At 38.2% G+C, this 72,089-nt stretch overlaps 2 protein-coding genes across 2 annotated transcripts; both read right to left on the bottom strand.

Moving 5' to 3' along the window:
- Positions 1 to 1,338: 1,338 nt before the first annotated feature.
- RBP1 (retinol binding protein 1) lies at positions 1,339 to 15,730 on the bottom strand. Its single transcript, XM_009986349.2, has 4 exons — positions 15,658 to 15,730; positions 14,872 to 15,050; positions 4,088 to 4,189; positions 1,339 to 1,392 (listed from the first exon to the last, which is right to left on the bottom strand). Exons 1-4 carry the CDS (start codon positions 15,728 to 15,730, stop codon positions 1,339 to 1,341), a joined length of 408 nt encoding a protein of 135 aa, XP_009984651.1.
- Positions 15,731 to 17,336: 1,606 nt separating this feature from the next.
- NMNAT3 (nicotinamide nucleotide adenylyltransferase 3) lies at positions 17,337 to 35,179 on the bottom strand. The gene is made up of 4 exons (XM_009986360.1): positions 35,071 to 35,179; positions 25,766 to 25,949; positions 21,709 to 21,818; positions 17,337 to 17,746 (listed from the first exon to the last, which is right to left on the bottom strand). The coding sequence occupies exons 1-4, from the start codon at positions 35,177 to 35,179 to the stop codon at positions 17,337 to 17,339; spliced, it is 813 nt and encodes a 270-aa protein (XP_009984662.1).
- Positions 35,180 to 72,089: the final 36,910 nt, after the last annotated feature.

Consider the following 72,089-nt stretch of genomic DNA (forward strand, 5'->3'; position numbering starts at 1 on the left):
ACACGCATGACATATATAGCACGGTTGAAATACCAAAGTTCAGAAAGTTTACCATCCCTGCTATACTAACTTTGTAGTTTACAATGACTGTTTCTGAACCTCCATTTCTTCATGTTAGACCAGGCTGCTAGCTGTTCTAAACAGGCTTAATAATAGTGCATATTTTAAAACTGTCTCTGGTTAGTAGAGAATTGCACCATTTTTCCCATTTGCATAAGGTACATGTAAAATTTCCCTCAGTCTCAGCACTGGGTTCCCAAAGAAGGCAAAAGCAATGCTACACACAGGAGTTGCAGCAGAGTAGGGAAAGGTATGTTCCCATTTTAGAACAATTCAGATTCTGCCATAGCAACTTCCCCGCTGATTAAGTTCCTGAAAATGGCTAAGAACAGTTGTTACAGGACACACTTGTAATACTGTGCCATGTGCTGAAGGTCGGACCCACCCAGGCACCCTGTATCATTGTGTCTTTTTGAACCTGATGTGAAGTTGTGGTGCTAACTGTATATCCAGTGTGTTGACAGACTGAAAATAGGACAATTTGGTTTGCAAATTACTATTAAAATAACTAGTGACTAAATCAGCGTTGGAAACTGCTGGGCCAGTGCTTTGTTACGCACTCAGTCTGCCTGAGAAAGCGAAGACTATGATGGGTCAAAAAAAAATCTGCAAATGACATTGCAAAAAGCAATGCCAGTTATATCTTGTGTGCGCTGTGTGTACAATTATACAGTTTCTAGCAGTGATCTTACTATTAGTGTCTCCAGAATAAGAAAAAAAAAAGAATGGGCAGATATTGGCTAAAGCACTTAGAAAAGAACTGCCCTTTGGCCATGCTTCTATTACGTACTGTTTTTTCAGACTACTGATCCATGTTTTTACTTATTTTGAGAAATCAGATTTTTATTTTTGGTGGAATACTTTCAGTGAAGTGCTGCTCCATTGCAGCCGATGGTAAAATTTTCGGAAGAAACCTGAAGGCTCCTTGCTAAGGCTATGGAAGTGTTAGTTCCATTGTAAGTAAAAAAATTAGCTTACAAGGTCTTAAACTCCAGTATGTTGTTTTATTTCAAACAGTCCTATTTTGGTGTAGACAAGAATGATGGTACGCACACACTTATAGTGTTTAGTATCTCTGACATTTCTAAAAATAGTTTTATTTGCAGTTATTTGTTTAAAAGGATTTGTTAAAAATATTTTATTCTAACTATACAGTTCTAATGTGATCTTCATTTCTGTGTTTGCTCTAGTCACTGGTGATGTTCATTACTAGCATTTGGAGATTTGGTGGTAAGGCTGCAGATTCTACTGTTCTTCACTTCTGTATCAGCAGTAGGCTCACTGTACCTTCTTAAAGACCTGCTTACACTTGACTCCACACACTCTTATTTCCTAGGAAGAGAAAATAATTAAAAATACAACTTTTAGATAAGACGCACGCATTATACATTCATGTGTATGTCCAGCTTAATTTGAACCCATCATTTTCTACCAAATTAGATTGAGTAGCTTGTACATATTTTAGGCTATTTTTAATCCTAAAAGAAACTAGCTGATTTGGGTTTGTTTTCTGGTGAAAGGTGACATAAACGAAGTTATTTTGGGATCTCAGGTCTTATAGGGCCAAATATGTTCCTGGTGCATTATTCTCTATTTGCAGTGTGTGCAACTGCTTAGGTCTTTGAAATGGGCATTCTCTATTTTGGACACATAAAGAAATTATTTGGAGATGGATTTGAATAACCAGTTCTGAATCTGTATGTTGACTGACGGGTAGTTCAAACCTACAAAACCAGAAATCAGCCGAAAGCCCACTCTAGCAACACAATGATCATGGCTAGAAAAGGACAGGTAGTTGTGTACAGAAGATTTGATCTAGGTCCATAAATCACTGCACAGCAGTGAGTTTTGGGTGAACTTGACCATTCTGGATGCCTAATGCTGTCTACTGTTCCTTTTTGTTCCGTAAGAGCTTTCAAAAAATCCGTACTTGCTAGTCATTGGATCATAGTGAACTGTGGGTAGGCAGCTGCAACAATGTTTACATCTTGGGCGCCCATTGGTGAGGCCTGCTGTTGTTTAGCTAATATCACTGAAGATGCAGTTTAATCCTCCCCATTACTGGAACTACTGACGTTAGACCTGAGAAGTGCACACAGTATGTGTGGGGATGTGTGGAGGTGTTGACTGGTTTTGGTGGAAGCAGAAAAAGGGGTGGAACTTCTTAAGGGGCATAAAGACGAAGGTTATGTATGACCAAGCAGAGGGATGTACTTTCTGTTTCAAGATAAGACTTTTAATAAAGCTGTCAAAATATTTTGAAGAAACAGGAGACAGAGTTTCCTGGGAAGTTACACGCATTTTCTTATGGAGAACTTCGATAAAATGACATATTAAAAAACCCTTACACTGAGTCAGTAACCTTATTGGCATAGGTTGCTAGACCCTAGGAAGAGAAAGCGCTCTATGATGCATTGATGAAACAAGCAGACTGGTAAAGTGATTTTAGTTAGGACCTGTTTTGTTCACTTCTGTGTAGGTAACCCGGAAGAAGGAGTGTACTCCTTCTGCTGACAGTGACAAAAACCTACAGAGCAGAAGCAATCAATACAATAGAAAAGGGCAATAAAACTCAAAAGAAAATGGAGAATGGTCAAATAAGTCACTCACATAAAATAGAATCTAAGGAGGAAAAAGAACTATGAAGTACAGACCATAGAATGAAATGGAGAAAATAGCAGGCAATAAACTACTTAAGGATGTGGTACTACTCTCTATAGAACTGTCGAAAGAATTAAATTAACACTTGACTCATTGTGTGAAGTTCAATAGGATCATAAAGCTATCGAAGTATCAATTTTTTAGAGGCAACTGCCCGTAATATCAAAGGACTCTCAAGAGTGTAGGACCTGGTAATCTTGGCTGGTCAAAAATAAGATACTAAATGGGCCCCTTTTACTATATGTTTAATGGAGTTACCTTAGCAAGGATTCAGAAAAGTAAAGAGGACATCTTTTGAAGTTCATTTAAATATAAAATTGAAATATTGGAGACTGGCCTCTAAAATACTTGGTACTCTCTTTGCAAGAAGTAACTTTGTACAGATTGTTGTGTATGACAGACGGATCGTGACAAATTGTACAAGCGCCAATGAGTGTAAACATACATACATATATATATATATATTATTCTAGAGTCTCCTTTTTATTGCTTCTGCCCTACCCATGACCTCAGGTATAAAGTGATCACTTACACAGTAACTTTCTCCCTACCTGCATTATATCAAGTATGTAGTCCACATGGTAGGATCTGTCATATATATTCCTTTCCCAAACTGGTTTCTGGAACTTACAGTACTTCCTGAAAATTTTCTTTAGCAATGAAGAGTTTGGGGTACTTTTGCAAAGTCCATAACTCTGCTACTGATTTGAATATTTAGAGAACATCAATTTAGACTGCTGAATGCTAATAGTACTGAACAGAGAACAGAAATGGAGGCTGGATTTTATTATCTCAGCAGGAAGACTGCCTTTTACCACATTGATGAGAGAGTGAGGATACTATAAAGAGCTATCTGAGAAAAGAATAAGCATCTTTTTTCAGGTCCTGTTAACTTAGAAAGATAAAAATGATGATCCAAAAGAACAGGATATTTCAAAAACATAATTGCTGTTTTAGTTTTCTAATCTGTAATGCAGCCTGGCCTGTAATTATTTTAAAAGAACAATGGTATATTTTCCCCTTACAGCTTATTGTTATATGCATAATTTCATCAGCTCCCACACTGCATATTTCACGGACTGTATGAAGGACATTCTGTTAAATGTCTTCCTCACTGTAAACATTTCAATCTAGTGTGTCTGGACAGACAGTTAACACAAGAGTACTGCTTTGAAAAAAGGCAGGCTTTGTAAGGAACATAAAAGCATAATGGCTCCAAATGAAATTGTTGCTTTAGAAACAAATCAAATGCTGCACCAATACTTAATTATGTCAAAGTAAGCCAAGGTAACATAGCACACAGTCTGCTGCATTACACCTAACCATTTTAATAGAGTGGCATTTAAAACCTGTTACATGATCTTACCAGGTGCATTTCATCTCCTTCAATCCACTGGGTCCAACCACGACCTTCTTTTTCTCCATTCTGTACACAAAGCAGCTTATCTCCATCCCAAGATACAGTGGTCTAACAAAATAGATATGTTCAGTGTTACTGTAGTATTCTCTGATATTATGATTAGTTTCCTTAAAGCAAAACTTCTAATATAATAAATGATTAACATATCTCACAAGAATAATTGTAGAGTGTTGTAACACTTAGGATAATTACAAAAGAAATGAGCTTAAATAGAAAGTTGCTGCCCAACTGCCTGCCAAAACCTGGAAGGATTAGATAAAGCTGTTTAAATGCAAGAAAAAATATCATAAAAATCATTGTCTAAGACCATACTACTCTCTCCCTGCTGACAAATACAGCAGCAGAAGGGATGTGCAGTCTAACACTGTATTTGCAAAAGGAGCCAAAAATTTGAGATTTAGTTTTTTTTTCCACCATAAGAAGGATTCCCCAGCTGCTCGACCTGAAAAAAGTAGCCACCTACTGGCAGCTATGGGTGAACAAGGCTTTTAAATCCTGAGCTGTTTTTTACCCGCATCTTAATTTGCCTTCCATTATCGAGCAGATTGGTTTGGAATTATCAGCAAATTGATAACTTTGCCAGCACCTTGCTTTGTGTTAGCTGGAGAAATTTGGAAAACGCATTCACAAATTCTTTTGTTCACTTTTGTAAAATGATGTATTTAAACCAAGTAGTAGATAACATTTTTAAAAAGCCATATCCTTTTAACGTACAAAACGCTCATGTAGGCAGGAACAACGCTTTTGGGTAAAGCTGTAGTTAACGTGGTCCTCATAGTTTATATCCTCTTCCATGTATGTTTTGTATCTGTAGATGTCCAATTGGAGACAGAAAATAACAAATAATTCTAGTCAAAGTGAAAAATGTTTAATTTGTAAGTTAACGTATCTGAGACTTTCTGACAATTCTAAAAAATAAATATATCAGAAAAGGAAACGTTAACTTCTTCAGCCTCCAAGGGTGATTGAAATTGTTTCATCTCAGAAAACAACACTCTTTTTTGTCTGGCTTTCTTGTTTTTCCAGTCAAGACTGGATATTGCTTTTGTCAATTTGGTGATAACCACAGATCGTTAACCAGGCTATTTTATCAGCCACTATTCTCGGTTATCATCCTCTGCCTTCCCTTTGAGAAGTACAAATACTGAAGGGATATGAGTAAACTACACACTTTCTGATTTTTGTATGTGGCTATGTTGCTATTAAGGTTATAAAGGACAGAATGTATTGCAGGAGAACATAATGTCTTCTTTGTTAGCAGGAACAACTGCTTTATGACAGTAAGATCAATCAGTAGCATTTTTATCTGTTCTTTCTTTAGGTCAAACTGTAATGTCTCATATAATAAAAGATGCAACTAATACAGAAGACAGAAACTTCTCTTTTATCTCATATTGAAAATACATTCTTGCATTCCAGAAATCTCTGTTGAGACACACATTGAGTATCAGTTGAGGTCGGAGTTGCTATGGCTGTTATGTGCACTGGCTGCTCCTAATAGTCCTCCTCCCTTTACCAACAGCTAAGATACTGCAATGCTTGCTTTAGAACATTTCCAAGTATTTGAGTCAGAATGCAACAAAAATATTCCAAAAATACCACTGTAGGGCAAATGTTGGTAAATAAGAGGAAAAGTTTATTTTTAAAGATTGGATCAAGATATTGCCATTTTATAATTAGGACTCAAGCACTTGAATAGTCTAGTAAGGCAGTTCTGGATGAACCTTTAGTTGCTGTTCCTCTCTCAGCACACACTATCAAGATAAAGAAATGCTTTACCTTTTATGTAAAGCAACTTTTCTTAGGAAAACAGTCTTTTATAACTAACCTTGTTTGCCACCATTTTGATAATAGCATTACCTAAGCTTTGCCTGATTACAGAAACTGAGCTACTGGCTCCTATCTGCAATGACTGAAATCTTTGCCAGGGTTTGGTGTGCACAGCATCCCTGGGCGGACAGTTCCTGTTCTTCATCTTCCTCCGCAAGCCAAAGAAGTAGAAAAACTTTGAGGACAATGGAAAGCTGCAGTTTCCTGATGGTAACAGAATCAACCAGAATAAAAAGTAGTATTTCTCTAAAACTGAAGGCTCCTGCTTTCTTGAGCATCTTGTACAACTTGTAGGATAAAATGAAGACTTCATTTATTCCTTTCAACGAAGTAGTACATAATCTAGTTTGTCATAAGCAAGCTTAAGTTTTGCTTACGTACTATCTGATCATACTTAAACCTAAGACAAATACTTTTTAGGTCAAATGCATATAATTTTGTAGGAAACTTCAACAGAAAATAGTGATTAATGCGATTAGTTGATACTGTGATTAAAAATACTGAAGAAGAACAAGGAAAGTTAATGGAGTGAGATAAATAGAGTGAGTCTTGCCTCAATTTAACTTTTCTTAAAAATTCTAACCACCAGTATTACATGTCTTTTGGATTATATGCTCTTTATTCTTGAGGTGTAATCACAGAGAATGAAGCTTCCCTGGGAGGTGAAGAAGCCTTTGAAGCCTAAGAACACAAAAAATGTTCAAAATTTCTTTAGTTTTAGGATATGATTTCTGTAGTCTCACGCTATTTTTGTGTACTTAGATATTTTCCTTTTATTACTTGGCCATTCACGTACTTTTGTTAGTGATTTAATCTCTTTGCGTTAGGAAGATTTAAATACATCTGCATAGCAACATCATCTTCCTGAAAATTAAGGCTAGAAGAAATGGTAATTAAAGTACTCTCATTACTGTTTTCAGTTATGAGACAAGGTAGATTTATTAAATGAAACATTTAGTAAAAACAAATCTATTCACTATGTATTTGTGTTCTCTCCAGTAGCAGTAACAATAGTGAAGTCTTGCAGAATCACAATAGATACATTTCCAGCTTCTAGTGGCAAGTCATATTGACCCGCAGCCAGAGATACTGACTTTTGTAATTTACACAATATTCCTCAAACCATTTTACCAGAGAACTTTGCATTTCCCAGTGAGGTCTAAGTGCAAAAACATTTGATGCTGGCTCTGCACCATGTTTCTCATTCTCATGTTGCTATTCCTGATGTGCTTGCTTGTATCGTATGCTCTGCAGTTGAAGACACGTAATGTATTTTACAGGTGAATGAAAGAAAAAAACCTTTTTTTTAAAGTAGTCCACGAACATTTTTTATTAATGCTACATAGATTTTCAACACATTGCATTTACAAATATGAATTGCAGCTTCCACCTTTCATCAAAAATACGTTATTGATTTCCCATCTGTAGGAGAAACACAGCAGTACCAGTTCTGCTTTTCTTCTACTTCCCTTCAGTGTTGTCTCTATATTATGGTGCAGTAAATCACTGCAATGCTTTAAAACTGCATGACACACTCCATCCTCCATCTCAATCCACTAATTCTCTGCTTATGAGAATGACCAGTCATTTTATGACTGTAATTATGATTTAAGAGGGATTAAACGATGGAAAATAATTTAGGTCAGATGACATAGGAAAATTCAATTTGAGCTGTGTTCTGTATTGTGTTTACGAATAACACCAAAGAAAATATCCTAGAATTTTTGGTCAAACATGGCAATATATTTAACAAGATATTTAATAGCCTCTCAAGGTAAAGCATTTTCATCTGTACTAAGTGTCAAAGTGATATAAAACCCTCTGGTAAGCAGTCTGCAGAGACAATTTTCATCAAATGAAGTGCTGATGGAATAAACTAATGCTGATATCATAGACAAAATCTAATCTAACTGTGAAGGGGCATTCTGTAACATTATAGTCACCACCTATGACCTTCTGTGATGAACGCATGCTGCATACTGCTAACAGGAGGACTAAAACCATATTCAGGGTTTGTTGTCTCTCCTTCCTGTAACTCCATTTATCTCATCAAATCCCTGTTTGGCAGGTTGGTGACAGATAGATCAACTACTGAGAAAACCACCAGAAACCCAAAACATAAATTAGTGGTAGGATTCCTGGACTTTATCTCAAGATACTGTTGCTGGACAAAGGGTATACATGTTCAGCCATCCTCTAGCCAAGTTAGATGTTAAAAGTCTATATCAACCTTTCCTTCCCTGATTAAATTCAGTTCAACCTTGCAAAAGCACTTACAAATCTAACCTTCCATTTCAGCATTCCTTTTTCTAACCGTGCAGCAACAGAACTCCCAAAGTCAACTCGTAGGAAATACTTGGTAGTACAACATGAGGAAGAACTTCTTCCCAGTAAGGGTAACAGAACACTGGAACAGGCTGCCCAGAGAGGTGGTGGAGTCTCCTTCTCTGGAGATGTTCAAAACCTGCCTGGACACGTTCTTGTGTGATCTGATCAAGGTGGTCCTGCTCTGGCAGGGGGATTGGACTAGATGATCCTTTGAGATCCCCTCCAATCCCTAACATTCTGTGATTCTGTGAATACAACTCGTTTCTCAGCTGCTTGTGGGGTTGGCAGATGTGATGTCTCATAATAGGTATCTGTAGCTACAGGTCTCTGAAATGTGTTCATGCCCTTACAAACTCGCTCAGACTGTTAGTGAAAGACAAGCTGGTTGTAACATGGGCATTCTGTACCTGACTGATAAGCTCACTGAAGTTCACCGTAGTCAAAAGATGAGACGCTTCTAAAAGCCATATTTTGCGTCTATGATTGTCAGCATCTCCATTGCTAGCAAAGGGGCTTAGGATTGGATTGACAAATTTTACATTAAAGGGTAAGCTGCTGTCAGATAGGATCAGATCTTAAATGTTCAAATTCCTTATTTTGAGTCCTTGCTCGCAAGAGCAATGAAGGAAAGCAATGACTGGAGACATGTTCCAGGGAGTAGCAAAGTAAATGTGCAAAAGCTCCAGGCTATGCAAGTGACAATACGTGGGAGGAGGAGTAGAATCAATGTTTTGGACAGTGCATCATGTTTCATTTCTTAAGAATGATGGGGCTTTTTTTCTTACTGAAATAAAATTGTATACAAATAATACAAAAATAGAAAGACTTGTGTTTATCCTATGCCATAGAAAAAAAGACAAAACAGTACATCCAGTTCACTTTTTGCAAGGACCAGGATCGATTCTAAGACACTTACTGTTTAAGTTAATGTGTATAATTGATTTACCCTCTGTGTAATTTTAACAAGATGCAATTGTACATAACACTAATGGTTTGTCATTCAAAATTGGATTTGCTAAGTTGGTTCTCAGGTTTTCAGCTGATTCTTTCTGATAGCACTTTCTGCATTCATAACTCTCTAAGCTTTTTAGGATTCACAAAAAAATGAAATGCTAAGCCCATCTAAAACCACCTCCCCTACAAAGCTTCAGTATGTTAGCAGAGGTTTTGTGAATAACTAGCTCAAAGCTTCTGATCAGTCTCGGGTTTTAGACGCGAACCTAGCACTGCAAAATTTCAAGTTAATGACATCTTAAATTATATGGCAAAAGATTCTAGAGATCTCATTTGATATCACTGTGCAAGTGTGCTGAGAATATCACTTACAGGTAATAAGCAGTAATGCCAAAAGAGAATGTAGTGTGAAACAAGGCAGAAAAAGGAAACAGCCCTGCTTTACTGAGGCACAGAGACTGAGCGAACGAGAGTTTTAGAGAGAGCCTGAGACAGATCCAAGAGGGGACCCGTGTTCTCTGGAGCCTCAGAGGGGCTGACTGGAGAACTGTTCTTCCTCGCTTATGGACAGCACTTTGTAAAAGGTCAGAAGTATCAACATGAAAACTACATGAAGACTACCTCCTTCAAATTAAAACCCCTAAAAGTCAGTTATTACTCCAATGAGGAGCTGGGGAATTTACAGTACTGCCGAGAGAGAGGGCACTAGATTTGAAAGACAACTAGTATATGCACACAGGCAATGACATTAAAAAACCTCCCAGCAACAGTCATTCTCGAACAATGCTTTTCCATGACAGTATACGAGAAAATACAAGCCAAAAAAGACGGCATTTGAAGAGGTAAAGAAACCAAATAGTTGAATCGGAGGGATCAAGTAAAGACATATTTCCGATCTTGCATGTTACTAGACAGGCACAATTTATTCTGAGTCGTTTCGCCCTGTGGACGATCCCTACTGAAATTCCAACTATTGCAATGTTGTTTGTTCATTGTTTTTCTGGCAGCAAAGTCTTCATTCCAATACTCTAAACTAGATTAACAGCTATGAATTCCATTTGTGGAAGAGAGGAACCCTGCCTAAATACTTAAATAAGCTTCATGAGCCATGTAATTTCGTAACAGGGCTTTATTCTGACCTTGCAGCAGTATAAATTGAATTATGTCCAGAGCAACTAAACTTCATTGCATTTTTTCTGAATACAAACTAGAAAGGAATCAGTTTCACATTAGGTGTATTTGTTATTTAAAACAGAGCCGTGATGAGTTTCAGACAACTTACCACCTTTCACTAGGATACAGCACATGTAACCAGCACTGGTTTGTGTGACAGAAGGATTGGTCAGGTGCCTATGAATAATCCTTACGTGGTTGTCTTAACATGTATTTTCAGGAAGATCCTTCATATGGTAAGAAGTATGATAGATCTGATAAGTGAATTCTACAACTCTCAAATCCCCCTCACCCTATACCACCCTAGCAAGTCTTAACTATGACTAAAAGTTTTATCAGTTCCAATAATGGAACCCTAAACACCCATTTGATAACTTATCCATGGTGACATTCTGTGTGTATTCTGTAACTAAATGGTTAACATGTACTACTTCCCACTTTCAGGTTCAAATTCTTGCTGTTTTATCTGTTTACCAGTGCCCAGTCATTGTCCTTTCCTCCTTCAATGTCAAAGAAAAAATTACTATGCCAAAGAGCACAAGGGTCCGAAATACTGAAGCATCCTTCACTTGCTTAGCCGAATATTCAATTCTAATGCAACTAACGCTGTTTTCAGTTATCCAAGAAATTCTGCTGTTCTGTTTTTAGAACATAGAATCTTTCTTGATTTTTTAAACAGATCACTTGCCCTTAGTCTCTGTAAAAAGATAGATTCATTCTGGATAGTGTGAGCTAAAGCAATTCAGTCCCATTCAAATGCTTGAAGAGCAGAGAAAAATTATAATGAAAAAAATTTCTGGACTTTAACAGCAAAATGATTAGAAAAGTAAAAATTTTGGGGAAGCAATTTTTGCATCTGAGCTATCCCATTCTCAGTCTGCTTTGATTCATTGGGTGCAAACACTTGGAACATGAAACTTCAGCCTTTGTTTCAGCCTTTAATTTTTTTCAGTTAACTTTTTAATACACTTTTGACTGACGTACTAAGCAAGTACACTGTGAAGGTACCTAAGGCTAACTTGTCTGCCCAGTGTCAGATCCTGCCCTGTTCTCATGTTGACTCATACATATTTCTCATTGCAGATGCTTCCTCAGCTTCACTGTTTATTACTGATGGTGAAAAAGGGAGGCAAAATTATCTGCTGATGAATGAAATATACTTTTGAAGATGGTTATCAATTAACTGTTATTTCAATAAGGTCTTGCCTCTTTTGTGCACAGTAAATTTTTTCCACAGTAATGTTTACGTGCATGAAACAAGGTTTTATACTTAGTGCAATACCAGAGATGCTCACTAAATTCATCACAACTAGTGATTATAGGATTTATCTTTAAAATAGAGGAAGTTTCATGATGAGATTAGAGCTTCACTGAGAATGAAGAAAGCAGGATCAAATACTCAGTTCAGGAAATACCAAAGCTGTAGTTATCCATTTAACTTGGAATTTCTGTCTTTGTACACTATACCTCTGATATATGTTACCAGTTAAAACCATGAACTCTGAATTCAAAGTAGTAGAAACTTTATCACATGGTTCAATTCAAACTTCATATCATATGAAAAATAATGTAATACAATATTCATGTTCTTAACTTCTTTCTACCCCATCTAATGTGCACCTTTAAACATTTGCAAAGAATAAAAGATGCTCCTGAATACGTAAAGTTTCATTTTATCTCTGCAGTTCAAACTGCCAAGTTTTTAACCACTCTAAACATTAAGTATGATCAAACTTGCAGAAACACATCTTTCACAAAATTGCAAAACAAATAGAGAAACTCTTCTTTAACTTTTATCTAGGAGATAAAAATCTCTAGGGAAAAGCCCCAGGAGAAGCACGACAGCATTATAGAGCAGATGTGAATGCAGATGTCTTGTCTGCATTTCTTCAGAGACCAGGCTGTACTGCAGCTTGCTCCATACGCGGTTTCAGTGATGCTTAGAACGCATTGAGTATCAACTGTCTTCTTGGAAGTACCTTGCACTGTGATTAGCCATCTCTCCTCTGTCCACACATCTGTGCAGTCAACTATCCTGATCTTTGGTTTTACAGAACAGAGAAATTGCATCTTTAACTAAACTGGAAGGTCTTTTGATTGTCTTGAGATTCCAAAGTAGCAAGTTTTCACTTCCCAACAGAAACATAATCTTAAAGGAACTGATGTCATCAACTGCTGTTACCTATATCCCTTAAGAACACAGAATCACCTAAAACATGTTGCATACAAGAAAGCAACAGTTAAGGATCAAAAAAAGAACAAACTGAAACTGCTAAAGTTTACCCAGCTCAATTAACTCACTGTTCCACAAAGTTCAGACAGGCTTCCAGGAGTGACCAACTATCAAACCGAAAAAATTCTAAGTGAAACGAAGGAGGGGGCCTATACTATCACAGGAGTGTCAATACCTACTGTCAAAATAAGTATCAGCAAAACTTTTTACACTTTACTTATCACAGACAGTATTGATTTGGAATTGTAGTTACACTCTACCCTGACTGACTCAAAGACGTTTTAAAACTGAAAGGTGAACACAATTTCAGTGAATTAAACACAAGATCTAATCTGCTTACCATGCTAATATTATTTTTACTGACACGTTAACTCTAGTTAGATGATATATTCTTCATTAAAAGAAAAACTTATCTATACCTATTGGATGAATTACTTCTAAGGTTATTTTTGCTAGTCTCCTGATGATTGCTCTGCTATATAGATTAATGTTCAACGTGTAATTTGCCTTATCCATGTTACTTTGTACTTCTCATACATTGAGCTACTTGGATAAAACTTGCCTAGTGGTCTGCTTGGTCCCCAATATAAATAATAATTGATTCACAGTCTCTCCCATTACACAGGTTGACTGTTAATGATTAAGCAATTTATGGCATGCAGTTTCACAAGCTATAGATGAGAAAAAGAAAACACTCAACTTAGCAAAATAGGGTAGAGAATTTTGGCCTGTTACTGAACTATTTAGGGTATTTGTCAGGAAATTGAGTTGTGTGTTAAATCTATTCAGCATTTCAAAAGCAGGACTAGGCAAGGGCCACATTTCCATGTCTCTGAATCTGATTTTTCAGCACAGTGGTTGTCTGACACATTTTATAAGAACTCATTGCAGGTACATGCTAGACAACCTTAGAGCACAGTTACTCCTTTCCACCATGTAGAGGATGTTTTAGTCCTCCTTTAGATAGAGTTTAATGGTACTTAAGTACAGACAATGCTTAGATGGAGATAGAGCTGTACGCACACAAACCAGTAATTCATTGACTCAAACACTGAGGACTTCAGACATTTTTAGGGCTTGAGCAGTTGTTTTGAATATTGCTGTCTTAGACATAGGTGGCTAAATTACCATCAAAGTCTTTCTTTGGGCTCATAATTGTTCAGTGGATCCGGACCTCAGTATCCTGATTAAGAGGCTTCCAGCAGTCAAAACTGCATTATGACATTGGGGGACTTTCGTATACACCAATGGACATGCCTTCTCCCTTCTGTCACTTCTGTATTCTGCACTCTATGATGCTTCTACCCTCTGTAACAAGGAGTACAGAAGGATTAGTTGAGGCACTTGCTAGCTAGCCATTCTTTTTCTCTGATCTTCACCATCTTTCCTTTTCCTGCCATCACCAGAGCAACAGCCAATGTGCATCTCCTAGTGTTAGAGAACAGTATCTGTTTTAAATGGCTTTCTAAGAATGGAAACCTATTAATTCTCTTTTATGTGCTTGTTCCTCTATAGGCCCTCTTGAGATGATTTTCTTTTGCTTATCAACTTCTTCACTGTAGGATATTGCAGGTGTCAGGCTTTCAAACTAACAGGAAAGAACTTGATATCCTCAAGTTTTTCTCCTATTAACTGGCATTTGTCAGTCAGAAGTTAGAAAACATTGTCTTTCTGGCAAGGAAAAAGAGCTCATAAAGCAGAGTCCTCAGTGTTTGCTTACCGATTGCAGTAAGATTTGTTCCAGTAGGCTAATTAACACATCTGCTCTAATAAATACACCCAGGAAGGAAGGAGCACAGGAACAAGATCAAGAAGCTGCAATTTCTAAGCATTTGGCCATTGTTACACATGGGGAATAGTGCCTGACCCTGCAATCAGTGGATTTCCTCTACTGAGGAAACATTACTCAGGAAAGAAATTTTGAAAGCCTGAATCTAAGTTTCTTTTTGACTAACAAATATCTCAGTAATTGAATAATGTTTCATTGAAGATCCTATTCACTCATTGATAAAATTGTTTCATGCTCCTGATTAAAATTAGCATTCCTTTAATGCAAAGGCACGCCTAAAACTGTGTGTACATCTGGGCAAACTGGGAAACACAGAAATAATTTTAGGAATAGCCACACATTTAGTTAACAGATGTGGTCTGTAAAAGGCCTCAATTTATTACTATAATTTTTTTGGTCTGTTGTTACAGTTCTAATTCTTACCATGCATTTGCGATCATCCACCCCAGCTAAATCCTCCTCAAACTCCTTTCCTACATCAAATTCCATGATGTAGTTTCTAAAAGTGCTTAGCGTTTTAATGATCATATGATCCCCGTTCTGAAGGATTTCTTTGTCAGGTTTTAGCAAGTTTGCTATTTTTCTTACAGCAACATTTACATCTGAAAAAGAAAAAGAATTCTTTTAATCCAGAAAAGTCTACCACAAAAAGAAGCTTGTAGCCCTTGGGAGAACTAAAACAAACAAAGATAAATAAATGTCCAGATCTTTCAGGCCAGTTTCCTCATCAGGAAAAAGTCCATAATTTAATTCTTTTAACTTAAATAAGTTATGTTTTGATTTTTCTGATTATATGAAATCCTAAAAAATACCATTTGTATTTGACAGTTAATAAGGCCTTCAATAATGCTATAGAAATACTAACACTTTACATCAAATGCAAAGACACAAAATTGCAATAAGTACATTATTGTCTTTTTATTACACATACAAATTTTACTCTTTCAAATTATGGGTTTTAAGTTTGAAATCTGTCACCTCTTCAAGCTATGTAGTTTAATCTCTGTTAATGTAAGCTTCAAGATGGTAAAAAGTAGAGGCTGCTTAAGACAAAACAATTTTGCATAAGGCAATTCTTAAAGTGCATTCCTGAAAAAAACATTTCTCACAAAAATGATTTATGACTGTGCAAGAAAAAATAGATTCATGTAAAGACTGAGAGGTTGAATTTATTGACTATTTGTTTAAGAAACATGGAGAGAACCTTACCCAATGCTTTCAGATACTCCTCAAAGTTATCATTGCTGACCATTTTCCAGTAACCATTGAAATCTGCAGGCATCCCTACTTAGGTAACTGTCAAAATCAAAGTCTCCGAATAGTGTGTTGATTCTGCACCACAAAGCTCACTGCCTTTCTTGGGGGCGAGTTTGAATTCTGGTTTCTTTTATGTCTTTTTTAGACCACGTAGCTATGCAAGTCCTTCTAATCCGCTTATTGTTGAAGTGTTGCCTCTAAGTCCTTCTGCAAGGCTGAGCCTCTGAGATTTCTAATGACAGCAGGATGACTTGATTTAAACAGAATGAAACATTCACCTTCCATAGAACTTCCGTAAGGCTACTGATTATCTGGAGGTCCATTTTAACCATGTTACACTTAATTTTTCATGCCACTGAGAAAAAAAACCCTTTTAAGTAGCTTTAGTTTAGGATATTAGCCAAAGCTGTGAAAGGGCTTATCATGTGTGTTTTTTGAGGTGAATCCTTCTTCCTTGACTATGTTCAAGCTACTTTATACCACCTTCTTTTCAGAAAATGATCATACAGACTCTTTCAGTGAAAGTAATTTGTGTCTAGCATAGCTTTAACTTGTTCCACAAGCTCCTTAATTCTAGAGAACTACCAGTGAAAGCTGTTCAGCCAACTGAGGGCTCAAAAAGGGCCAGTTACGCAGAAACTTCTATTAAGAAGCACTGGTTAATACTGTCTTTTTATAAACACTACATCACTACTGAATGCAGGCTTTCAGTTCATTTAAGCAACAATGAAACAAATATAGAGATTTTATATTCTTTGACAGTCTCTTCTGTCAAAAATGAGATAGACTGAATTAGCAGAACAGGCAACCAACATATAAGAGAACAGATTTTTCTGGCTAACATTAGGGCTCAAATACTGAGACAGCCTCAGCTATTTTCATTTATTTTCCACTGTGTATTTTCAAATGGTATAGCTGAAGTTCCTCTTGGATATGTTATCTACACCAGGGCTTTGAGAATTATTTACTCTTCTATAAGACTCTGGATCAGAGAAGCAAAGAAACCCATTTTAAATCTGGTGATGAGAACTGTCTGTAATTTGTCAATCTGGAGGCTTACAAGTGACATGAATGGTGAATGCCTTTTTAAGTGCTTGCATGAAAGAAAGATTTATTTCTATATCTTGTCCAAACTGTCAGAACACAAAAAGTTATTCAGGGTCCTAAAAAGGTCAAAGTTTAGCAGTAATATATTTAAAAATATATATATAAAGAAAAGTTACGGTTCATTTTATTTTACTGTTTCAGAACAGTAAGGCATCTTCATGCTAAAACTGCCTGTAGGATTACAGAATTACAACTCATGAAGGTACTGTTTGACCCTCTAAGTATTACTGGAGATTAATATTTATTTTTAAGATCTTGTTTCTTTTACTTTCACAAGGAAGCTGTTCTCTACGTGTATTCAGCTACGCAGCTGAACACACTGATTTGCTTAAGTGCTACCACACACAAAAACATGAAGAAAGAATTGAAGAAATTGAATTCTTCACACAAGAATTTAATTGAATTCACACAAGAATTCAAGAAATTTTGGGCTAATGTACTTTCCTCTCATCAACAAGAAACAAGTTTCTCAAGAACTTTGCATGAAAGAACACCAGGTCTGTCCACTTCACACACTACAAATGTCAGTCGTTTAGTGGGTTTCCTGTTGTGTTATGCAACTTAAGAGGCTGAAGCAAGTCACCTTCGTTCTTCCGCTCACTCTCTTCGGTGTAGATATTGTGGTGTGCAATGTAGGATATCACCGAATCTGGTACGAGATATTTTACACTTAATCCTCTGCACAAGGCGTAGCGTATCTGTGTTGCACTGATTTCATTCTGAATCCATTCTTTCACCAGAAAGATATTGTGCTGAAATTTAGTCAGAAGGTCTGATTCATTGATATACTGAGCAGGATCAGAGCCAGCACGGCTAATACAGACCAAACCGAACTTTTCCAGTATTTCTTCAATGTGTTCTTCTTTCCAGAGATTGGGTGTCTTAAATGTCTGCAGAAAATCAGCACCACAGAGCAGCTTTAATTCTGGTAGAACTGCAAAGACAAAAGAAAATGAGAGATTTCTACACTTGCTAGGTTTTCTAAGAAGTTTACACTTAAAATTGGTTTTAACTTTTAACTTTTTTATTTTTTTTTTAATAATTTAACTTTACTCCTTTTCTTTCAAAAGGTTGTAAAAAAAATTCAGCTTGGATTTTATGTGTCAGGTCACAATTACTTCATCACTTACTTCATCATCACAGCATATATAATATTTTCTCTCCCATGTTAAAGGAGAATTATTCCTCCACTCAAGCAAGTCAAAAAGGAGAAGCAAATAATGAATTATTATTTTAGCACTAAGACCAGACTTCGTCAAACCTGGCTACTACACCCCGGCCTGCCCCACTCGCTTTGCTCAGGTACTCAGGACCAACCCCTTCTCGCCAGGCCCTTGCCTGCCTCAGTGTCACCGCACAGAGCTCCCCGTCCCTTCGGGAGCAGCTGCCCTGCTGCACACCAGCACCCAGACATGCTGTTTGCGTACTGTCACATTAGCCAGAGAACAACCCAGAATTTCACCTGAGTTAGTGCACCTCTGTCATCTAAAACATGACAGACTGTATCTAATCTAACTACCCTTACTGGTACAGTAAGCTAGTTAGTTGACCTACTACGCTTTATCTTATTTGTAGAGAAATTTGAACCAGCAGAATATCATATGGATAATATTTTGTCTTGTGTGGCCATGACATTTTCTTTCTAGTACAAAGAGATCTAAAGCCAAATTTGTTGCACCTTGAATAACGACCAAGAATGATACTTGACTAGTACATTTTTTTGTTGTTTTCTCTCCATTTCTTATTTGCTGCCCACCGCCTAAGCCCCAGTACAGAACTATCCCTTTCCTCAAAGCCTATTGTACAGCACTCATCATTATACCATCTGAGTATTTTACAGGCATTGACTAGGTATTTTCACAGTGTTGCATTCATGTGATATGAAGGGCAAGGATGGAGGCATTGTCTCCATTTTACATTTAATTGTGGTTGTAGATGGTTAACACATCTGCGAGTCTTATACGAACACGTTAAATCAGCAATCTGAAAAATATGAAATGTATCAGTGATGATACGTGAAAGGCATACCTAAAGTGCCTTAAGATATACTCAGTTTTTCAGAGGTTTAGTATATACCATTGAGCTAACTACAGTAAGCATTTCTTGTAACAACTTCTGTAACAGACCCCTCCCCCACAAACCACCCAGTAAATTTTACTAGCCACACCTGCAAGGTTGAAACCTTTAGATTCAATGCTCTCATCTCTGACACTTGAGCTAGTGCAGAAGTACCTGCAAAAGTTGTCTGTGATCCCTGTGTGGACCAGGGCTACAAGAGTATGCAACTCTGAAAGAATGTCCCAGATACTTCTGACAGCAGATGAACAATGAGATGCCAAGAACCTTAGGATTCACACAACCCTGGTAGCTCCATCATGATAAAGCTGATCTTTTCTGTTACATCCTTTCCAAGCTGTCCTCTGCCCATCTATTTCCTCATGCCAGTTCCAGTCTTCTTGTCTTCCACTCACAGATTCTACTCTTCTAGTTCCCTGTCCTCAGTTCATGTCTAGACTGTTTCCAGTCCCCTGTTTTCCAGGGTCTTACCTGTTTTTATGTCACAGATTGCTTTTTACTTAATAGCAACTCCACAATAAAACAGTACTCTGTCTCAAGCTGTATTAGAGCTAATATTAGACTGGAGCTTTTAGAGTGTTGATGGGTTTTCTGAGTGTACATGCATTGCAGTTCTAGGTTACTAGAAGTTAAATTAACAGATTGTAGGCTTTACAAAAAGGCTGTCAACTTTACAAATACATCTCCACATATCCCCACATCTTCTGTGCCAATGGGAAAACATGTCTTTGGCCTTTCAAGGCTAAATGATCATCTGCATGTTCCACTATAGATAATGGTATAAACCCCAAATGACTGCTGCAATACTCCAGATTTTGATAAGTACAATAGGCTTTTTTTCAGACCATGGATGTCCCCACCAGGGAAATTTTTGCTTGTTTTTGCTTGGTGTAGCTCAGTCAATGATGGTGGACAGAAATGAATTGCAATTCTTTGAAGTGTTGTTCAGGATAAAAGGAGAGGGTAAGTTAAAGGAGAAATAACTTAACAAAAAGCAAGTAGCTGAGTAGCTGGATTATAGGTCTAATTAAAGGAGATTACTGTTGGAATATGCCAGAGAAAAGCATTTAAGAAGTGACAATAAAGTTGTTCATATAAGGTAACTGAGAGACGTGAAGTGCAGGGGATTCAATTAAAAATGAAAGACAACCATCTCTTGTAAGTAGGAGAAGAAATATTTTATGTGAAGCTATTTTTGGTGAATCAACAAGGGATGGCAAATCCCTGGACACCAAAAAATAGAGAAAAAGAACTGCGTAGTCTTGTTTTCATCTTCATCCTCAATGACTAGCATCAACAAGCTATCTAAGTTTATTAAAACTGCAATCATTTATCTATACCTGCCCTCTTATTACTTGTAATTTATATTAAAGTGAACCTTCTTATTTGTAATTTAAAGTGACCTGATTATTTAATGTGGAACAACATCATGAGGTTCAGCACCATGCAAAGAAGTCTTACAGTTCATGCGGTAGGCATACATTTAGTAGAAAAATAGTTATTATGGAATTTTGCCACTGCTAAATTCAGCCATCAAGCTGATCTTTGTGAAAGCTTCCATTACTTGACTGAGCCTTTCTACGAACTTCACAGAAAATCCCAATTCAACAGATTTCATTGCTGGGAGGGTTTTTGGGGGGGGGCAGGTGGGAGGAATTGGGTAACAGTTGCCTGCCACTAGAATGTTTGTGCTAACGAACATTTATTTACAGGAAAGGGGAGGAACTCTAGTCTGCTCTGGAGTTCTCAGTAGCTCTTGATCACTCCCCATGCTTGTGAGCAAAGGAAGTTGAAAGAAACCATTCCATTCCTTCTTGGTGGGCCACATGTTTAATAAAACCAAATTCGTATCACCGCACAGGCAGTCAAAGCACTGAAGGCAGAAAAAGTACGTAACAGGATGCTAGCCTTTCTCTGTTCAAATTAACCAGAAAAAAATAAAAAACCACAGCCACTATGTACTAGACAGAGACCTATTTCTTGCCCATCCTCATTCTCACCCAGTTTTCTCTATGCCTTTGTTTTTGACTGTAGAGGAATCCTGTGATCATGACTGATGAATTCTAAACTGACACTCTTTACTGGGAATGAAAGACTAGTTTTAACATTTGATTTCTTGACCATTTTTACATAAAATGCTATAGAACTTGAAATAACAACAGAAAATAACAGCTAATATAATTTTTTTGTAATGGAAAATCAAGATAGTCTTTACTACTTCCACAGTAATTTTCCTTAGTGTGACAACGTGGAATAATCTGACTTGTCACTTGCCAACAATCATTAATCCCATCAGACACAAGATTCCACTGCAGTCCAAATGCCTTCAGACTTTTTTTCCCCCCCCTCTACCATCTATAAAGATATAACAACTAATCTTTTGGAAACTTTTGTATAACCACAAACACCAATGCATTGGCATCACTAGTGCGGTATCCATATACTTGATCCATTGTCTAACACTAGAATTACAATTCTAAGTAACCCCTAACCTTTTTGATATTTTTCTATTCATATATTCTATGCTTTGCAAAACTAGCAGGGCCACAACACACATCTCTGACACAGCCAAAGAGATGGTTTCAAAACCATGAATTAGTCCAACTCCAAAGTAAGTCTCCTGTCTATGTGGGAGTTATTACAAAATAACTGTAACAGCAGTCATGCTGGCGTTTGGCACGGCTTGTTTTGGGCAGGCAGCTCCAACCCTCAAAACTTACCAGCTACTATTTGCGACTTTTTCATCAATTACTCTAGTCTGGTAAAGCTGTATTGTTTTTAACGCTAAAGAAAGAGTTGTGTTTACAGTTACGAACCAACCTGAGTGCTGGTAAGAAAGGGAATCCTTTGTAGATCTCTCTATGGGCCGTTTGTTTTTCATGAATTCTTTCTTGGAGTGAAGCAGCCTGAGTGATTCATTGTAATGGTGCCTGCATTTAAAATAAAGGCTTCTGTGTGAGGTAATCCTCTCAGAGATGGACAAAGTGATTACCTGGCACTTTCACATTCAAGAACACAGTCTGCTTTTACATACTTTGGATTTGAATACAATTTGTTAAGAATTTAGCATATTCATTCTACTATGAGATTAGTATCAATACAGTTAACATTTTGGAGAATTCACAAGCAATCTCTCTAACAGCATTGTGGTTTTCAATTCCTTTTTGAAATCCTATCATTATGGAAATTTTAGTAGCAACATTATATTTAAAACATTGTGGATGCTTATGCTTGAAACAGGATTAAATCACACTTCAATTACTAAATTTAAATTTCTTGATTAAACACAACCCCTCATGATGATCTTTTATAATGCGTGCTTGGTTTTCAGGAGGAGACAGTCTTGTTCTCTCTCATCCTCTTCTCCACAAAAACATGATCCCTCAGTTCTCACTTTGTGGTTTTCCCTTTCATTTTAATTAAAAGAATCATAATCCTGAGAAACTCAAAATATACAATTCTCATAAGATTTTTGACATCTGCTATGCTTCTAATTTTACTGAGTTCAGATCCATGAAGGCAGGCAATGATCCTTTTGTCAGTTTTTCCAGGTTTCTATACTTTATTCTTTTGCTGCTCCTGATCACTGGTGCCTCACTGCAATATTGGTACTACTACCTCACAGTAGTAGCCCTCCTTCTTTCACCATGAGTACAAGTGCCAATCTTAGATCCAAACACCTAAACCCTCTTCCTTCCAAATCAGCATGGCCTTGCCTGTTTAGAATAGTCCCTGACCTGCAGCACCCTGAGCCATGCTAAGGCATTGCTCAATGGCACGAGCCAAAATCGTTTCAGGAAACAAGCTCATGGTTAAATAGGACAGGCAGACACAGACTCAAACCAGTGTCCCATCTCTGTCTGGTCCATATATAGCCAAAGTGACCATCAGGTCTTATATATCAAAGCAAAGATTGTGAGGCACAAGGTACAGTCCAAATTCAGCACATGTACAAAGCCATAGATAACCCTTTGAATGTCTGGCCTAAGGAAGGAATTTACAGTTTAGTGATTTAAATGTTTACTCTTCAAATCATGCAGATACTTTTACAGGAATAAGTTGTGCAAGTGTCAAGTAACCACCCCTAGAAAGACTGCATAACTATCTCCATTAATTTTTGATGCTCAGCCACAGGCTAAAGAAACCTCATAGACAAGAGGTGAGGAACATATGGTAGGAGAGAGAAGGTAGCAGTAGCTTGGCCTGTGCCTTCCTACCTTTCTATTTTTAACCCCACCTTGTCGTTAACAGGCCCATGCTATGTATAGTCAAGTACACTAACTTTGGATCATGGAGTGACATTCGAGGGCTGTGACTCACAAGTAAGAACTCTTGGCAGAGCGCTCACTGCAGGACTAACATTACAAGTACTGCAGAATCTGAAGCGCCAAAAGGTCTGTTCAGCAGGCATTTAAAGGGCTGGGGCAGGGCAGGTTACGTTGTTTTGAAGAGACACCAAAAAGGACAAACCGATCTGTCAGTTTGTCAGGCATTTTCTGAACTGTGTATGAAGCTGTGAATAACTATATAATTAAATCACAAACACAATTCAGTGAAAGTTGGGTAAGACAGATCTTTGCCAATTCTGTATTAACTCATAGTGTATCTGCACGACAACCAAATCTGCATTACAAGAGGAAGGAATGTAGTTCTTTAGTTACTGACAGTACTGTTTTCTTGTCTGGAAAAAATACTCAGGAACAGCAGCTAAGTGAGAAATACCTCTATCATGTTCCTGTCTCCTCTCCAAAAAAGCCTTGGGATAGTCTCCAAAATTTCCATACTCACTTAAAGTAACAGGCAACTAATAGCACCACCACAAGCAGGATATGAGCTTTGCTGCTTAAAATTTCTTTTATACCATTACTATTTGGGAGCCTCTGCAAAATCGACAGATTTTGATGAAATAAGACATTTTCATTGCACTCAGGTAAAACAAGTATTGAAGGAAAAGGCCCTTCATATGTCTCAGGACACAATGTTCTACTGCAGTTAAGTGTACAACTCAAAATACCGATAAGAAGAGACATTTAGGTACAGTAATATTTTGCCTTTGCCTTGCAATAACAAAATTTTTTCCTATTGGTACTAAAGCTTCCTACTCAAGGGAGCTTATAGTGAGGGCAGCAATTGGTGCTTTGACCAGGGAAGAAACTATAGATCAACCTTTAACACTTGTGAAGAAGCACAACTCCACAATAAACCATTGCCTGTTTATAGGCAATGGATCTATCCCTTAAGTCACCTCTTTTTTAATATTACATGTGACAGTTAAAATATAAAGCCCAAATATCTACGCGTGCTATTTCATCAGGATCCTGCTTCCTCATTCAAGGGACAGGGTTCAGCATTAGATTATGGCAGTGGTTCAGCTCATTATTATAGGTCATTATTTTGGAAATCTAAAATAGAAAGCATCTATTTTAACATTTTGTGAATTTATAAAACTAGAGGTTCACTTTCTAGGCAGACAGGAAGTTTGGCTGTTCATATGACATTGATACTGCTTCTCCTGAGCAGAATATCATACATACAGGTATGACTTACTGTACCTCTAACCCTAAAGGACTCTGAAGTGGATTTACAATTTACAAAGCCCATCTTGCAAGTAGTACTCACTTCAGCTGGAGCTGCGCAAGATCCAAGCCTTTGTAAGTAGGGTCACCTGATCTGTAAGATTTGTGGCTGCTTCTCTGGAGGAAAATAGTTTTACAAAACTAAAGTTTAGGAGAAAAATCCCATACCCAGCCAATACTGCAGGACAGACCTTTTGGCGATTTCTCACACTGGAATAAACAATTGTGATAAGAGAAAAGAATAGAGAACTTTTCTGCAGAGACAGGGTTGCGTTGCCTAGTCTTCCTCCCACCCTGATCTGGCTGGTCGGAAGGGGCAAAAGGAGCAACTGATGTCTATGTTCACTCAGTGAAGCAAATAAAAGCAGACCTAAAAGGCTACACTAGCTGTTTCATAAGCATGTAGAGTATTCTTATCAATGCTTTTGTAGTAATAGGTCTGATTTTTAATTGCTTTCACATAGAGCCATAAGAGCTTTGTGGGCAGTTGTTGCACGGCCCATTTTAGAGCTTTAAGCTATATAAACAACTGTTTCTGGTTCGAAAGTAACTTGGAAAACATGGATATAAATGATCATTGATAGTTCTTACAGCACACTTGCTTTCTTGAAAGACATCCATGCGTCTTTCACTTTATCTGTTGACTTCTGTAGCATCTACATTTCCAAAAAGTGGCTAGCACAAAAAGTTTGTGTTTTCATACCGTGCCCCATAATGCATTTATTACCAAGACCAACCATATGGGAAAAATGCATAGATAAGCCTGCAGGCTAAGAATACCAACACAGCTAATCTGTAACAGGGATGCTCCTGAAGAATAGGCTTGTTTGTGAACTCTCTTGCTTTCTGATTAAGATCTCTATATTACCTGCTTAGAGACTCAAAATCAAGAGAAATAACATGCTAGCCAAGAGCTCTGCTGCAGAGCTCTTTCAGTGACTGTAATTTTGCAAGACCCTTTCTTGGCAGAGGCTTTCCACATGCATCGAAGTACTTAAATGGCACAAGTACAGTACTGTGGAGTATTGCATAGGTCTGAGGAAAGCCTACCTGCTCTGCATTAGGAAAGGAAAGACTCCAGGTGAGGAACACTGGCTATGCAACCTTTCTCAAGAAAAGCAATGTGAATTTTCATTGCTCACAGATACAATACTTTTATCTCATAGTAGATGATGCCATAAACAGACATGTTCTACTTTGCTTGGGTGTTTTACAGGAGCAAGTTCTGTGCATTGCCCTGGTAGCGTGACAGATTTTTAGCAATCAGTCACTTCATAAAGAAAGGAAAAAAGTGCAATTACCTTAATACTTTTACTGTCTCTGTCCATGACTCCTGCTCACTCTCCCATGGATCAACTCGAATCCAGTCAGATGTCTCCAGTGCTAGTTTAGCCATTGCTATCCGGTGCCTTGCTGGAACTAAGCCTTTCTTTCCGTAGTCATCATTCACAGGAGACACTATGCCTTCAATCACATGATACCTTCCTTTTGAACAAACAAACAAAACTGTCATCTTCAGAGAATCTTGAAAATTTAGGGTGGACTGTTCCTCAGGATCTCATTAGTCCAACCTCTTCAAAGCATGGTTAACTTTGAAACTATAAGAGGCTATGAAAAACTTGATCTAGGTATTATTTTTAATACAGAAATAGCAATTCAAAAAGTTAAAAAAGCAGCCTTCTTGTTCCTCTGTGAACTGCTCACATTGCTATTAATATGTTTATCCTAGTAGATAATTCAAAAAGGAAAGCTGGATGAACATACCATTTTCAAGCAAGTAGAGATGTTTATAATTTGTGATGCCAACTATCAAAATCACTAGATACAGTTAAGTTTTATATTCCGATAAGTACAGCTTATATATAGCCAGAGCAGTGGATGACTTAAGTGACCACTGCTTTGTGCTTAAGCATCTGATGCTTGTTATTTATCAAAACCCTTGTAGCTTTTCATTGTGTTAAAGCAAGAATTATAGCATATTACTGCAGCTGTGATAAATGCAATTCAGACAAATCAGAAGATTCAAAAACAAAGATGGGGCTAATGGAGTCTAAAATGAGTCTTACAGCACTACAGTCCAAATATCAGCTTAGCAGGCGTTAGAGACCCCTTCTATCTGGCCAATCATGTTAATTAAATTTGAAAATATCCCCATAATTTCTACTCCTGTAACATAATGTAATCATTAACATAACAAGCTCTTTTTGTTAGACTTGAAATCAATAAACAAAAATTTAGCTCTTATTTTAATAAATCAACAGGGAAATAAAGCACTGAGATGAGCTGCATCCTCAAGAAATGCAGAGGAGAGAAAGGGTGTTTCAAATAAACAGAAATGAAACAAAATGATTTCTAATGTAACACGTGCATTTTACATAACTATGATAAACATGATACTGAAGGGGGAAAAAATCCTCTCCCTTTTTTCTTACTCAATTGTTTCAACAAAGAAACTTAAATGCAATAAGTTCCCTCTGTTGGTTTGTAATGAAAATGATACCCCTGGACTCAGAATTTCTGATATTGGTACATGTCAAGTTAATATTCTAAAATGAAAATTTAGTAACTTCACATTTATTTTGATGTAATAGGGTAAAACTTTTTAGAAGAACTTGGCAAGTTGGACATAATAAAATAGCATTGAGATTCAATGAGATTTACAGGCCTGTCTCCTGTTAAAATGCCAGCCCAACTATCCTGTTTTAAAACTTTCTCATCATAGGCAACATAGTCAATAGCGCAAGACAAAATTCTGCAGAAATGTGCAAAGATATAATTAAGTCCATCTCTTGATCTGAAACTGGAAATAATTTCATTTGACTTATGAACAGCAATTATTCTGATACTTTGAAAATATACAATGCTATAAAAAATTCTCAGTTAAAGGGAAAGAAATTACAGTTTGAATTCATTAGTGTTACGCTTATTAAAAGCTTTTTCTTACACAATATTTTTATTTTCCACATTTCAGTTCCTTCCTTTTCTGTTTCTACAGATTTAAACTGTTCCCTTGTATTTTAAATGAATGTACTATATGTAAAAATTAAAACTGTGTGAGATCATGCTAGCCAAGAATGATTGCAACTCTGCCATATCTTTCTGAGCTGTGAAGATTTCAGTCTCTAGTCTGGCCTAGAACTGCATAAATTGGATGAGATAAGAGCTTCTGATGCCATATCAGCTCGTTCCAAAGCAGAAATGAAACCAATTGGAAGAGAAAAATGAAGGTTGCTAACACTTAAGGTACCAATAGTCAAATACAATAACTGTTTGAGATGATTCACAACAACTGAGTAACACAGCACTATGCAAACATGATGCACATGAGAGCCTTCCACCTCAAAATACAAGCTTTAGCACTGAAAATATAGGACAATGTTTTATTATGGGCTCTAAGTAACTTGTGTCCTCTTCAGTAATTTAAAAGTTCACATATTAAAATGTGCCCCTCAATTTTGGCAGGCAAAGAGGAAATCATTCAATTCCGCCACCTTGTTTTGTTTTTAATTTCCACCACAATTCTCCTCTGTCCCATAAAGTATTACAGGTAGTTTCAAACCATTGTTAGTCCAGAATTATCTTCAAATTCCATTTCTTTGGAATGCTATTTGTTTTCATCATCAAGTATGTTATTATTGCTTGTCCTAAACAGTGGACAAATCCTCCAGGCCCTTAAATGGCTTTGTTTTTCAAAACACACCTATCAAAAGCAGCAAAAAGTTTCCTCTCACTATGAATTTACATTATTTAAGAACTGTTTAGGATAACTGGTTAGAAAACTAAACATAAGAAAAGTAACAAAACTAAAAATGTCCCTCAAACATGTCAAAGTAGTGTTGTTGAGGAAAACAAGTATTTAGTATTGTTATAAAGGTCACTAAATTGTCACAAACACTAACAGAAATTGTTAGTGAATTAGTTTATTAATACTAAAGCAAATTTATGAAATGCCAGTTGTATATAAAATTGTATGTGTACACTGGCAGGGCTTTTAAAGATCAATTTCTTCTAGTAGTAAGTCTGGGATTTACTATCAGAAACTAAACAAAAAGTAAATAATAAGAGTAAATAACTACTATAGAAAACCAAATAAAAGTAATACTTTCACACATTTAACTCCCACCCACTGCTTCCTCTCAGTAGCACAGGAAAATCCTCAACAGACTGGGGAGGCCTGCAGCTTTATGGTGTTATCCTGCCCAGCAGGCAGGAATGACCCCATTGCTGTTCTTCCTTCTGTCATCTCCAGACCAGGCTGCAAGAGGACTTTGAGCCTGAGTGCTGCTTCATTTCACTCCTTTTCCAAGATGCTGTTAAATAAGTATTATGTAATAGTACTGTTTTAGCATGAACAAAGTTTCTAAAAACCTTACTCCCTGCTGAGCAATGCCTACAAAACATAAAGCCTCTTTTGCATTTCTATGGCAATTGAGAATGAGACACATCCGTTTATGCAGCTTTATTCTTTATACCAAATAACTACCCCAGCAGTTATTCTTCTAGAAGTAAGCTTCCAGATGAAAGTTCACATTTACAGCCTGCCACAATAAACAGGCAGCACCAGTGTACATTAGTCATAAGCAATGACAGTATCTAAAGATACAGGTTTCACGCTCAGTTTACTATGTGGAAGATTTTATAATTCCATATGACTGAAGTCAGCAGATGAGCCAACACACTTATGTTAACATAGTTTGGTACCTTCCTGTTAAAACCCCAAAGCTTTAGAAGTTCCACTGACGTAGGCTTACATAAAAATATGACAGACGAATGCCAGTCTCATCTCTAGGTTACAATCAAACTCCTTACCATTCAGTATTCTGCTCTCCCAACAAATGCTATATAATAGAAAAAACAACTTAGACCTGCTGGTAGCTTCTATGACATCAATTACATGTGACACCAACTCAAATACAGAAGTTTTCCCTTCCTGCAGATACGGACATTAAAGACCACATAGCTCTCATCCAGAAGAAGAAACCACAAAAAACAACACCCTCTCCCAAAACCACACTCAAACACCAAAAAAACCCCAAACCACCAAACCAAAAAAACAAAACCATCCCAAAGCCCAACACCAACCCCCCCACAAACCCCAAAACCCCCACCAACCCAAACTCCCCCCATAAACCTCCACTGAAAACCAAACCAAAAAATCCCCCTGCAAATCCCACACACCTTAATCAAGATGATAGCTCATTGCCTATCTGAGGTTTTTGTCCTGTGTACCCAAAGTCTGTAAGCATGCACCAAAGAAAATTCCCTGGGCTTTATGTTTTTCCTTTTTCTGGAGACTGCCTCAATTTCCTTCTCAGCACTGGACAAGAAACCAACTTCTATGTATTAGTGCATTAATGTGAACAATCGCAAGGCAGAGGACTACAAATTTTTGGGTTGGGTTTCGAATGGTTTGTCTAGGAATATGCATTTTCTCTGCTACAATAAGCCTGTTCCAAGGGCATAAAGTTACTTAAATATTTAAGATTTAACAAAATTAGTCTGATGAACAGTTGAAATTTTACTGCATAGAACATACACAATATCAAATACATGAAGAACAAAAATCACTTAGATTGCTGAGGATTCAGTCCTCCCTTGTAAGGAAAGTAGAAGCTATTTCAAAATGTAAAATGATGTGAAACTCACTATCAGAAGTGAACAATGTTGGAAAACAGTTACAGTACAATCTCGTGTTCTAACCATCTCAGATGCAACAGAAGCTTACATGAATGTAAGTTTCATTTCTTCACTGAAAGCACCACTGGCACACTTGGCTTTTAAGAATATGGTTAGTTAACTGGATTATTTAATTTCTTTCATCAGTCTTCTGTGTGTGACTACACATACATTACTATCACATGATAAAATTCGTTATTGAAGTAATTGTAATGTTTTCCCTTGAACCCACCAGAAATCAACAGCTATTCTCCTATACTCTCAGCCTATGCTAGGAAAACAAATACAAGGATTTTTCATTTTTCCATTTAAACCAAAATGTTCATTTTATTTACAGGTTATAACTAGGGTGGAGGGAGAGAAATCTAAATTTTGTTCAGATGCCACATAGGGGAGAAAACAAAACCAAAACCATCATGTAATGACTAGATGTAAGTAATCCCACAGATCTGAATTGTTCAAAAGGATTTACAGGCAAATATCAAAAAGATACCATCCTATCCTTACCTACCCATGATGTGTATGTAGCGATTGCCAAGCATGAAAAAGGAATAGAAAATAGGCAAGACTTTTTTTTACTTCATGTTCAGTCACCTTCTGTGAGGAGAATTCAACAGGGGGAAAAATCAAAGGGGAAAACTTTGAGGAAAAACAATTCAGTAATCATTGCATTGAAAGTCAAAATAAACAACAAATACATGAGAGCAGTAACAGACAATCTTTTAGGATAGCTCTCCAAAGGATGGATGACTTTATCTTCACCACTTCAAAGTGCTTGAAAGATGCACTCACTGAATTAGATGAAGTGTGCAAAAACTGTAGTGACAGACACCATATGAGTACCTAGACAAACATAAATCATATCCACCTGCTTGACTGAACTACAGGGCCTGAAGATGCAGATTTACCTCTGTACTCAGACACACACTCAGCTACATTGCAGCTTCAGGAACTCTCCTCCAACCACTGAGTAACTGTGCCTGCACAATGATCAGTCCTCAAATAAATGCTGAATGATTTCCACACATCACATCTATGATAAACATTTCATATCACAACCTCAGAGTACAACTTCACTTCCATAGAGTTCACTGGATTTGGACAAAAAGAAGGCAAATCAGTTTCTTGACACCTATGACAATTAGTATTTCCTCCAGAAAGGAAGGAAAAAACCAACATCTTCAGAGTAGCAATGTGAATAATGAAGTATCATAGCTCTACTCAGAGAATGCCTTATTCTGAAATGCTTTCATCCAAGCTGACTTTTGCCATGTAACATGACTGGGAAGCAGTAGTTCTCTCCAGAGATGCCACGAAACAAATGACTAGGATTCCAAAGTGAAATACAAGGCATAACCCAAACACTACTGCAAGCAGGGGACTTCCACCCCTTATTCTGCTGGGTTTTAGAGTAAGACAACAAAACCTGTGGAACAGAAAGACGCCTACACTTCTTCCACTCAGAAAAGCATTCTTTAAATTCAGATAAGGGTCAAAAGCTAAATTGTATGCATTGATAACAGCAGGCATCTTTCAAGGGTAAAGCCTAATACAATTGACTAAGGACTGCTCTGTTCAAGCAAGCACTGCTGTAAATCTTGTAATGATGAAAAAATAATCAAAGTTTTTCTCCTTTTCATTTTTTAAGTTCAGTTAACTGTAACTTATGTCTGTCAATATTTATTGTATAGGCAGTGAGTAACTACTACTGATCTGATCCCTATTCCCATCATGTATCTGTATTGCTACACACACTACCAAAACAGTAGGATCAAACCAAGGTTATTTTGTGTTGTTTTCAAAATCCAGTTATCAGAATTGTTGGAGGAAAACAAATTGAAGTCTGTGTGTTTATGCTGACTTGCTGCTGTTACAATCTGTTTCTGTCTCTTTCTTGAAAATATCAGTCCATTTTAATCAGATGCAGCTGTTGAAAAACTTAAATTTCTGAATTCCCAAGGCTGGTTAGTGACTAGTTACTCCTTGGATTTAGCTCTGCTGCCCAGAGCTGCATCTGACACAACCTATTGATTGTGTCACATTTTTCCCAGGTTTTCAGATGATAGTGACAATTTTCCTTCACCTCCCCCTTGCATCTGTCTTGTCACAGGTAGAAACATCTTGCCTTTCACACTTCTCTCCTTTATCTGGAAATTTGCGGATGTAGATATCCTCCACTGGCAATACTTGGGAAACAAGGTTTTAAACATCTTACATGGATTGATTCTAGTACCATTTCTTTGGACTTCATGGTCAAACGAGAAATACAGTCAAGAGAAATAAAAGCATCTGGCATTAGGTATTAACAGACTGGAAAGGCATTTGCCACAGTCAGTGCAAGTTTCAAGGAACAATTTTAAAATAAGGGATTGAATCTGAGGGAATTCTAGTTATGTGTGAGGATGTGTAAAGAGTCAAATTCACATGCGTAGAGACAAAAGGTGGAGAAAGAGAATCATTAGAGTTACTCAGTCACACGTAGCTACGTCTGTTGTATTTAAAAGGTGGCATGACAAGATTTGTCAACTGATACTAACAGAAAAAGGATTATTATGTGACACGTAGCAATGAAACTGCAGATACTGCTTAAAGTATCAGAAAGTCAGTAAAATTCTTTAACTAAAATAGGGATGCATGAAAACTCAGATTAGACAGCATTTGAAACAGGTGACGTGCAAAATCTTGCAGACAGAATTTCTGAGATGTCAGTCAGGATGCGCATCAGGGACAGCCACATCGTTCATAACACTAAATCCCAACTGCAAAGTCAACCCCAGCCAAGCTACTGCACAACTCATCATTTCTGCCCAATTTGTGATTGAGCAGAAATACTGCAGTAGCATGAGAAGTCAGTCATCCTCACAGCCTAGGAAACATCACCCCTCCTGCTAGTTAATTCTTCACTCGCACTAGTTACCTTTTCAGGCATTCAGTGTGCGTTAGCGTGGCAGTGCCTTGTTCTCACTGAGAAGAGAATCCATGTGAATATAGCAGACCACTACCTCACTTCAAACAAGCTTTAGTCATGTATAACCATTGTCCTCCAGCCCCACTGTCAGCTCCCAGTCTGCAACTAGTGCTTCTTCTCAGCAGATAACCTCAAATTCCTCCTCTCCTTCCCTGGGTAACCACAGGAGCAGAAACAGGAGTAAAACCAGGCAAGAATGACCAATTAATTTCCTGGGTGGCAATGGTTCTGCCATAAAACAGGCATCCCAAACTGATGATTTTTATAGTGTGTTGCCAAACCCTTCTGTTTGAAAAACTGTCTTCACGATTGCAAGAAAGACCATATACTAGATTTGTATGTATCCATACATATAGACACATCTATCTACAGTTAGAGTTACTTCAGATAAAGCTACCTCTGCTTGGGATGGGTAAAGCTGCCACAAGCTATCTGAGGATTCATGCTTTGCAGACATCCTGGGTCAAGCACTCGGAAATTGCAATGACGACACTGTAGGCAACCCAGACACAAATCAAGTCCCCTTCTTTAATGCAGGAAGTACTTACATTAGTAAGGCTCCACACATGAAACTAAGAAGTCAAAAGGCAAGTCACACCCTGTCCAGAACTAAGCACTGATGTTGGAGAGATGCAATGTAATGCACAACTTCAATTTCAGCCTTTCAAAATATCAATTTTAATTTTAGTATTATTTTCATGAGTCTTGTTTAAGTAAGCTGCTCTGAGTAAGAGGTGGAATCTTTTACACAGACCTTGGCACAGACAAGACAATCAATTCAGACAATCATAATTCATTTCCCAGTTCAATCCTCCTTTCAAGGTACAGAAATACATTACTGGACTATAACATACAACTTAAACAGAATTATCAATTGGTCTCACAGTGCCTTTCTGCTCCTTGCACACTTGGGCAGCAGAAGCAGTTACAAAACTACAGTCAGAAAAGCCAATTCAAATCCCTTTTTAACCCTTCATTTCTAGTCCTGCAGAAGCAACAAAATCATTTTACAGTTACAGGACAATAGAGACTCGCAGAGGCATCCTCAGGGCCAGTTGTGTAATTCTTCCTCGTGAAAGTCAAACTATTCTCACAGTATTTGGCAAGTATGGAGTTGCTGCTTTTACAGCACAATGGTATCAGTGGGTTACCAGATTCTCTCCCGCCCTGCCCACAATTCGACAGCCTTTTACTATTATTTTCTGTTCAGGTTCCAACTGAACTACCTCCCTAGGAACTTTTCTGTCAGGCTCCAATAAACTATGTTTCCCTTCCAACCTCTTCCTGAAACCTGTGTATATTTTAGCTGCCAGATGGAAAAAAAGTGCCTCAGCAACTAAGTAACTGATCAAACTTACAAATTCAATGTTTCTCAGTAGCTTTTTAATTCTCAAGTTAAGTTCCTGATGTTACCCACTTCTCCTTCATTGCCAAAACTTTCTAGCCTGCTGACATCTAGCTTTTCTGATCTCTTTTATGAGGAAATTACTTTGCTAGGGGAGATAACTAGTGAAGATGGGTAATGAATAATTAACATTTCATCTTTTTTTCTAGTTTCACCTGGCTTTCAAAACTGAGCCGTAACACTTCACATTACAACACAACGTATCATAAAAGCATGAAGTTTGAACATAAACGTTTCTTCTCAGTTTCAAAACTGTTAAGCATACCCTTTTACAAGGCTCAGCCTGTTCCATGAATATGATCCTAAAGCTGCTGATAAAAGTCCCAATTTATTTGCATGAACACTCATTACAATACTTGTTTATGTACTGAGTCAAAGGAAAAGGTAATGCTAGACTTTCTATATTGAATATGCCACAAAAGCCTCATATTGAACGATCAATAAACAAAATAAAAATAAGCCAGCTTTAAAGTGACAGCTTATCTACAGCAAGTGTTCAAAACCATTCTTCCTTTTCACAGTAAAACACTGTGTGGTCCCAGCACCACCTTACTGACCTGTACGGTGCAGGTGATCTCTAGCCAGCTCAAATAAACGCATATGCATGTTTGTGATGGGGTTAAAGGAGCCACAAGCTAGAAGAATCAGAGGTATCCTGCTCTTCATTCTGACATCAAAACATTAAAACTCCACCCTAAAGAAAAAAAATATTAAAAGACAAACTTGACAAAAGCAGTCTGCCCATTGTTCCTCAAACTGAAATGAACTCTCTTTTCAGAAGTGTGTATTCCTGGAACACTAGTAAAGTATCACAAGATCAGTCCTCTGTATCATCACAGCACAGAGAAAGCACTAGCTCAGAAATACAGCTGTTCTTTCATATTAATTAGGAGAGCAGCAACAAATTCTGTTTCCCCCCCATACAGAGATAGCTAGAAATTATTTCTAGAAATCCATATTGTCACTGTTATTAAAAACAGTCGGATTTTTTACATGCTCTTTACTTTTAACCTGCTTTTGTCAGAAACCCAAGTTTCATTCTGTCTGTCAACTCTCTATTGATAACTTTGGAACCTGTAGACAAAAGCAGATATATATATTTTAAAAAAAGATTCTTACAAGGGACCTTTGCAATGTATGACAAACTCAAACCTACAGGTCTGACTTCTTCAGAGGTGGGCAGGCAGTGGCTGGTGGCCAGCCAGCAAATACTTCTAGCCAGATTATCAGCAATTGCCACAATAGTTTCTTTGTTGGATGGCAGAGCAAGCGGTGGTGGATCAAAGGTAGGGAACAGCAGAAAGGAAAAGCTATAGGTGTTCCAGGAAGACACTGAGGACATTAAAAATCTATGGATAGTGTGAATGGGTGGGGAGCAATGCTGTTGGGAGCCTTGTAGGTGCATTTACAAACAACCCATATGTAATTTAGTTAAAATGTCAGTCATCTCAATAAAAATGCAGCAGAAATCAGTTTAAGGTAGTAACTGTGCTTGGAGCTCCTTATTTGCATAGCTCTTTTTATACCTGATCCAGAATATATCCGGCATGATAAAAACAGTTGTGTTCCACATATATCTGTTAATCTGCTTTTTAGATGGAGCTCTCTTCTTTTCCTAGGATTTGAAACCTCTACTATGCTCACACCCATATATCATATATACCATTCTCTTCCCTTCCCCTGGCCTCCAGCCCTCTTCATCAACTGCCACAATCTTCCTGCAGAAGACACTTGCATCCCAAACTTCAGAATCCAGTCTTGAGCTAACAGACCAAATTCACTATGGATTCTGTGCTCTGTTTAGCCAAAACCTATTCTCTTATCTCCAGTGTACTAAAGCACTGTAGCTCAGAGCCTACCTCTCACTGTTCCAAGTGCTTATACTCCCTTATTTTTTCCCCTTTTCTTACTTTGAAAAATGTAATAATGGTTAAATCAATGTCAAGTTGATGTTTTATAGCTGCCAAGTCCATCAGTTCATTTACAGAGTATTTATAACTCTGAAAACTAGAACTATACAAAACCAAGAAAGAGAGAGAGGGGCTTTTTACAAGGGCATGTAGTGACAGGACAAGGGGCAATGGCTTTAAACTGACAAAGGGTAGATTTCGATTAGATATAAGGAAGAAATTTTTTATATTGAGAGTGGAGAGGCAGTGGAACAGGTTGCCCAGAGAAGCTGTGGATGCTCCATCTCTGGAAGTGTTCAAGGCCAGGCTGGATGGGGCTTTGAGCAACCTGATCTAGTGGGAGGTGTCCCTGCCCATGGCAGGGGGGTTGGAACTAGATGATCTTTGAGGTCCCTTCCAACCCAAACCATTCTATGATTCTATACCAGTTAACAGCATTCGGTGCACCTAGCAACAAGTTTTAATATTTTCACTTGTGACACATCGGCCATTTGCAAACTTTTTATAGCGAAAATTCTTTGAAGTACATGTACTATCTGTACCTTGACCACCTAGTACTGAATATGTATTATAAAGGAATCTTAATATGTTTTCATTTCACTTTACTCATTTCTCATATCACACTAAGGGAGATGAAACATACTCGAGGAGAAAAGACTCGCTGGCTCTAGAGCCATTGAAAGTTGGCAACAATTTTATGGTCTACAATTGCAGCAGCTGAAGGAAGAACATTTCACAGCACGCTCTCTCACCACTTTGATTTACTATCCCTCTATTGACACTAAAAAATTCTTATGTGAAAATTGTATGTAAACTTTACAGGTTCTTTACTCAGAAAGTCAAACTGAAAGCGTTCTTCTGTTCAGTATCAGCAGTTCCTTATACATGTCTGTCGTATGAGGAATGATCTTTTTGCCTTGAAACAGGTAGCAAAACATCAGTAACTGATTAACTGAAAAAGAAATCATTGCTAGAACATTTAAATATTCTCCTATAGTCTTAACTTTTTGCTAGATAAATTCTGTTGCTACAGATTAGTCAACACTGAATTCTCAATTATAAATCAGTTAATTCCAGACTAAGAATTTCCTAGAAGCAGAAACTTTCTACAGTAATAACTGCAATGATGTTGCTCAGCATCCACCCTTGCAAACAGGCTTATACAATCTTACATGACAACCTAAACCCAATGACACAGTCATATAACTTCACTCAATTGCCAACCCGTATCAGTCAGCACCTCACTGAAAATGAAAACAACATGTTTGGGGGAAAAAGCATTCTTCCCTATTACATGTAGCAATAGCAGCTCTAGCTTTTACATCTGCGAGTTGATGGCTCTGACATCCTGTCTTCTGATGACATGTAGTTTACATTTCCTTTGCTGTTCTTTTCTTTGCCACCTTAAAAGTTACAAACTGAATTATTTCTTTTCTTTTTAAAAGACACTTTAATTCTATAGACTTCTCTTTCTCACCTGAAACAGATGTGTTGGATGGTTTGATTGCAGCTCTTAATCATTTATACCTCCGAGACTCTAGGGAAAAACTTCAACCTGTAATTCTTAATGATAACCAGACAGTACTGCTAATGAAAACTGAAAGACCAAACCAAAATAACAACAACAACAAAAGATAAAAAGAAAATATTCAAACCAAGATTGTATTAATAGTAAACATGCACTAAAGAGGCATTTCAAAAGATGTTTTATATATACACACCCATATATATAAAATATCTATATACATAAATATAAATCAAAACAGCACTTTTCTTCCTACTATCCCCTATATAGCGTATCCTAAACTTATTCAACAGGTATTAGGACAACTTTTGAGGTTTCAAACAAAACTTTCCAATTCAGCCACTATCACAGCTGGTATTAATTAACTAAGGGTTTAAAAATCATTAAAACACCACCAAAATTAACAGAAAATAAGGGAAGTAACTGATTTTTCAGCTAAGCTCTCTTCAGAAATGAAACAGAGGAGAAAACTTTAAATACAGAACTTTAAACAGAGGAAAAAGCCTCTTGACCTGTTCATTTTATGTGATGCAGTGGCAATCACACTTCCTTTAAGTACCACAGCATCCCAGTGGTTCTACAAACATGCAGTTTAAAGTCATACGCATTTTACCTACATACGTTAAGCAGACCGTCCTTAACTAGCTTCACCAACTGAATACAAACTACAAACAAGTAGGTGACCATGCTGTTATCAGGCACTCACTGAGTGTGCACCTTGTGCCAGGGGAATACATTTCTATTTCATGTGTTCCATAAAAATAAGTCACTAAACCAGTCTTGAATACTTCAGTAAGTTGTTTCTCTTGCCAAATGGTCTACAGACCAAGAAAGCAGTAGTTTCTGCATCAATCTAAATATGGTAATACCAATTTGCACCTATTAGTTGCTGTATGTTTGCAAAAAGTCACCCAAGTGTAACATTGGTAATGTACTTTGTTAAACAAATAATCTGTGATGAGTTTGTTGCCCAGCAATTGTCCCTACACAATGCATGTTCCATTAATGGCGCTCCATAAAACATGAATTTCCTCCTATTGCTACTCCCAAGTCTACCTAAAATACAAAATACTTTTGAAGTTGTGCATGGATAATTCAACTGTTAATCCAGTCTTGTTGCAAGGCTGTAGAAAGAAATTCCATTTAAGTCAAACGGGTATCTTGATCTCCAACAGGAAATGAGAATTAAAAATGCGCAATGCACATAGATTGGGAGGGGGAAGAAAGGACCCAGTGTGATATGAAAGCAAACTTTCTCTCAGGGATTTCCTTGGTACCCAACTTTTAGGAGCATTACAAAATAATAATGCTACCAGTCAGCAGAAACATCAGTTATTCAGCACTTCTAGAATTCAGGTCCTATCTCTGTGCTTCCACTTCTACAACTCTGAAATCTGAACTAAAGCTCAACTATTTCAGAGGATGGACCCAGCCTCACGCATACCTTGACTAAAGTGACCAGACCTGTTGATACCTTCTTTAGGTCTTCTTCACCCTAATTCTCCCTATTACATCTGTGACTAACTACTGCTTTTATGTATAAGCTACATACACGCAAGTGCTCCATAATCATCAAATGATCATCTCAAGAATCCTCTGAGGGTGATTAATTCTATAAAGGAATCACTTTTGTACTTACAATCACTCTTGCATCAAAATGTTCTACCTATCCAGGAACTGAGAGGAAAAGAAAAAATCTAGATATAAACAGGCAGGTTTTTTTTAATAAATTCCAACACTGGTATCACCCCTATTTTAATAAACATACTATAGGCATTAAAAGGAACAATGCATTGTTTTGCACATGCAATTTTAGGACCTTTTCTGTCCTACCCAACAGCACTGCGCACCTTCCCAATATATTTAGACTTTGACTAACCACAGGCTGCAGAGAAGGAATGCAACTGAATCTTCCAAGAACAGGCACTTTGTTTCATATCATTTTCTCAGCATTCCCTTACTGAGTTTATAAAGCAGTATTGCTAAAAAAATCAAATGTGTTACAGGAAAAACCCACCTTTTTCTTGTATATTGTCTCTCTCGTTAGTACTCATCAGTAATTTTTAGATGCTGGTGCCAAAAGAGACAAACCCCCCACAATTCTTCATTTACTGCAAGTGCCAAACTTACTCAAAAAGTAGAAATAGTAAATGGTATGGTAATATTTTATATTGATTAAGTAAAATTCCTGGCAAATCAGTTTCAAATGCTCCCTTTATTGAGAGAAGGGGCAGAAAAACATTGAAAAGTTACATTCATAATGAAGCTCTCCCACCCCACACCATAACTGCTGTACCTCTGAAGTATCTTCATATGATTGAAGTGATTTCCTGCTGCCTTGCTTAAAAATGGCGAGATTTTAGCAGAGTCTGCTCTGCTGCTCAAGTGCTTGCTGCATCAGTACCATGCCTATGTGTGCACTTCAAAGGATCAAATACAGTTCAAAGCACCTGAAATCCCACTAGAGAAAAAAAACACCTGTATTTCAGAATTCTGAAGAAAATACTTACAGTGCATTAGTGACAAAAGTTTGTTAAAGCAAGAGACACAGATGCCAGATTGGGCTGTGAAAGCATTTTTTGATTGATGTGGCTCATATTGCCTACGGTATTTCTACAGCTAGACTGCACCTTCTACTTTCAACTTGTTTCAAAGCATTTGACAGAAACCTTGGGAATAAGTCAGTTACCATCACTACTATCAAGCAGTATCAGCAAGATCTGTATGTTATATATTTTAAGAGTATAATAATTGACTTGATTTTTTAACTGCAATTCTCATTTTTAGAAAAAACAAACACAGATGATTTTTGCATGAAGAAAAGTCAGTAAACTCTGTAAATACACCTCCTGTTGGTTCAGCTTTCCTTCTGACATGATGGACACTGCCTTTTGTTTTACTTCTAAACATAAAAGGTAAAAGATAATACATTTTTTTGTCATCTTTGTTGTCTGTCTTCAAAATTCACAAATAACGGAAGCAAGAGAAAGCACAACTCTGAGCAGCGACTGTGAACATTTGCTGCTTTGGAACATTATAGCTATCATTATTGACGACAAAGGAGATGACTTAAAGAACAAGGTCTGAAGGAGACAAGTTACAGCGTGTTCCCATTTCATGCAGTGACTGTGTACAGCTCCTTCTGATGAGCGCTTCTGAGTCTGCGTGCTCTGCCCTGGACACATGTACCAACAGCCTTGGCCGAGCAGGTGTCTTTTTATAAATGCCAGTTACCTTACACATGAGCAGCTGCAGTTTAGAAAGCTTTCAACAGTATGGTACATCATGTGGCTATATATACAAGGGCAGATACCTTCGAATGAGGAGGCCACACTTAAGCTATATAACAAAGGTTTTATGATGGAAAAGTCATTATAATTTTAATTAGAAAATTACTGCAAGTTCTTCTTCTGTTGCCTATATTCCTACAATATGTCAATAATAGATGACATTACAGATGACCACAGTTAAGTTCTGCTGAAAGTCAGTAATTAGAGCCATTTCTGATTAATTATCAGAAGCACAATGGAGTGCTGAGCAGTGCAGTCTGATTCATGAGCTGTTAAATTAGTCAACTGGAGGACAAGACACTGATACATGCATGCTACAAGGCAGACTCACCCTTGAGGTAAAATTTCTGCAAAGAGCAGAAATAAACTGAATCCTAGCACAGGATAAAAGTATTATCTCCTTCTGTGAGGGTGAATGTGCATTAATGTAGATGAAATTGAGATTTGAACAAGTTCAAAGCTGCCCGCATCCATTCTTTTACCAGGCCACATCATTACCTCATATAAATTCATGTAGCTGCAGTGAGCCCAGCTGAGTTACACCACGTGACATTAAGGATGTTATGGCTGCAAGACTCATTTTCAAAGTCAGAAAATAAAAAGTACATTTTAGTAGCTGACCCAAATCATAGCAAACCACAGTACACAAATATCTCTTAAAAATATGACCAGATAGCAGTTTTTCTCATGCTGTTACTAATGGGAATCACTGCCATAACAAAAGTTACTTCAGTCAGAATGTTCTCAGCATGTGCTGTCACTGAAGTCAATCTTCCACAACAGTGACAAATATTTACCTGTATATCTCCACCTTTCACTTAGTAATGAACATAACATATCTGGGTGAGAGAAAAAATGAAAAATGTACAATCAAGGGTGATACTTTATTTGCTCATCAAAAAGTTACTCACCTCAGCCAAGAAGAATTTTACAAGGTGCATATAAATATCACACATAGCCTAATACAACACACTAATCCTCTAAAATAGCTTTTTCAGGGCCGCATGATAGATTATATTATTGTTAAATTCCAGTGACTCAAGTGCTCAACATTTCTTTGACTTTCACTGGAAAGCAACTAACAAAGTGTATGATAGGACACATAATTTTCTATCAGATTGAGCATATTGGAAGTATGAAGTTGCCCTTTCCAATCCCCACAACAGACTTTTAGTCAGAAAATGCAAGTCCCACTGCAGTTTCTAAACCAGCTTCAAAGAAACCCCCAAGCCTAATCATCTCCAAGCTCCTTACAGTCTTCACTAGTGTAACAGCTTATACAATCTTATAAACATCATCCAGACTTTTTTACATGTATCTGTGAAAATGGCCCAAAGCACAACAAATGCTGTCTTTAGTAATGCATAGGGTTCTTTTGCAGAAGATAGAAGATCAGCTTAATTTTGGGGTACTTGCCATTTTTTCTTCAGCTTTGTCCAGGCAGCAATTTTCCCAGCAAATGGTAGTGACTTAAATAGTTGACTATTCATGGACAAGTTAGCTCAGAAAACTGCAATATGCCTGCAGCTCAAATTCCAAGTACCTTGGTGGCTAACGGAGAAAGAAGCCTCAGCAGAACTGTCTCTTCCTCTCCCATGATTAGAATCCTTCAAATCACAGTACAATACTTGACTCTTGCAATTTCTTTACATCAGGTACTATCAGTGAGGAAGTTTCCTTTCACAGAAGGGCCAACCAGACCTCTTCATCTGTTACATCTCTGAAATCAAATGTGGTTTACACTTGTTTCATCCTTTTAATGATTTTTTTATGATCCAAATAAAAACTAGTTCTCTGTTTTTATTTTCCATTCCCAACTGTTTCTGCTCCATTGCTAAAAAGAGACTACAGTTGAAAGGCACTAAGCAAGAAAATGCACCATAAAAAGTACACATGGACAAAGCACGAATTTACAAGTAATAAAATGACCACAGGACTCACAGTCTGAAATACATGCTCAAATTCAATGTCCGATGAATAATGACCATGGTATTGCCTTAAATGATTTTAAAGGGCAAAAAGTTTGAGCAGAATAACTCCTTAGCACAACCTTAAAAAAACCTAGTATTCTCAACACACACAAAACAGTGCCAGTGAATTCAAGTCAACTACAACATGATTGTTTAAGCCCGTGAGTTGTTGCAGGTTTTTAGCTAGAATTACACAGTGGGATACAAAAGTGTCTGGTCCCCAGAGTCTGGCTGATAAAATGTCCACAGAGATACTCCCATGATAGTATTCTGTAGGATATATTTTTCTTAATATTCTTAATCCGGACCCTCATCTTGCAAAATAATCATGCTCACAGGCTGCCTATTGCCTGAACAGCAATATGGAATTCAACAACCACCATCCACACACACCAACAGTAAATTCCCCTATTGCTGACATGCATATATATGTGCCTTTACTTCATATTTTGAGGGTCCTAGATTTATCTGTTGTCTTTAAACAGTAAAAATGTAAAGACAAACCACCGCCTAGTGCTCTTGCGTTCCGTCTCTGTACTGTCTGGGAAAATCATGGAATAATTCCCATTTTGTAAAAAATGCATTTCATTCTAACTGCCCATAAAACGTTCAGCAATGCTTTTAGGCACAGAGCTCTGTAGCAGTTTCATTTGGTTACAAAGCCAACGGTACTACACTAGCCCAGAACCATGCAGAGAACAAGTGAAAAAAGACCAGCTTGACAAACTACACACATTCCACGTCTGCTGGGTAATGCAGGATCTCAGCATGCATTACACAACAGCAGTACCCACACCTTTTTGGAACATTTCTACAAGGTCAAGAGAACACAATCAGCTCCCAGCATCTCCTTGTATTCACTGCAGTATGATCTTTATAATAAACCCTAGTCATCTCTCAACATCTAACACAACTCCCTTCCTATTCCTTGTGCCCTTATCACACTAATGAATAAGGTTTTTCTTCTACAGTTGTGTAAACTAAATAACCAATCGTCATCCTTCTACTTGCATACAAGTCAGTCATCCACAAAGAACAATAGATTGATTTCTAGAAAAAGAGATACATGCAGAACTGCAACATAGGGTGGCTATTTTTAAGCAAACTGCTGATTTAGCGAAAGCACGAACTTGTCTGTAAAAACAAACTCTTACTAAAACTTTAAGAGTCCCTTTTGAGAAGCCATGTTGCTCACCAACATAGGCTACAGCTCCACAGCAGGTTGCTGCATCTTCCACAGCCAGGAGGAAATGGCCCACCTTTTGGAGGAAGGGCCTACCCCTTAATTTATTACATAATTACAAATTCATACCAGCTGGATGCATACCCATAATTCCCTCTTTTTGTTTGCCAGTGGTTTTTTTTAAGGCTTTAAGGTGAGCAAAGACCCAGTTCAATAGCTTCAATGATTAACATTCTGACTCCATAAATTCTTACTTCCCTCTTTCTGTCAGGGTAGCAGCTTTATCTTCTTTGCCAAAGGAATTCTCACTCTGGCTCAGGCATCAAGGTCTCTTTATTCTACAAACACATCAGGGTCACCAGATGTTACTCACCAACATAGGCTGTAGCTCCACTACAGGTTGTTGCAATTCCCACAGTCAGGAGAAAATGACCCACCTTTTGAAGGAAGGGCCTACCCCTTAATTAATTACATAATTACAAATTCATACCAGCTGGATGCATATGCATAAAGCCATTCAGTGATTTTTCTTCTATCAATGTCTTCCACAATTTTCTTACAAATAGCAAAATACATTTAGCAGAACCTAAGACAAATCTAGTAACAGAAATACAACTTGCATACAAACAGTAGACATCTAAGTTGTGGAGAAAGCATCTTAAATCACTAAAATCTGTTCTTATAAATCTCAAATGCAAAATAATCATATGTAGCAACCACAGGCTAATGCAGGGTTTCCAGAACATCCAGCAAGACCAAAATTAAAACATCAACATCCATAATCCCACTACTTAATTTCTTGTTTCAAAAAAGAGATAGCTATCTGCTATCTACTGTGGTAGGAGCAACTAACTCCTAACACTGTTTGTGCAGTTAGGAAAGAACATCTCACTGGCTCTACAGTTATATAGATGTCTTCTAGCTGCCACTCACCAGAAGAAGGCTGCAGCTCAAAAGCAAGTTGTCACTTCTCCCACAGGCAGGAGTAAATGGCCCACCTTTTGTAGGAAGGGCCTTAACTTCAAGGTAGCTGATTAATTGATTAATTGACAATTGATTACAATTTCCACAATTCCTAGCAGCTGGATCAGCTGAATCCACAATTCCCCCTTTTTTGTTTACTAGTTTTTCAAACTTCATGGTAAGCATGAGCTCTGGCTCCTCTGACCCCGATGTGATAATAAAGATAATAATAAAGAGACCCTAAAAGAGATCGTGCCAGTGCCAAAGCCAGTGCCAGAACCATAAGAGCCAGAGCTGGAGCCAGAGCGAGAATTCCTTCAACAAAGAAGGTAAAGCTACCCTGAAAGAGAGAAGCGAGGATTCTACTTAACTCGAAAGAGGGAAGATAATTCTATTTAACTGGGTCTCTGCTTACCATGAAGCTTGAAAAACTAGTAAACAAAAAAGGGGGAATTGTGGATTCAGCTGATCCAGCTGCTAGGCATTGTGACTGCTAGGAATTGTGGAATTTGTAATCAATCAATCAATTACCTTGAAGTTAAGGCCCTTCCTACAAAAGGCGGGCCATTTCCTCCTGGTTGTGGGAGAAGTGATGATCTGCTTTAGAGCTGCAGCTTTCTTCTGGTGAGGGACATCTGGTGACCTCTGATGTGATAATAAAGAGACCCTGCTAGAGCCAGAAGAGCTGGAGCCAAAGTGAGAATTCCTTCAGCAATGAAGGTAAAGCTACCCAGAAAAAAAGAAGTAAGGATTCTACTTAACTTAGAAGTGGGAGGAGAATTCTATTTAACTGGGTTTCTGCTCACCATGAAGTTTGAAAAACTAGTAAACAAAAAAGGGGGAACTGTGGATGTTGGGAATTGTGGAATTTGTAATCAATTACCTTGAAGTTAAGGCCCTTTCTACAAAAGGTGGGCTATTTTGTCCTGGCTGCAGGAGAAGTGACAACCTGCTTTAGAGCTGCAGCCTGAAGCCTTCTTCTGGTGGGTGACAGCTAGCAAAGTAAAGAATTAAAATACTAAGGTGGCTAGTTTTCTATCCTTCAAGGTTTACCTGACCTCCTCCAGTAAGCAAGAAGGAATTTTTCTAATACAGCACTGCTCAGTGTGTTAAGTGGATGATTAGTTTTTTTATTTTTTCTCTAAAAACTTCATCTACTGGTTACTGCTAGAGGCAACAAACTCAACAGTTGAGGTTAATACTGACTATATAAAGTTGCTGTTTGAAACAACATGCCCTCCTGCACCAGTTCAGTAGCATCCAGGTGTCCCTAAGGGTAGCACACTTGACAGTGAGAAGGCTATTTGCAATTAATTTTGATGGCTTAAAAATTTAAAAGCATTATGTATATTTCTTACACTAATATATGAATTTGCCTACTAACACTGAGGATTTTGCATAGCAATGAGGCAGTTTCAGTAAATGGCTCCTAGGTTCATAAGTTCATGTGGCTTGTTATCCTTATATTTTAACTAAATGATTACTTTAGAATTTCTGTTTCTTCTTGTACAATCAAAGAATTCCAGGAAATCATGCAAATGTGTGTGTGCCCTGCCTGTTGTCCAAAATGCTTGCTCTTTAAGAGTATCTCACCTGTATAGGGACTTCTATCCAAAGAAAAGATGTAAGATTCTGAAACAACTACAGTGAAATTAGATACCTAATTACAGCTGCAATCACATTGCAACTATCACTCTAAATGTTTATAAGGTCTTATAATAATAATTGACATAAACATTAATAACCATAAAGTTATACCATCTTCAAAACTTTGACTATACGTCCTCTGTTTTTTTTGCTGGTAGCTAAAAGGCTATCAAAATGCTGGACGTTGTGAAAAAAAGTACTGAGGCATCACACAGGGTATAGTTTTAGCACTGCAGAGAACCCGGATGGGCCTATGTTTTGTCCACTATGAGCAGTTCTGGTCTTGGCTCAGGAAGGGTAATTCAAATGGTCAACTGAACGGAGCTACCACTGTTCAAGAGACGCAAAAAAATGGGTGGAACTGTTTGGTTTGGAGAGGAGGAGCTTGGGGGAAGCTACAGCTGAGTTTTACAAAATTATGGAAGGCACTAGATAAACTGAATGCAAAACTTCTCCCTGCAATCTTCAATCTACGGGGCAGTCTGTGAAAGCAACCAAAAATTTTAAAACAGGCAAAAGCGTGCTCTGGGAGGGATACATGCATGTATGGTGTCCCTAATGAAGCAGCTGTGGCTGGTGGCAGGGAATACAAGGGGAAACAAGTGGCCAGGTTAGAATCCCTAAATTGCATCTCCTCTCTCCATTATCTGAGACAGGCGGCTGGGCAGGCCATCGGTCTGTCACAGTACGGCATTTCTTAGGGTTTCAAAGCTCTCCGTTATGCTTTGTAAGCTTATATGGCTGATCTCCGAGTTTCTTTTTGTTAAGAAAAATACGCTTGGTGGGCAGAGGGGCTTCTCCAAGTGGTGCATTGCACTAAACCAACAATATGGGGGAAAAATATACTTGTGAAGTTGGCTCTCGACAGTCAGGCAGCCCTCCTCCAGGGCAAGAGCACCCTGCTGTGCAAGGGCAGACAGCTGGGGGCTAACAGCTTCACCCAGCCAATTTAAGCTGCCAGGCCAGATGCAGCAATACCTACTTAAGCATTTTATGAATTAAGACCTTAGAAATCATCACTGCAATAAAGTCCGATTTGTCTCATTAAATTATTTGAAAAGGCAGAACCTCAAATAGCTCAAATTCCCCTTTGACAGGACTGTCACCTATTGTGTCGTCAGGGTCCCCTTCAGACATCTCTGGGCTTCTCAAAGGTCTTTTAGATCATCTGAACGCTAATTAGACTATCATATCTAAGCTAAATTCTACAGTTTGCATTTTTGAAGTTAAAGGCATGAAGCTAATTTACTGCCAGAATCGTACAATGTAACTAAAGCAGCAAATAATAATGCCTGAAAAATGAACTAGTGGCACATATTGTATTGCCACAAAGCTTAAAGAAAACAAACCTCGGGGATCGTTTATAAAACCAAACAGCAGCTGTTGCACAAGTGGGAAACAGCCTCTTAAAGTGGAAGAGAAAGATGAGTAAGTTACGCAGTGAAAGCCAGAGAGACTTAGAAAAAAAAAAAGTAACCATATATCCTCTTGTCGTCTTTAACTTTCACTGGCACTTCAGTAGATGTTCTGGGGGGAAAAAAAAAAAGAAAAAAAAAACCCTTTTATTTACTATTTTAAATATACATATGGTCCTGGGTACACGTTTACCATGTATCTGACGTGGAGAGGGCGGCAGTCCCTGAATTTAAACGCCTACAGTTCTCTCGCGGTGTTCCCGAATAACCTGGCACCGCTGCCACAAGCGGCAGGAACCCCCGCCCCGCGCTCGGGCTGCACCACCCGCACGTCCAGCTTCCCGCTCCTCCGGGCACGCACGCCGAGCCGCCGCGCTCGGGCCCGGGGCCGCCGCCAGCTCGCCGCGGGACGGAGCCCGAGCGCCGGCGGCCGCCGGGCGGACGGCCCCGCTCCGGCTCCGCGCCCGGAGCCCCACGGCAGGGCCGCGGCGCGGGCGGGCGGCCCGGGCCGCCACCCGCCGGCTCCTTCCCGTCGCCTCCTCCCCTCCTTCCTCCCTCACCGCGGCTGGCGGCGCCGGGCCGGGTCCGCCTGTGCCGGGCCCGCAGCGGCCGTGCAGGACAAGCGGGAGTAGCGCTGGGTGGCGGCTGCCGCTTCCGTCTTCCCCGGCAGTGCCGCCCGGCCGCGGGGCTGCCTCCGCGCTGCCACCTGCTCCGGCCCGCGCCGCTCCCGGGGCATCGCGATTTGGCCCTTACCGAGCACGGAAGCTGATGTTTAACTCCTTCAGTCACTTGTAGGTGACGTTCAGACCTCGGCTTCCTGCTGTTATTTCTGGTTTTAAGGTGGGCTCTGAGGCTCTAGGGTCGTGCTTGCAGGGTGGCGAGGTCGAGTTGCAACTGGAAAGAGTGAGAGTTCTTGGGGCTTTCTCAGAGGCTTGGAATAGCAAAGCTCAGCTTTCTGTTTGATGGATAGACTTACAGAATCACCACCTTCTCCATCAGCTACTGAATGTTTTTAAAAAAACACAATATTTTTCAAAAAGCACACCGATGTTATAAAGTGTATGTTAAATATTCTAGCAAAAAGTGAACTCCAGAGAGTTTTAAGTTATTTGCCTATTCTCTTCAATTCTGAAGCAGGTATGTCACCGGTTTTAGAATCTACGGAAAACCTCCTAATTTCTGTAATGCTAAAGGGAAGCACAACTATTCCTCTTGTCTGACATTGTGGTAAAAAATAAACAAGATTGTGGATTGTATTTTTAAGCTTTACTGTGTGAAATGCACATGCAAACGATAAAACTTCACTGCTGTTCTGTGGAGGCCATGAGCTGTACTTCAGACCTTTGGTCAGCCTTGCCGAGGCTGGACAAGGGATGGTTTCACCACTTGAGTCTTTGGCTTGTGACTGGGAGAAGGGTATATCCTCTTTAGGCATAACTTTAGAAAGTCTGAAGACTTCCAAGACAAGGCACAAGCTTAAAAAAAATCCAGATAAGTATATAAAGTATTGTGTCTTCTGCTTTTAAGCATACATGAATGTCGTTTTGGGTCTTTCTCCCTAATGGTAAATTTTTCACACAAGCGAATGATCCCTGGAGCTGATATTTCAGGACAGTAAAAGAGGCAGTGTGGGCAGTGCTGAAATCGTTGTTTGCCTGTGTGTGGCGATGTATTTCTCCATGACATTTCTTTGCTCTTCTCTGGTCCTACCCTGTTCCTGTGAAGAAGATGTTAAGGAAATACTATTATTAGTGGAAGAGTGATTTTTTTCATCATTTATTACAGGAAAAATGTTGGACAAAAAGACTGCACAAACAATTTCTTACATATAAGCAGCCTAGACTATAGGTGCTCAGACTTTAAAATCCTGTGGGATTATATAACGATGAAAAGCCAGACAGGCAGTTTTCAAATTAACTAACGTGTATGTATAAATAATCTTTCTTATCAAGGGATCTACAGCGTTATAGAAACAATAATTTCCCCAACTCCCTTTGAGAGAGAAAAGTCCATTTTAAAATGGACTTTTTATGAAGCTGACATCCTAGTGTATAATGGATCATTTATTTTTGCTGACCAGGCTTACTGAACAGATAAAGCTTATTCTGAAAAGGAGTAGTTAGAATTAAAACCTTCTCTTTGTAGATTTTGAATTACTGTTTTGTGTTTTGGGAATAAATAAGACTCCCTATAAAAGGAAACATTGTGCTTAATTTGCGAAAAAGAAAACCAATCCAAAGATAAAATCTTGTGCTTCAAGGTTGAAAGCTAAGGGTGTGCATCTGAGTTGTCACAAATGAATGCGTCTCCACTGATCTCAATGGGAACCGTTCTATGCTAGCCAGGTGCTGTCCTTCACCGCTTTGGTTGTAAACTGAATTACAGTTGTAGTAATAAGCATTTCTTTCTTGTTTCCTTTAAACATGAGCTTTCCATTTTAAATTAGAATTTTTAAGGAACTGTTTAATAAATAAAATGCTTTCTGAAACGGAGTTGTATCTAGAATAATTTGCTAATGGTAAGCGAATGGAGCAGTAGGTCTGATCCTCAACTGTGTTCTCCATTGAGCCCTCTTGAAGTGGATGAAATTGCAAATTGTGCCTGAAGTGCAATGATGTAAAAGAGATTATGTGCAAAGAGATGAGTATCAGACAAGAAAGTGTGCAAGTGCTGAAGCACTGAGATGCCACACTGCAAGGGAAGAACAAACAACCACAGAAAGTTCCAAGATGATTATGAAAGATGAACTAATTAAAACCAATTAAATTAATACTGCAAAATCCTGTAATGTTCTGACAGTTACCTAAAGGTAATGGCAACCACAGAATCACAGCATGTTAGGGATTGGAAAGGACCTCAAAGGATCATCCAGTCCAATCCCCCTGCCGGAGCAGGACCACCTAGATTAGATCACACAAGAACGCGTCCAGGCAGGTTTTGAACATCTCCAGAGAAGAATCCACAACCTCTCTGGGCAGCCTGTTCCAGTGTTCTGTTACCCTTACTGGGAAGAAGTTCTTCCTCATATTTAAGCAGAACCTCCTATGTTCCAGCTTATATCCATTTCCCCTTGTTCTATCATTGGTTGCCACTGAGAAGAGCCTGGCTCCATCCTCATGACAGTCACCCTTTACATATTTATAAATATTAATGAGGTCTCCCCTCAGTCTCCTCTTCTCCAAGCTAAAGAGACCCAACTCCCTCAGCCTTTCCTCATAAGGGAGATGCTCCACACCCTTAATCATCTTTGTGGGCCTGTGCTGGGCTCTCTCAAGCAGTTCCTTGTCCTTCTTGAACTGAGGGGCCCAGAACTGGACACAATATTCCGGATGTGGCCTCACCAGGGCAGAGTAGAGGGAGAGGAAAACCTCTCTCAACCTACTAACCACACCCCTTCTAATATCACTGGACCAGCTTCTGCTCTTTGACACAATAGCCTTATTTTCATGGGTTTCAATTCTGGACTAGTTCCAGTGGGTTTTTGGAGCAACTATGCTATTCTGTTACTCTTCTATTAACTGTTAAGTAAAACGTAAGTTAGAATACCCATGTCAAGGTGTAAAACTATAAGTATGAAATTCCAAGCCAAAGTTGTTCCAGATGCCGTAGCTGTATGGAAACTTGGCAGTCGCTGCAGTTCTTGAGACACAAAGCTCCCAGGCTCTTACATAAGTTACGCACATCAAGGCTGTAGAATTAGGCCTTGTAATTGTAAAATCTGCCAAAAGAGCAGCACGGCAAGTCAGCGTAATCTTTAGTTCTTGGCACCTGGCCTTTACTGGTGCGTAGTTCAGATCTGAAAAAAAATTCTATTGGGAGGAGATGGAGAAGAGAAACATGAGAGAAGTGTTCATTAACCTTTAGCCTCCATAACAGAATTGGAAGGCATTAGCTTCAAGTCTTGTCTTGGACGAGGCGATCATTCACTCAGCTTAATCTGTGAAGTAAATACACAAGCTTTTATTTTTAAATTACTTAAATGCTGCAGTTACGGTTAGTTTGAACATTAAATCAAATATTACAAATATGGGTGGACAAGAAAATTGTAACTTTCTGTAAATGAAAATCATTCAGTTGCTTGATTGCTGTTAGAATTAAAGGCAAACATTAGCAAATCCGTTATTACTGAGGCGAGCAGGAGAAATCAAAAGGCTGAAATGCAGTACAGAAACAAAGCAAAGCGAAGCAGGCTCCAGTGTGCTATGTCCCCCTGAAGCTGCAGAAGATAAATGAGCAGAGGTAGAGGCTGGGCAGAATACAAAGCTTTATTTGAAAGCTAAGGAGAAAAAAAAGCCAAACAACTTAAAAGGGCTCAAATAACAATCACAAAACTTAACTTTGCTGCAAGGAAGACTTATCTAGAAGATAAAATACAAACCCCGAAAGGCAGATAAATAAAAATTTCTCACTTGTTTTAGGTTCCATGATGGTCAAAGCAGTTTTTTTTTGTCACAGGTGAATAAAATGGAATGTTTGGTTCATTTCTTTCTCTCTCTCTTTTATTAGACAGTCTGTCAGGCATGCATTTTTAATTGTTTTGTTTTCTTTTTCCACTCTCCCTCCATAATCCTCTGCTGTTTGTACAATTCTGTCAATATATATCAAATGTATCTTGGTCATTGATTTTACTTGTTTGTATTTTGAATTTTAGTGAAGTTAAAATGGCTCGGTTTGTTTGCATAATGTTTCAGACAACATTCCACATTATCTTTCTAGCATAGTGATATTATTGGTTGATAAAATCTCAGCATTAGGGTTATGTTTGGTAATTTAATGACTTTTAAAAAAATTGTCCAGGGTTGTATCTAGAAGTAACAACAACAGCATATATGCAGTCTGAGACAATTTTTGTAAGATCATTTGAAAATGAATTTTTTTAATATAAGAAACTTGGCAACGTTTCAGGTGGATTTTATAAAATTATTTGGCGCCTTGCTTTTGATTTCTAAACTCTTTGGGATCTCTGCTGATGGATGCATGCTACTGTATTCTTCCTCTGTAAGCTACAGAATTTTACCTGCAGGTATTTTGAACCATTGTACCACAGCATCGTTTTTGTCAACTGTCAGCTTTCCTATACCTAAAGCCTCCGCATCGCTGGAAGTTTAAGATTTAATAGTTCTGCTGAGCTGAAAGTGGAAGTAATTCTACTATCAAAAGGAAACCATCCTGTTTTCCTGTTATGGCTCTGTTCTAATTCAGAAAAGACCGAGACAAAAAAATACTGGTACTTGAATGTGTGTCTGAACAACAAAGTTACTGTACAGCAAAGGTGCTGTGATGTCCCCACTGTGGTACATGGGTAAACCAGCAGAGTTAAAACCTCTCTCAGTGATGTGATCCGATATTAGCGCTTGCTGGATCTCTGCGTGTTGATGCGGCCGCACAGACGTCCCTGTGCTGAGCGGGGCAGTGGCCTTGCGAGAGGATGAGGCGGCAGGAGCACTGCTGTGGGCAGAGCAGGACACGGGGAGGGTCGAGTCAGCAGAGTGTCTAGAGCAGAAAATCCAATAGTGAAAAAGGTTGTGGTCAGAATACAGTATAAACTTTATATCTGTTTACCAAGAATTAAGTTGTATAGAAAAGAAACATTTGCTTCTACACTGATAGAGAGACAGATGACAGTAACTTGCTTCTTTGCCGCCTTAGCCTGAACAGAACCTTTCTAGCTTTACACCAGGATACATGAGAGGAACAACAAAGCTTTGGGCATTAAGATTCTGTTTAAAGTGCAGGGAACAGTCCTGTAATGATTGGAGTAATTTTATTTAAATTATTTTTGGTTAAAATTCAGTACTCGTCAAAGTTGAAATGTGTCATGGTGGCGTATTTGTTCTGATAAAGTTTTAGCTGCATAGTACTTGCTCATCTCTTGCACAGATAGGGCAGAGAGAAAAGAAAACAAGTCTAATACTGGAAAGCATATAGGTTTTCATAAAATTGGGTATCTGACACAATTCTATTCTACAAAGATACCAAGAGGATTTTGTGTTCTTTCAATGCAGAACAAAGACAAATTTCAAAACCTGGAAGGTTTCATCTGAAACAGAGCTGTCATCTTTTGGGGAGCTCTGTAATTTTTAGAGTGTCTTCTCCATAACACAATGTTGTGTAATATAGAAAAATGAGCATAATATGTGGATTTCATTATTGCTTATCTGAGAGAAGTTGCTGTAAAGGCTCATCATTTCCCCACTCTAAGTAATGGAAGTAGTCCAGACTTTGATTCCTGCTGCCATAGCCACACAGGTTTGCTGAAATGCTCATTTGTTGCTATTTTCTGAGCGCAAACCATAGTTCAGGATTTTTTCCCCACATGATTTTCCTTTCTTCTCCTCTCCTTCTGATGTCAGGAGGAAATTGAGGGTGTTTTTGCCTGCTCATAACCGATCTTAGGGTTAGTACAACAGGATTTCTGTGGACAAAGCGGTCAGTAGTGTGGTTTTGGTGTTTTGAGGAGGCATTGTAGTGTCACTCTTTCCACAAGAGAATTCCCTCTGCACGTGCGGTGATGGTTCTCATGCTCTGGAAAGCTGTACAATTTCACCGGGCAGTGGAAAGCATTACTCAGGCGATGGGTGGCTGAATGTCAGGCAGACACTTGCCCTTCCTGTGTAGCTAGTGTTGCCATCCTCCTCAAGGGCTATTGATGCACAACATGGTTTTAATAAAAAAAAAAAAAATCATATTTGTACACTTGTTAAGAACATGCCATATTGTGCTTTAAAGCATAAAAACTAAGTGCGGTGTAAATACCACGTTTTGCCCATTTTTTAGCATAGTTCTCTCTCTTGGTTCCTGTTCCCTTTGCCAGCTGGGGGATTTCTCTCTCAGCCCTTACCAGTCTAGTTTTTAATGATTTGGCTAGAAGATTATTTAATCTGTTTCATATAAACTTTAAAAAGATATGATGAGACATAAATATAATGCTGAAAATCTTGATTTAAGTATAATTTAATATAAAGGATCTTTTACAGAGCAGTATTGTGCAGCGCAAAGCATCAAGGCTTTCATCCATCTTTATTGTTTCTCATTTAGGTCCAGATCCACACTTACATGCCAGATGGCAACTGCAGAGGAGTTTGAAGTTATAGCTGCAATAGATGAGGAGATAAGTGCCTCTTGAGAAAGGGAAAGCCAGATTGCATATTCCTTTCAGTTGCACCTGATGACTTATTGCTAGTCACTAATTGGCTTGTCCATACGCAGGCAATTCCGAATCTGACGGCAGTGCCTAACTTTATCTGTAGCTCTGTTCTTCCTGCAGAGATCGCTGGTGAAATAAACCCTTGCAGAGAAGAATATTTTATATGTAGCTCTGTGAAAAGCAGACCTAAGGGTTTGGGTTTTTTTTCCTTTTCATTACTGCTGTGTCAAGATTTTTTCCTTCAGGAGAGCCATAAAATCTTGTGTAACTGTCATGGTTAGTTATTATTGTAAAATAGAGTAGCAGACTATGATGTGCTAACATTCCATTGACAATATATGCTTATTAAAAAACAGGCACAAAAACTACAATAGGTAGCCTTGGTTTATTTTTCATTAAAGACACGAATGTTTTAATGGTGATCTTCCTTTTCCACATATTTTTTCAGAGCGTTTTCATTTTAGCCCTGGGTGGGGCATTTGACAACTGATTTAGACTGCATACAGAGAACCAAGAGAGCCAACTGTGAAGAGCATAAAATAACTCAGGAATGAGAAACTGCTGGTTTATTTTCACTACTTAGAAGCCATCAGCAGCTGAAATGTCTTTAGAGCTTTAGAACAGTGTTGTTGCTTGCCATTGTTGTTGATGAAAGACAAAATCTGTGTAATGGTACAGTGTATACCCAACCTTGTGATAAGCCCTTTAAAAGGTGAAGTATCCACTTAGAAAACAGCATCCCTCATGCAACTAAATGTAATTTTCCAGCTAATGCAGAAACTGCATTATCTCCCAAAGTCTCCGATTCAAAGCATTTTCCCTTTGTCATTTTCCCTAGATACATTTTACTAAATGCAGTGACAATTTAACAGTTGTGTGCAAAAAGAAAAAACCCAGCTTTTTGTGTTATAAATGAGTATTAGTTGTCCTGAAGAAAACCCAAGGAAAAACAGGCTATGTAATTAAGATCTCAATGTGCAGCACCTTTGTTGCCCATGTGCCTGTAATCCCAGTCCCGATAGAAACACAGAAAGTGCGACAGACACATCGGGGCTGTAACACCGTATCTATAGGTAAAGAACGTAGTTAAACAGGCATGAAGTAAAATAAATCACTGGGAATCAGTGGTGCTTCTCATAGGTATTCTCAACAAAGCAAGCTATGGAAGAGTAGAAATATTCTGAAGCATTAAAGATCTAGAAAAATAATTTTGTGGAGAGAGATTCCTAGCAATTTAACTGGACTGTGAATTGAGTCCACATCTTATAAGTTACTGTTTGCTTTGGAAAATTGCTAAATTGACTTTTCCTGTTGGGGGCTCCACCAGTAACAGATGAGACACCATCACAGACAAGCGTCCAATTAAGAATGAAGATGTTTAACACTCGGGTAGCAGCTTAGTCAAACCAGCAGTCCTCAGGGAAATGAAATTTGGACATGACAAGTGTGTTAGAAGTCAGCGAATGCAGATTCCTAAAAATCCTGGGTCAGGTCTTTACATTTTATTTTATTTTTTCTGTATATGGAATCCAGACCTAAAAGGTAATGGGGTACTCGCAGTGGCCCCATTGCTACAGCTGAGCCAATAGCTTGCAGCTGACAAGACTTTAGATCCTTTCCATACAGGCAAAGGAATTAATTACCTTGCTCATCAGCAATCACAGGTGGGTGACAAGCAGCACTTATTTAGCAGACCACAGCAGCTCTGTTTTGTTGGTTTGATAGCAGCCGTGGTGAAAGGTTATTTGTCCAACAGAACACTCAGGGTATTGGTAAGTAGCCCCAAAATAAGTTTTAACAAATGTATCGTGTTGTGTGTACCTTGAACTTGCATGTGTGAGTTATTGCTGTGGGGCTTTTGAAATGGTGAACTTGCATGGTGACTTTGGAGAGTAATTGTCATTGTGGCTTCTATCACAGCTGTGACAAAACTGTGATCCAGTTTAACAAAATGTCTCTTGAGATATGACGGCTTGTTGGTGGATAAAAATGTTTGCAGTACCCTTAGTCATCTTGCAAAACAAGGGGTACTTTGTAGTCAATAGTATTCCTTAAATCCTCTGAGGGGAACTAATTAAACTGCAAATTAAGGGAAGAAAGTCTGTTATGGTTTGAAGTGAAAACATTAAGAGGCTAAAACCAAAGAACTAGCATGGATGGCTGGGATGACAACAAGAATTAAGGTAAACTTGCCAAGAGATGTTTGAAAAGATGGAGTACTCTGCAGTTATCTGAGTACAAGCACTTGGTAATAGTGATGGAAAAGTAATAACACATGCTGTAACTGAAATCTCTTAAAATGCTAAATTGAATGTTATAATTTGTTTAGAATATATTCTAACATGATATATGTCAGCCTGTGTGTGTTTAAGATAGCGTAACAGATAATATTATTGGATAGAAGCAAGCTCTTAAAGGTGCTGGCTTCACTGGCATGCTAGAGACCAACTTCACCTTTAGACATACTGCTTCCAAAGATGAAATAGTTTGGTTACTCTATAGCTAAATGATAGCTTTTTTCTAATGGAGAAAAATTACTCGTCTTTTCCTCTTGAGATTAAATGTCATCTGTTGAGAATTCTAGAGATTTTCTTCAGTCTATTGTTTGCTTTGAGCTAATACTGACTGAATTCAGTGGGGTTGTGTGGCCTAAATCAGTAAGTTTGTGCTCAAAACTACCGAAGCTGAATGATCTTGGTTAGCACGGTTTGGAGACAAGAGAGGTGATGGAGATGCCTATCTTTTGGTGAGAAGGAGCATCCTGTATTTGTGAACAAGCACTTTGTTATAAACCTTCTTTTTCTTTTCCTAAGTTGGCAATGATGGGGTGCGAGGTCTGCATGAAACAGTGGGGACTTTCTTATTCTTGCTTTTCTGCCACAGAGACATTCATAGATATGAGTAATAGCAATTTTCTCTGTGGCTTTTTAAAACTCATTTTTAATATCCTAACCACTGTTTTTATTTGTTAATGTACCATGTCACACATATCTGCAAATACAGCAATGAGTAATTCTATTTTCGAGGTCAGGTCTGTTACAGGAGATGCTGTTTTCCAGATAAAAGGTTCAAGGTGTTTTTCAATGAATCACTGCTCTAATAAATCATTTGGTATATATACTAGCATATACAAGTTAGGATATTAATTTCTAAGCAGTATCTGTCATGAATATGTAGTTTAAAAACCTGAGATGAATAAAGCATATGGCCTTTACATTTCAAGACCGTATCTGTAATTCACTGTACATTCATGCTGATACACAGACAAAGGTGAATTAGTTCCAGACAAAGATGCATCAATGCTCTATTGAATAGTCAATTATTAAACACATAATGGAATCTGTGGTTATCAAGGCATGCTCAGAATGTGCACAGGATGCTTAATTTGCACCAGAATGCAACAGAATCAGTCTCTTTCTAAAAAATCCAGGCAAAATTATGTTAATGTGGGATTAAAATGAGTTACTGCTTCTACTGTACAGTGAATGGGCTTACTTTATTTAATTTACCCTCCCAAGGAGGTAATTTCAGAGTCAAACCTAGAAATATAGCAGTAAACAAATTATTTTCTTTGCCCTTGAGAAATAATCTATCTAATCTTCAATGTTCCATTTTGTGGAGAAAAAAAAAATGTTTTTTAAGAACCATAAGTGAAAGTAAATGTTACAACACAAATGTCTTGGTGACTGTTCTTGTAACAATTTGGTTGAATGAAATGAAGAGCAAAGTGACTAAGTTACTGCTGAATGATGAGACGAGTATCTCATGAACGTCACCTGCATGAGGTTTTAAGTATTGTTTCTTCCCCTAAATCTATAATAAAGATTTTATTCAGAAGAAAAAAAAAAGTGTTTGACAATTGGCTGGGAAAGCATTGTCAACAAACTATCAATTATTCAGGCTGTGACTGTTTATTATTTTACTGCAATTATATACCATGATTAATGCATTGGATCATTGGTCTAGTGTGTGTTTTTGATGAACATTAGGCAAGCTGCAGATTTATTGCAGAGTGTTTAAAGTCATTGTTTAAATCAACAGAGAGATGTGTCAGGCTGGCTGTATCACTTCAAATGAGTTTTAGAAGAACTTTATTCTCACTTGCATTGAATGTAATTATGGGTATAGTTAATTGAGATATTACTATATATATTTTCATGGAAAACTGTATTTCCTGATCTGTGACTTTGAAAAATACTTTTTACTAGCATTTTTTGTAGCATAAGTAATTATACTTATTTACATGATCCAATAAAAATTGCAAAATCTCTCCATAGTGAGATTCAATGGGTTGCTGTTAGTTTATTTTCCAAAAAGACCTGGACAGTATGTGAGATGATATTCAGTTATTAGTAACATTTTGTGTGCGTATTGAACAGGAAATATATGTGATGGAGGGCTTTATATGAATAAATTAATATATCCAACAAAAAGAAAAAAGCAGAAGTTGCATAACTGTTTATAAGATACTACAAGAATTTCTGGCTAATGAGATTGCAAATGCAAGTTGACTTCTCTGTATGAAAGTAGAGGAATTCAGAGGCACGAGTTCAGAACTGGAAACTGTCCATATGTTGCTTTCCAAGATACCTTTTCTTCTAGAAATTTCTGCTAGAATTTGAATGTGAAAATTAGTTCTTCATTCTGCAATCTGTAATTCATTAGAATGTCCTCGTAAACATGCTGACCCTGACTGCGTGATTGTTGTTTTGTGAAAGGTGCTTAAGACCAGAATGGTTTATATGGTTATGTGCAAAAAGCTATCCTAGCTGAGTTACTGGATATGTAACAACAGAAGGAAAGTTTGCAAAAGAGGTGGGATAAAATTTCTCTGTTTCTGCATAAGATGTTTAAATGGAGCTCCAAGAGGATAATGCAGGTGAGAGCTTTTAGTGCAGTAAAACACACAGAGAACATGCTGTGATTGTGTAAAAGCTGGCATATCGTGTTTCTCTTAATGATATGAAATACCTAAGTCATGCTTAGCTTTTTAAAACAGCTATCTGAAATTGCATGGTATCTTGTGATAACTTCTTGAAGCTAATTCAAATGAAATAGACTTCAACAAAAGATTAAAAAAAAACCTTATCAAATGAGTGTAGTTAAAATTACCAGTGCAAATCCTCAACATATAAGGCACTGTTAAATCCTAACTCCTAGTGCATCAATGTTCTAACAAAGCTCTGAGAAGAAATATCGTTGTCGCTAAACATTTGGTCCACTGGGGATTCTGTGACTGATGCCCCCAAGTGAGAACCCACCATGACTATCAATGAACTTCAAGCACCTGTAGTCAAGGCATTTGCTATGTCTGTCAGTCAGCTGGGTTTTTGCTGATGTTCTTATTTATCCTTCTGCCCCAGTCAGTGATCAAGCAACTTCTGATGCTGTTTTTTGAGTACCTTGTTGATACCACAGCAGATGTAATTGCCTACTGTTAAGGTTTGTAGTGTTCCTTCTATTGACCTTTCAGTAGTGTTCCGTTCTTCCGAAAAAGGAGAATATTTTGTTAGCTACGGGGCCTTTACGATTAATGCTGTGATCAGAGTACTGTGAGAACTGTCTGGAATATGAGACTCTTGATATAAAGGAGGGACTCCTTTCTGTCAGTGAGATTTTTTGCTCATATTTTTGCAACTGCAGGTATAAACTTCAGAGTAAGTCCACACCTGCCTAATTGTACTTCAGGCAATGATTGTCTCTTATATTAAAAGCCATTCAGGAGAGGATTATTGTTCCCAAAGCTTTTTCATGGATGTTCCATCATGTCCTCTGAAAGAAAAGATACAGTTCTGCTCATAAATTCACTAAGTCCTGAAGGAAGTCCTGAGGTAGCTCAGATGTTTAGGAACAATGCACTCTCACGTTGGCCCTGTTTAGAGGGGAGAGAAGATGTGACCAGTTACTACTCTCTACCTTAATGTGAAATCTGCATGTTTTTTATTACCTGTTTGGATCTTGGGGAAAGTGGTTATTGAGTCCTGTCCCTGAACAAAACTGTGTTTCCAGGAGACTGAGAGTTCGAAAAGCTATCTCAGTATCCCCTGTTTAAACTGCAGCATTCCAGCATAGCAGCTTCAGTGACTGAGGACTGTTATTCTTCCTCCTTAGCTCAGCTCTCACTTTGCTTGTGACCTGCCCAAGTCTTTTCACTTAGGTTTATGTTTTTGCCTATCTGCATTACCTGTATTGTTCTTTTCAAGTTTGCTTACCTCCTGCTCTACTGAGCGATTTTACTGTTTTCTCTAATGACTGCTTATGCTAATCTAGGAAATCTGTGTAATAAGAAAACTCCTCCAAACATGCAATCATAATGACATGTGGGTTTTTTAATGTAGCAAGGCAGACACAAAAATCAGGATTTGCTTACTTAGTTTGTCAAAATTATAAGCTGAGATTTGTGTAAACTAGTAGCTGTTTCAGCAGCAGAAGAGGGAAATTCAGCCCATTTAAAAAGATATTTCTTAAGTGCTGCTTAGATTAGAAAAGGAGAGGAGGGAACAGGAAACAACAGTTCTGCTGAAAGTATTCATGATGTGCAGAGCAGACTAGTTAGGTTACTACTTTTTCTCCGTATTACACCTGTAACACAAAAAAAAATCAAACCAGCAATTCCATTTGTCCTAGCATTCTCTGAGCTTTTCCACACTGCGGAATCTTTACCTTAGCAGAGCTTCAATCCTGTTGTTGGTTCTACATAACTAACCTTTTTACATGAGCATCACGTCCACCTGTCTGGATCCTCGTGCTTGCATGGTCAAAAATTGCATACTTGCATAATGGAGAGTGATATAACGTTACAGTAGTGTCATTTCTTCATGCTGCTAGTCTTACAGAAAAAGAAAAGGGAAAAAATGTACTAAAACAGCTTTTCATCTTTCTTCTGCCCTATCCAGGCTATTCTGTAAACATTTGTTTGAGACTCATGAGGATAACAAATAGATTCTGATTTTTTGTTAAAGCTACGGTAAGCCTGTACCCCTCATGTACTGCTGAAATTTGGGTTTTTATTCTTTACTATTTTCAGTTTCTCTGCCTCCCTCTTGGTAGTAATATTGGTAGCAGAGTGTGACGCCAACACAGAGCCCTTAGAGTTGTGAAAGTGAACAACTGCAGGACTATTAGTCTTTTAGAATCTAATACTGTAAACCCCAATGGAAATGATGACAGATTTCTCTCATAATTTTTCTCTTATAACCTTCAAGGTAAAGCATGGCATTGAATAAAGAATCAGTTATAAGTAAAATTGTAATTATGCACGAGAGGGAGCAGTGTCTCTTTGGCGGAAATACTACTTGCAGATGCAAAAAGGTTAAAACATTTGTGTCTTTAACCTCTAATTTTGATTAGGTGTACAATACAGACAGTCAAACAACTACAGAAAGGGCCAGTCTCTTTCAGAAAAGAAGAAAGTCAGAGGGTGAAACAGTAGTAAAGAGGAGGGAAAAGAAACCCCAAAACTTTAATGGATGTTGGCATTGAAATGCAGTGAGTGAGTTTGATAGTGCCGTATTTAGAATGACTCAATTTCTTTGCAATTTGCAAGAAATGGCACAGCGAGGTGAACAGAATTGAAGAAGTATGCCTGATATTCTTAAAAGATAATGGACTTTCCTTAGAGAAGTGTTAAACTCCAACAAAATGCCCAGAAAAAAAAAGAACGAATGCCTAGAGAATGTAATACCTGATTTAAATCTCTTCGCGTCTAAAATAATGCATCTTAGCTGAAGAAGGGTTCAGCCATCTATGGATATGATATTGCTAGAAACAGGTGTATTAAAGGAAATGTAATTAACGTTTAATTTATTCTCCTTCAAGTTTCCTGAGCCCATACATAGGAATGCTGAATTGCAAGCTAGGCAGTAAAGAGCTCCTCTTTAAAGTTTTCTGCAGTGAGGATGCAGGTGCTTGTTATCTCTGAAATTGCTTTGTGGAACTAAATTCACTTTTCCTACTAATTTGGCTTCCTTTAATCATGAATAATATGAATCAAAGCAATAGTGGGACAGGCGTTTTTTGTTTTGTTTTGTTTTCCCCAGACTTGCAATTCAGTGAGGTTAATTACAGTGGTACTGCTTTATTCAAGAAATGAATTTACCCTTAAGTTAGAATAAGAATTCTTCAAAAGAGATGCTTCAAAAAACCTAGGTGACTTTTCTTCCTATCAATCATTGGCACTTGTTACAGAGGAACTGATCATCTTTAAAATGTTTATTAGCTTAACATCCATATCAGGTAAGGATATACTGTCTACATTTTAGAGAGGAGAAAATGGATACGGATTCTTAAAACTTTTTAGGTAGATATCTAGATGCTATAGATTACTTTGAGATTAACTGTTGAAGGCCTGGGTTTGTGTGGGTTTTGCCAAGGCAAAATAAGAAATTTGTGGAGTAATAGAAATCCAAATTTGAATCTTGGGCTAACTCTGGGCAGTGGACCCTCCTTGTCCTGCAGAACTCCAATGGCTATTGAGTAACAGACTTTTCTGTGTGAAGATGACATTCTGATGTCACCAGTGTCAGTAAGAAATAGTTTTTTAACACTTTGCTCTGAAGTATTTATTTAGTAAACAGTTTAAATATTTTTGAACAACATAACTAGAATTTCTTGTGATAGTCATGAAGAATGATTTTTTTTTTTTAATTCCATCTGTAAGAGGCCATGGAAGCATAAAGGAATCTAAAAATATAATGGAACTTGTCGGGGAAGTTCCCTGGCTGCTACATGGGAAGCACCTGTGCCTTGTTGAGACAGGTGCTGTGAGTCACGGTGGTCAGCTGGAGACCACGTGACCTATGGGAGGCTTAAAGGTGGGGCACTCCCAAGAGGGAGTGGGGCATTTCCCTCCTAGAGTGTGGAGTGATAGCAGCCCCTGGAGAGCGGTGTTTTGTAGCTCTCTGTTAGAAGTCTTTGATTGTGGTATAGACCTTTGGAGTGAAACAAACCTTCTGATATACGAGGGGAATCACAACGGCCTTCTGGGTTGTGATTCCCGAAGACGAGATACCAGCGGTCCACGACAGGAACTATTTTAAAATGTGGCTGCCCTTGCCTTGCCAAAGAAAGGGTTAAAATAGTTTTTGACTAGCATGTAGCAGAAGTGAAATAGGTAACTTAAGAAAGAGTAAGAGTCATGTCATTCCTTTTAGCAGTAGTAACAGGCTGTGAAGCCTTGGTCTGCCATTCAGTATTCATCCCTAAGCTGTGCAATGTGCAACACCTAAAATTAATACCAGAAAAGGAGATACGCTATGAAAAGTTAAAGCAACTGATATAGAAATAAGTAAGAAATTGTACCAAACATTTGTAAGATGAAGTTTATTGGTTGCTACTTTCTGCACCTGTGCCTTTCTGCAGGTTTACGTGCTGCCTGCCAGACTGAATTGTCTAGAAGGTGTAATTTGTTACACAAGTACGAATGAAAGAAAAGCCAGCAAAAAAATCAGAATATAATGAATGCCTCTTTGTAGAGTGTGTAATGGAATATATCTCTAACTTTGTTAAAATTATACATACAGTAAAATCCTTGTTAGCATTGAAATTATGGCAGTAGTGCAACTTGTACAGAAGGTCTGGTGAGTGATTATTTGCTCCTCAGATTCACTTACTGGATTAGCATGGGAAGTACTGTATAGTTTGCTTTTGGGTTTAGCAATATTTTAAATGAAGCATTGGCACCACTAATAAGAAATCCATACAATTGTTACAAAAAGCCAGTAACTAAAGAAAATATGAAGTGTGGAAAAACTAGATTTCACGCACTGGAGAACAGAACTATAATAAGCTGCTTCAGAGAGAAGGTTGAATTAATGAGAATATGAAAAAATGCATTTACTTTGTGAGAATATGATTCTTGTATATGGTATTAGCCTCCAGCTCAAAACAAAATAGAAGAGCACACAGCTAACCTTCCCGTTGTGGTTTGCTGTGCTAGCTTCTGTATGGCTCTGCCCATTATGGATGTGCTTTGGTACTCCAAAATGAAATCCCATATGGGACGTTTATGTGCTGTTCCCTGATCCAGTTATAGTGTTGGCGTGTGGAAATATGTGATACTAAAAGTTAGGTAAAACTGCTGTTGCCCAAGTGAGGAGGACCAACGTATAATGATTTTGTTGCTCACCAGCCTGGGCTGCGGCACCAAGGACGCTGTTGCATCTTCCGCAGCCAGGAGGAAATGGCCTGCCTCTTGTAGGCAGGATAGGTACCTTGAGTTAATTAATTAGTTTCATTATCTTTAACTCAGTCCAGCTGGCTAATAATGATTGGTTGCCATATGATTCTATATTTTTGCCATAGATGTGCATTTCTTGTGCAGTTCAGTGCAAGTGCCAGAGCTGTTCTTACTGTGTATACAACAGTAACAGTTTGGAAAAGGGTGGTAAAGTGAGAGGATGAGTTTAATCTGCCCTGAAAATAGAGAAAACTCCTAAGATGCCACCAAACTTAGTGGGTTTTATTTGGTGTATGGTATTTCAATTTATATCATAAATTTAAATGGGCAAATAATATGTTGTGCTTCTAATAAATGTGCATGGCTGTTCTGCCGACAGCTTCATACACAGTTGACACTGAGAAGTCCCTGTTCCCATACCAAAGAGTTGTCTGAAGTGGCACAATCCTGCCATAAGGGATGTAGGATATATTTGTCTCTTCTCTTTTATGCTGATTAATATAATTTCCCTCTCTGAATTTGGAAAGCTGGAATAGGCTTGCTTTATCATTTCCTGCTTTATCCATCCGTATTCTTACTGACATTTACAAATACAGGTATGCAAGACAATTTAAGAAGCTGCATCACTTAAGGAAGCTGTTTCCATGTCTTTCCTGGGCATTCAGTCACTTGTGATTGGAAATAACCCTTTTTTACGCTTTGTCTGTTACTGTTGCATCTTGTTGAATGTCTGACTGTTAGGCAAACTGCATGAAAACAGCTAGCTCAACAAGCTGGGGTCAGCTGCTGAATTAAGGAAAATGCACACAGCAGTTTCCAGTGCTGTACTGGCATTTCGTCTGATCTTGGATTTAACTGAAGATTTTGTGTTTTAGTCTTGAAGCTTTTGCAAAGCATGTTGAAGGCTGTCCCTCAGCAATGTGCTGTAGCAGCTGTGATAAACACAAATAAGGACTGTTGCAGAGCAACTGCTGTAGAAGATGAAGAGGCAAAGTCTAATTATGCTTTAATTTTGCCTGCAGGATTTTTAACTCAAAATCTCTTAACAACATAATGTTTTGTTCAAGTTATTTCTCACTGACAACATTCAGATTATCCTGAGAAATGACTGAAAATATAGGCAAGGCTGTCATATGCTGACCTGTGCTTTTTAATGATATGTGTGAAATTAGAAGACTAGGAATATTTAAAGATATTAGGTTCATACAAAGACAGGTGTAAAAATTACTTTTTTTAATTCAAAGGAAATTAATATGCATAGTTACGTTTTTCCATTCTAAATTTTGAAGACAGTATTGGAAGCAGTTCTTTCTCTAAAGTGGAAAGTAATACTTTCTGGTCTCTTCTGATCCATGGGAACTAATATTACTGCTCATTGCACATAAAGAGGAAGGACTTCACATCTGTAAAATACTGTGTCTTTTGCATGTAAGAGTGTAAGATTCAGCTTGGCTTTTGGGACTTCTGAGGTATTTTCCATGCTCACATTTTGAAAATATGTATTTTTCTTGTTTTCCCTCACACATCAGTATGCCTACTCATGTGTCCCTGAAAGTTGTGCTCTGAGGCTAAATTCCTTCTGATACAGAAGAGATAAAGAAGCAGCAAACAAGACAGTCTCACAAATACATAATGAGCTGGCCTACAAAACTGAACAGCCCAAACTGGAAAATGCAAGAAATTTCAGCTAAACCCGAAAAAAGGAAACACAAAAAATGTGGTTAGAGAAGGCGAATGTCGCACTCACTGTGTGTTGTTTTCAGTCCCATAATACAGTTAAAGTTCATATTATTTCGGTGGCGCCAGTATGTTGTTGCAGCTTTGCTCCTCTCTGTTGCAGAGGAGCCAGAGCCCTCGCTGTTTGTTGAGCTGATTGGAGCTTGTGGCTGTTTTATGTTGCCGCGGTGGCTCAGACCATTGGCACATGTCAGCAAATCTCATCTTTCATGTCTGTCTTAGGGCAGAGCAGATCTCGCATCATCTCACCTATAATAAGCTGTCCTGGTAAAACTGAAATCAAACGCTGTGATTTGTTTGGGTATTGATTGGGTTTCATCAGTATTGACTGTACAGAGCTATCTGTATAGCTTCTATATTTTTTTTTAGGGGAATAATAAATATTAACAATAAGCTGTGTAGTTTGACATAAACGTATCTTAGAGATATTAAAATAATGCTGCTAAATCAAAACCTACAGCCTTTAGATTTCAAAAGGTTAAACGAATTTCACTCAAACAGCTTATGTGTTCAGAAGTGAAACTTGCTTCCAAATCGGAGCCCAGGTGCTGTTTACAGCCTCCGTAGCCGCTGCAGCACACCCTGCTGCACATGCTTGCTCCGTGGCCCTTTTCTTGCCTGTCTTTCCATCCCATCTCATCACTCTCCTGTGTTCAGGTCAGGGGCACAGCTCACTAGGCCAGCACAACTGCTGTGTCTTCCACCCTTGCTGTGTAGAAGCCCTGGGTTTAATTTGCACTTCATGTACCACCTCTGCTATGCCAAGAAGAATTTTTCTCTCTGAGCAGCTGGTGGTAGAGAACAGAGTTCCACTTAATGTGAGATCAGGCATTCGGTTGCTCCTTTTCACTATCTTGTGTCCAAATACTTTGAAACAGGTCCCAAAGAATGGGATGTTATTTCGTCAGGCTTTCTGGTTAGCTAGGTTAGCTAAACACTAGAGGAATTAGGAGTGTGCTACGAGTAGAAATAGGAGCTCTACAAGGTTTGGCAGATGGAATGGAAGAACATTTATTTTGCTATGATGGATGATTGGTGTCTCAGATTCAGTTCTGCTTTTAGGTTATGTTAGGAATTATATTTGCACCCTGTGTTTCACCCACGTTATGAAATCCTACATTGCTTTTTGACTTTCCCTTAAATCATTATGCGTGCTGGTCTTTCACTAGTATGATTTTATTTAATTATAACATTAAAACTTGCTTTTTATATGATGTTATTTATTATTTAATGCTTTTACATCACAATGAGATAAGAAATGTATTACCAGAGAGACTGGAATGCTGAGATCTGACAGATACCCATATAACAAACCAAGGGCTGGGTAGGATGGTGGAGTACTCGAGAGCTTAAACTGCACAGCCTAAAGAGGCTAAAGTCATCTGTCAGGGTCCTAGTCCCCACCAGATTGGATGGACTACAGTGCGGTTGACTATTAAATTCTCATTCCTAAAGGCAGGGAAACGAATCCGTGTTGCTAGTCCTACTAAAGCCCAAGCATCTATAGAACACAATGGAAATTTCCTTTCTTTGAGAACTGGGGCAGGAAAATTCTCATACTCTGATGCAGTGCAAGAAATGAAGTTTGACACGGAAAATGTACACTAGTTAGAAATGGAAATGAAGGTCCTTAGCCATGGAATAGTCTCTGGAGCTATAGGAAACCTAGAAATAGATGACTTTATTTTTATATCACTAACTCACTCATGCCTCATGTTCTTTTTGATAATTGTTGAGGATTTCTGTAACTCCTGGTGCCTCTGACAGCAAAAAATTGAAGACCAGATGGGCGTGATGGATGCCATCCTCCAAATCACACCGTATAATTCAGCAATAGGAGCTAAATAGTGATAGCCCAGAAATAGGTGGTTTGTGTCAACTGGGAAACAGTGATTTCACAATATCTATCTTTGCCAGATAACACTTAAAAAATAATCCTTTTTCACTTCAGTGTTTTTGTTTGTTTGATTTAATATAAAACTGTAGAAAGGCAGTATGAGAAGCTGGTGAAACAGATCAGTGAATTTCATATAGCTGCATTTAATGAGTAAGGGAGACTTTGAATCACTGTTCTGATAACTGTTGTCATCTCAGTTCCCTGAGTGTGGGATACAGCGGGATGAGTCCTGCCCCAAATCTTGGTGGCTCTAAGGATCCTAAGGAGACTCTTCTACTGTCCAGCAGTATATATTTCAACTTCTCATGCTGGCCTGGCTTGGAATTTTCCTCAAAGGGTACAGGATTTCATCTTTTCACCACACTGGCCTTTCCCTTCACCACAAGGAAATCCCTACTTGTTTACCATTTGACGGGTTTGTTTTTTTTTGAAAAAAGCACAAATGAAATGCAGCTAGACATCTATGACAATAAAATGTCTAGAAGAGAGTCTTCTGCAAACACTGCCTTTCGTGTATTAATTAGAAAAGCAGAGAATTTATTTAGTGACTGTGTTTGCTTAAATTTATCTGATTTTTGATACAAGGGAGTTTCTGAATGAGGGAGTTTGGATTTCATGCAAGGGAGTAAATGAAAGAAAATAAGAAATGAATCTTGAAGTTCAGGTCAACCAAATCCCTCAATTAGTGTTGAAACTACCTTGTTTACACTGGGAGAGAGAACCCATCAAGTAGAGCCAAAGTTAATGGGTCAACATCAGAGGACTACAGTGTTAAAAGTTCTGTCTGTTTCAGTACATTTATGGCATGAAACTGGTCTCAGAATGTTTTTTTTGATGTTCTGTAAGTTTATGCTAGTGAGCTGATCAGAGAGGATAATTTTCTTATTTCAGATGTTGACTTCCCATAGAGACCTGAGACAATTAATAAAAAGGCAATCTGTTTGAATGCTGCAGAGGCTTTACAGGAGAAGGGTGCTCTCTACGTGGATTTGCAGGCCTTCCCCTGGCACAATCATGTGTCACTGTTTTAATCATCACCACTTCAACAGGGTACATCTATGGCATGGTCTTCTAACTGGAAACGTGTCAGGCAGGACTACAGGGTCTGTGACTGGTGTGTTCATAAAGGTCAAATTCCTCTTGTTAGAGAGGATATAACTGCGTTCAAAACTCCTCATTATTTTACTGGAAAAGTTTGCTTGTTTCAGGTGCTTCTGGAGCAGTCCTTGTTGCAACTAATGATTATAAGTATGCTTCTTGGTGGGAATACTAGCTTCTTCCTCTCCCTTACCACCCCAATCTGAAGTGCAATCAATAAAATTTTAATTTGGAAGTGCTCTCCGATTTCAAATTTTGCCATGTATTTTTGCCAAGTCAGTGCTAGAACAACTTATCCAACCCAATATGGAAAATACTGGATACATTGGTAAAACATTTAAAAGCTTTATCATATTTTGTATTTATTTAATTTAGTAAAAGTCGTGGGGTTTATATCAAACAGCAGCATGACAGGCCTTATGCTTGTAATGTACACTTTCAAATTGCTGATAGACTTATGTTTACTTCCAGTAAATTAAAATAAAAGGTGACCAGAACCTGCACCACAGATTCTCTGACAGCCTTGCTTTAGAGTTTCTTGCCTTTGAGCCTATGAGATGTATAGCTTCCAATACAGCTATAGGGGAAGCTTTTCGTTATATCAACAGCTTGAATAGATTATTGTTACAGATTCAGCCTTGTTGTTTAGGCACATGAAAAATAACTGGTGAAAATAAGTGATGGTGGAAATAAGTGCTGTTAAATCCTTGAAATGATGCAGCATGTTTAACATTATTTCCTTAAGGAAATTATGTATTTACACTTTACATGAACATTTATTTAAAAGGAACTACTATCCCTGTGCCTTATAGCATCTGTTTGTGTTGTGTTGTACAGCTGTATTTTATGTTGTCTCGTACTATGTGTTAAGAGGACAGGAGTGTCACACAAATGTCTGTGTAAGTCTGGGTTGTTTGTTACATGTGTCAGCATCCAAATAAATTTTTGTATGCAGAGAACAATAGTATAGCAGCAATCTAGATGGATCTCTTTTTTTAGCTTCCTTTCAGACAACTACTATTTTAAGGAATGTAATTTCTTTGGAGGCAGAACAAAAAAAAAATTGGATGTTAATACAGAGGATTGAAAATGAGAAGGTATAGAGGTCACCATGCACAGTTTCACATTATGCTTAAAACAGTTGTTGAAAGGGTGTAACTGTTTCCCTTCAGGTCTGGTGATTGTGTGATCACTTGGAGTTCATCACTTAGTTGCTCCTAAGGAAAAATAATGTTGGGGGGAGGTGTGGGAAAGACTGAAGTAATCTCCGTCAGATCAGAAATGATGTAATTCAATGAACCCTGACTGACCATTTAGGAGACAAGTGCTAGGAAGGAAATGGGAAGCTGCAGGTGGCAATACGTGCATGGAAGGATGTGGGGATGGAAATGGACAGCTACTGTGGCAGTTGGCTCCCAATGTGAAACTATGCCTTCAGCGGAGTGAGTCTGAAAGGAAATGAAGCTGTAGAATTTTGGGTTCTTTCACTCTGAATTCGAATAAAGTAGAAAAAAATGGTTGGAGAAGAGAGATGGAGAAAATAGAGGGACACTGGTTTGTGGGGTTTTTATTGGAAGAATCCATATACAGCACAGTAGGGGAAAGATTTCTGGAAGG

The sequence above is a fragment of the Tauraco erythrolophus genome, chromosome 11 (assembly GCF_009769465.1).
Source record: "Tauraco erythrolophus isolate bTauEry1 chromosome 11, bTauEry1.pri, whole genome shotgun sequence".
NCBI lineage: Eukaryota > Metazoa > Chordata > Aves > Musophagiformes > Musophagidae > Tauraco > Tauraco erythrolophus.

Excerpts from the sequence above, each read along its gene's own strand:
- NMNAT3 (XM_009986360.1), bottom strand. The coding sequence starts at position 35,179 with ATGAAGAGCAGGATACCTCTGATTCTTCTAGCTTGTGGCTCCTTTAAC. Across the intron at positions 21,819-25,765 it reads GAGACAGTAAAAGTATTAAG|GCACCATTACAATGAATCAC; the intron begins GTAATTGCACTT and ends TTTTAAATGCAG. Across the intron at positions 17,747-21,708 it reads CCTTTCTTACCAGCACTCAG|TTCTACCAGAATTAAAGCTG; the intron begins GTTGGTTCGTAA and ends TTGTCTTTGCAG.
- RBP1 (XM_009986349.2), bottom strand. The coding sequence starts at position 15,730 with ATGCCTGCAGATTTCAATGGTTACTGGAAAATGGTCAGCAATGATAAC. Across the intron at positions 15,051-15,657 it reads GGAGTATCTGAAAGCATTGG|ATGTAAATGTTGCTGTAAGA; the intron begins GTAAGGTTCTCT and ends TTTCTTTTTCAG. Across the intron at positions 4,190-14,871 it reads TGGATGATCGCAAATGCATG|ACCACTGTATCTTGGGATGG; the intron begins GTAAGAATTAGA and ends CTATTTTGTTAG.